A 72089-nucleotide genomic window follows, 5' to 3' on the forward strand; every position below is an offset into this window, starting at 1 on the left:
GGATGGGGTAGCAAACTTGGTATGACCAAGATGGTCCAGCTGGACTTGGCATCCACTTACTCAAATGGATAGGGAGCAGGAATATGGAATCCAAGCAAAAGGGATGAAGCAAGAGAATGGCAATCTAGACCAGAGTGTTCTAGAAAACAAGGCTGATATGAAGTGAGAAAACTGTGATTCAAAATGGGGGAATCTAAGAAATCAGTATAGTGTAGATTAAGCCAAAACTATGGACAACAGCCCAGATTTCTATTATCAGAGTATCTTACATATTTAAAGAGTCTACAAGATCTCCTTGAGTACATGGTTAACAGCACACATTTTAGAATCAGATAACCTGGGTTCTGAAAATTGCAAACTATCAGTTATGGTAGTCTGGGTAATTTTCTTAATTGTGTTAAGGCTTGGTTATTGAAAATGAGGACAACTAAATGGGTTAACATATGTTAAATATCTGACCCAGTGCCTGGCATGGAGTGAGCACTCAATGTAAGGTACTTGGAATTACTGTTATTATTGCTGCTGCATTCCTTCTTCCACCAGAGGGTCATTAATACAATTTGAAACAACAAAACAACAGTACTGTATATGTTATCCCAAGAAGATTGAACCAAATCATTTGGGATGTCTTTTCCTATGGGAATGTTCTCTAGACTGAAGATCATAAAATATATGAGACATAGAAAATTTTAGTTACCTGCTATTCAAATATTTATTATCTCAAAGCCTAAAGCCTTTTAAGTGGTAAAACTCAGCTGTGTATTGGAAAAGTCAACAAGACAACAATCACATTCACAATAGGGAAATAAATCAAGACAAACTCCTCAGAAGCTCCCATGAAAAATGAATGACAGAAATTAGTCTCTAACCAAAAGGGAATGGCTTGATAAGAAATTATTTTCCACATGACCTTGAAATGTCATGAATGATTAAAATGCCTTTAAATGTCTACATTCTTTGTTATGAATTCTTGCATATTTAGAGGATATTCACATACTCTTGGAATAATTTCTTATATTTCTTTAACTACCCCCACTTCTGCCATGCTTACTACCAGTGTTTTATACATAATGGTAGTGGCACTAATACACTGATTCAGATCTTAGAAATTGGTAGCTTTTTTTGGCCTTTGTAAAACTCTCTTCAAAAGCTAAATTAATATATGAATTTTTTAGTTTATCAAGAATAAAATATTTTAATATCTTTGATTCACAAATAGGTAAAATTTATGGAGGAAATCATTTCTGTAATACTTTATAAAGATTTATATAGTTGATGGTTTAATTTATCCTAATCAGAATGTGAGATTTCAGTATAAATCTGTTTTTAACTATTCCAGTGGTTCAAAACAATTCTGTCAGTTTTTCAACTTTGCTCTCAAACTTTGTTTTCTCTATGTAAGTGAAGTTGGCTGTCTTGTACTGTTTATATGATAGGGTGAGAAAATTCCCATGATGCCATATTATTTTTTATGTGTGATAAGCCACTATTAATTTCAGCACTTCTCAAAACTTAAAAAATATACTGGTTATCTTACATGCAACTGAGAAAACATGTAATTGGCCTCTGGAGGTGAGAACTCCCACCTCTATCCTGACTCTTCAGTATTTGACAAGTCAGTTCTTTATAGAGTGATTGAAAATGTCATGGGTCTCCCTAGCAGAAAGAGAAAGTCAAACAGGTTGGGGCATATAGGTATACGATTTAAGAGATTAGACTTGCAGATAGCAAGTTGTTGAGAAATGACATTATCCATTCTCTGTATAAATTTCTTTGTCCATTCTTGATACTCCAAGGGCTATAAGGTGAAGCATTAATAAAATATACCAGATCACAGTAAGTTAGTAATTTTCAAACATTTTTTAGTTCACAGATATAGCAAATCATACTTACCCCAATTCTGGCTCTCCACAAAGAAAATTCCCACTCCAGAATTAATGGATCTTTTTTAAGTTTCCAATCTTATAAGATCTGTTTCTTTATTAAGTGTTGCTATCATATTTTCTTCCCAGAAACTAGTATTGTGTGGGCCTAAGAATTAAAATTAGGAGCCCACATGTCTTTGGAGGACTTTCATAGTCTACCAACAGTCTTCAGGCTACATTTGAGAACTGAGAACATATGAAAATGTGATGACTTGTAGAACACTACTGTCTGGGTAGTAGCTTTAAGCCCTATTATAATTCAGATTAATCATGAATTAATCATATATTATAATCATATATATATCACATATAATATATATGATTATGATATATATATCATATATGTGATTATATATAATCATATATAATTATATATAATCATATAATCATAATCATGTATTAATCATATATGGAATGTCATTGCTTTCTTCTTCTACATCCATGTTTTTGTCCCTATAGTACCTGCTTCCAGTAGCAATTGTATAGTCATACATACTCAACAAATCTTCATTTTTAAACCAATTTTTAGAAAGTTAAGGGAATATTAGGGACACTGTATTTATGATACCGTCATGTTTACAATTCAGTGGGCAAGACTCTTGCAGATTTTCAGTCAGCCAGTACCCATAGTCTTCCCTCGTTCAGGTCCTAAGGCTAAAGGAAGAATTTCAACTTTAATACAGTTGTGAATAATGACAAATAAGGTATGTGTTGGTACCATGATGACAATATAAATCAAAAGGCTCATTGGTGGGCCACCTGGGGGGCTCAATTGGTTGAGCTGCTAACTCTTGATATCAGCTCAGGTCATAATTTCTGGGTTGTGAGATGGAGCCCTGTGTCAGGCTTCATGCGTGCTTGGCAGGGATTCTGATTCTCTCTCTCCCTCCCTCCCTGAACTAAATAAATCTTTTTTTTTAAAGCTTCCTTGGCAATGGTGACAAAAGCTAAAATAAACAAATGGGATTATATCAAGCTAAAAAGTTTCTGCAAAGCAAAGGAAAACATCGACAATCAAAAAGGTAACATAATGAAGAAAAGGTATTTTCAAATCATACACCTGATAAGGAGTTAATACCCAAACATATACAGAACATAAATAACTTAACAAGAGCAAAAGCAACCTGGTTACAAAGTAAAGAAGGACCCGAATAGATATTTTTCAAAAAGGCATACAGATTGCCAGTGGACCCTTAAAAAGATGCCCAGCATCACTGTCAAGGAGGTGCAAATCAAAACCACAATGAGATATCACCTCACACAGTCAGGTTGGTGATTATCAAAAAGATAAAAATACATATTGGTGAGAATGTGGAGCAAAGAGAACCCTTGTGCACTGTTAGTAGGAATATAAATTGATGTGCCCACTATGCAAAACAGTATGGAGGTTCTTCAAAAAATTAAAAATAAAACTACCTTACAATCCAGTAATTCCATTTCTGGGTCTTTATCTGAATAAAATTTATAAAAAAAATTCTAAGAGGACACCCTATATTCATTGCAGCATTATTTACAATAGCCAAGATATAGAAGCAACCCAAGTGTTTATTGATGGATGAATGGATAACAAGAAGTGGTATAACGTACACACACATACACACAGAGAGGAATATTATTTAGCCATAAGGAAGAATGGAATTTTGCCATATGTGACAACCTGGAGAGACCTGGAGGGTATTATGCTAAGTGGAATAATCAGAAAAAGACAAATACCTTATGACTTTACTTATATGTGGAATATAAGAAACAAAACTAATAAACAAGAAAGCAGAAACAGATGCATAAATATAGGAAACATGCTGTTGGTTACCAGCAGAAGAAGGGTTGGGGAGCAGGCAAAATTAGGTGAAGGAGATTAGAAGATACAAACTTTGAGCTGTAAAATAAGTAATGGAGATATAATGTGCACCATAGGAAATATATTCAATAATATTGTAGTGACTTTGTATGGTGACAGATGATAACCAGACTTAATGCAGGGATAATTTCATAATGTATAAATATATTGAATCACTATGATATATACCTAAAATTAATAGGATATTGTATATTAATTGTATTTCAATAAAAATACTCCTTGATTTAACTGCTAACTACTATGGTGTCCAAGGTTTGGGATTCCTTTGTTCCTCGACAGTAGAAAGTATACTTGCTTGGTATCCTTAAGCCTAACAGAGAGTTTTGAACATGATAGATGCACAGAGAAAATCTTTAAATGATTGTAACTTACATTAATTACAATTTTTTTGGTACCAACAGCCCATACTTTACAGGATTTTCAGCAATCAGAGTGGAACTTGACCTCAACTGTAGTCCTCTTATTGGCATAAACTTCATTAAGTCTAAAATCAGACCCAATTGTTAATTTTCTTAGTGAACCAAGTAAACCAAGGCAAAGCTAAACACAAACTTGAAAAAAAAATTGTTTCAAAATAAAATCCAACTGCAAAAAAGTAAAACCCAACTTCTGAATTTCATAATAGCTAATAATTAAAAGAGAATAAATCTGAAATGCATTCACGTAAGGCTTTTAGAGCCCTTACCTCTTCCAAGAGTTCATAAGCAGAAATGTAAGCTTAACAAAAATTAAACCACCATCCATGTCGTCTTCACTCTTCTGCTCTTGATATATAAATATAAAGACATGTGTCTGGTCTGAAATAAGACTTTTGCATTTCAAAAAGAACAATTTATAAGAAAATGTTCAAATCAGAATAATACGAATGAAGTAGTATTACATATAGAGACAAGAGCAAAAGCCAATTTTCTCCCCAAAGGATCTGAAAATATCTCTGAGAGTCAATGACCTTTCATTTAGCCTTTGAACAGGAAGAGTCATTCTTTAGCTAGACAGCTGGCTAGAAATAAATAAAAATGGGATTGCAAGGAAGACCAGAGATTAATCTCTTTCTCACATTGCTGAGACTCTGAAACTGTAATATGGTACTAAATTTATATAGATAATGGCTTGATTGACCTACCCTATTCAGCTCTTCTCCTATTGAGGTTTTGTTCAAATGGCTTTTAAATTTATTTCTAATGAGGCTACTAGGGTGTCATGCTATATAGTGAATATGTTTTTCCCTCCACCTTGAATGCTGTGTCAACCTTAAAGAGTTCATTGTTTCTACTCTTTTCTGAAATATACATGGTTGTCTCTATTTGGACACTTATTTACCCATGAATCTTCTGGGTGCCCAAAGGCCAAAATTAAAGGGAAAGGATAAAGTAAAGGCTTTTAGGTTGCTGAAAGAGATATGAAACAACCTGAAAGTGACACAAAGACAGCTGTAATCAAGTATCAAATCATGTTCTAAAGGAAGATAAGCCTGGGGCAGCAAGGTATAGTGGGAAGAGCATAGGCTTTGCAATAACACAGGCTTGGATTCAAACTCCAGTCCTACCGTATAATGTCTTGGAGCCTCAGTCTCCTCAGTTGCAAAAAGTGCATATATAATGAGACTTCTCTGACAGGATTGGTGCATAGATCAAATAAGAAACATGTTAAAATGCAAGGTGTAGTCCCTAGATCCCAATTAATGGTAGATGCTGTGATTATTACAGACTGAAATTAGGGAGTTGGCTACAGCCTATAATTGGGGGGAAAATAAGTTATTGGATCTGGACAGAAAGGAAATTTATTCTAATTGGTATAAAAGTAGCCACCTTCTCTCTAATGAATATAATGGACCTCAGAAAATCATACCTTATCACCTGCCTGATTGGCACAACATATGTAATGTAGTTTAATGACTGTAACTTCAGGCATCAGCCTAAAACTACTTGGAGGTAATATTGCTTTGCATTGCAGTTTCAGTGAAGTAGACAGGCATAATAGAGTTCAGTTTTACAGTCTGACCTCTTGGTCATTACTTAAAGCCACAGAGCCATATTTAATCTTTCCATTTTCCTCTTTGCAAGAGTTTCTAAGACAGACAGCATGTCATGTACTAACTAAATTTCAGATTTTAAGAAGACATTTAGCTCTATAACTCTGGATGATAAAAAACCCATTTAATGGAGAATGTTCTTTTTCTATCTACTTGATCAATAAATTAAACAGATTAATTAAGTTAGGCTGTCAAGACCAAGGACTGTCACTAACAATAGCCAGTGGAACTGACCCATTTATCAAAGATGAGTCTGGAGAAAGGCAGTCTTTTGCCTTGCAATTCTGTAATGAATATAAAGAAATAGGTCATGGTAAGAAAACCATGTAGCCACTGGCTGTACCTCAAGGTAAAGTAGGTATGGTGGGAAAAACCCCACCATTGTTATTTTCACTTGCTCAGTTGATTTTTTTTTCTGTTTTCCCTCTATTCCTTTGTATCTACCTATGTTTTTTGCAAGCCAAATGATGTTCCTTTTAAATTTCTAACATAATCAACAACTATTTCCCTTGCTTAACTGAATTGGAATTCTAGGTGGCATATGACATACCAAAGATGTATAAAACATCATCCTTGCTTTTCTGGCACATTTAGGAAAATGATACATGACTAGAAATCTTAAAAAAAATATATCTCTGGGGGACTGAAATGGCCAAATGGGAGGAAATTTGTTAAGTTGGAATCAGGATCAGAATGATATGAGACTACTGCCAACTGTAATCAAGTTAAGCCCTAGGTGGTCTTAACAGCTGCCATGCTACCTGGACTCTAGCTGTCTCATTCTCCTTTCCTTTCTTCCTCATATTTTGGCTTTGGTGCATGCAATCTCAGACTGGCAAAATCTGACCTTGATTTCTGCCTACTGTTTTCTACCTTTAATTCTAGGACCTTATTCTGTATTACCTGGTTCATAAAACACCTAGAATGATTAGGAAGAAATGCCAAGATACCCTCCTCTGACAAAATGATAATGCAGGTCAGATCAGAGGTTTGTTTTGTTCACCATTCTGACAAAGGTTCACCATTCTGACAACGGTTCCAGAAAAGTATTATGGAAAATTATTTCGGTTGTCCTTTACAGCCCTCAGTTTCATAAGGCAAGAGTGACCCTAAACAAGTCTATTTTTTCTTTAATAACCCAATTATTTGTGTGTTCATCAGCAAATGTTTACTGAGTACCCACTGTGTGCCAAGCATATGAGAGCACTGGAGACATAAAATAGAAATAAAATACTATCAGTTCCCCCAAAGATACCCTGTACAGTAGGAAAGACAGATACACACACACACACACAATATATATATACACACACACGAGTGTGTGTAACAGAAACTACCACATTATATATATTTATTAATTTATTAATTTATATTATATTAATAAGTTAATTAATTGCAATTCTAATTTTATATATATATATATATATATATAAAAATAATGTGGTAGTTTCTGTCAAACATACGTACATATGTATAAGGAAAAATGTGGTCAGCGAAGAGATGAAGTTTGAGTTGGGTCTAAAGGATAAATAGGAGTTTGTTAGAGAAAGAGAAAGAGGGCAACTCTAGCATAGAACAGCCCACATATGCTATGCAGCATAAAACAGCAAGGTGCAATTTGCAAGTAGTTTGATGAGTCTGAAACTTAGTACAAGAAGTGAAAGACTTTGTTGGAATGGCTGACATAGACTTGAACATGGAGACCATTATATATTATATTTAAGATATGTGCTTTATCATAAGGCATATTGGTGAACTGTAATTTGTTAGCTTCTTGCATTAAGTTGTTGGTTACTGTTATGAGCTGAATCATATTCCCCTCCCCCAATTTCATATGTTGAGGTTCTAACCCCCAACACCACAGATTGTGACTGTACTCAGGGACAGGGCCTTTAAAATAATTAAGGTACAATGAGGCCATTAGGGTGAGGCCCTATTCCAGTCTGAGCAATGTCCTTATAAGAAGAGAAAAAGACACAGACAGATACAGAGCAAAGATCATGTGAAGATACAGGAAGAGAACTACCTCATCCTCATAACATTACATCCACATACCTGATGTTCTTCCTGTGTCTTCACTTTTATTTAGTTTTGCCAAAATCTTGATCTCACACTTCTATCCTCCCGAACTGTGAGAAAATACATTTCTGTTGTTCAAGCTACACAGTCTATGTGACATTGTTATGGCAGTCCTAGAAAACTAATACAATTATTCATAAGGTCCTAAATTTTATAAATAGTGAACTTTTTTAATAAAATGAAAATACATTAAAAAAGAAAGAAAATTCATTCAACTTTATTCCTGTAGTAACATGATTCTCATTCACTTACTATATAATATGTTTTCTTGAGTGTAAGATAAATCATCTTAATATTTTGAACAAAGTAGTGACAAGGTCAGATATGTGTTTGGAAGACTATTCCAGCAGCAGTGCAGAGGGAGGATTGGTGGACATTATGATTTGAAACAGAGAAATGAGTTAGGAAAGTGTTGGGGATGTTTATGGTGCCTAATAAACCCTATAAGACACCACTTCCCTATATGAGTTTTAAACCAACTGAAAAATAAAACAAAGTTGGGATGTGGAGATGGAAATAGTACCTAAAATACTATAAAAGCTGTGTGGCTGGAAGATGTAGCTCATCATAAGAACCAAATGGGTATATTCATTCTCTTCACCCCAGGTTGAAACTTGGAGAAGCCCAGTCAAGGGAACTTTGAATCTGTGAAATAGTACACTTGCTCACATCATTGCCACCCATTTGTCCAGGTAGAAAGGAAAGAGAAAGTGACCAATGTTCTTTCCATTTCTCCCCACCTCAACTACATCCAATGACCAATTATAGAGCTAAATATTAGGAATAAATTAAGAACCAGGGTTAAGCCAGTGACATGTCAGACCACGGTGGCTTTGTGTTCTGTAAAATCGTTTCACTGCCCCAGACATCTCAGCTGTAGTCAAAAGCTCAAGGAATAGTTGTTTATTCCCATAGTATCTGTCTAAACTATAAAGAATAGCTTCCCTTTGCTACCTGACCCAGATAATCATTAACTGACTTCCAGAACTAAAATGTAGCTTCTATCACCACATTTAAGATTAAAATGGTTTAAGCTTAAATATTGTTTCAAGGTCATTTTTATTCCTTCAGTAGTTTAACTGCATATTCAAGAAACAGTACAATTCATATTGCCAGTTGAATAACATTGACCAATTCTAACTCCGAAACTTAAAATTGCTATTTTTTAGCCATTTTCTCACTCTGGGTGACAAGACTTGTCTTAATATGGAAGCCATCTATTTTGGATAGTATATGTTTTTCAGTGGCTTTTGGGCCCTCAAAGGTACCCACACTTAGAAGAAGCTTGATGTAGAACTGTCATTGAGAACTCTTGTCATAGGAAAGAAAAAGAGAACTCTTGTCATGATTCAGAGAGGATGTAAACCAAGCAAACAATATCCTTTCTTGAATTCTGGGTGTTGCTAGGCTAGCTGGCATTCACTTAGCCTCTAGCCTCTTGGCTGTGTTAAAAAGAACATTTAGATTCCCACATTGTGGTTTTTTTTTTTTTCCTTTAAATTTTATAGATTGATCAGTTAATTTCAGAGGCCAAACAGAAAGAAAATCCCTCACACTAGATAGTACTTACTCAGAAACGATTATTAGATCTGACATTCGTTGCTCCTGAGCTCTGAAAACTTCAAGGGGATTCACCATATTTCTGGAATATATCCTAGGATAACCATGCAGAAGGGAAGTGGCAAAGAAGCTGCTTTAAGTTGGGAAAAAATGCAAAGCCAGAACATGTAAAGTGGCTTATTCAGAGTACTTCTGGAATGTTCATTCCTCTGGATTCAGACCCTCTACTGGCAGGTGACCACACAATCCATTTACATATTGCCTAAGGCTTCTTTTGCACTACAGTGACAGAGCTAGGTAGTTACGACCCCCAAAACCTAAATAAAATATTTATTCTTCGGCCTTATACAGAAAAGTTTACCAGTCCCTGCATTTGAAGAAATTAGAGACATTTAGGTCTTAAAAAAATCTGGGTTTTTTTATGGTTTAGAAAAAAACTGATGCTAATATAATCAATCTATACCTTTATTTACTTTTTGATTTGGACTCAGAGCAAGTGTTAGCAGGGTTTAAATACCTGTAAATATATTTAAATTGAGCTAATGGAAGATAATATTGAAGTCTGGGCCAAAATGAGTGTGTGTTTACTGAACATGATCATGTCCTTGGATAGTGGGTTGCGGCTATCTGGTAGTGAAGTTTTCTTACCCTGTATAAACTTTGCAAACCCTACTCAAGGAGATTCTGGAACCAATGAAATGACCAACTTACGACCTTTGTATATGTTTTCAAAACTGTAGAGTTATGCATCCAGAAACCCAAATAAAGTGCCATTAGAGTTGGGAAACTAAAAACCATAGCACAGCGAGGTAGACATGAAGCTAGGAATAAAACACAGCAAGTAACATCTAACTGCCTCTTCTTTTCCCCCAAATGTTGGCTGTTTAAGTTAATCACCAGCAAGAAATTGATTCTTAAACTCCTGAGCATTTGTGTAAACATTGTGTCATATATACAAGAACTCAGTGGATGCTGGCAACTGTAATAATCAGCACGGCCAGAACATCAGGTACATGGATGTGATGATAAGACGATGACACTGCAGTGGTTGATAATGCCAATGTCTTGCATGAGAAGGGGCCCTATGAATCAAGCTAAGGAGAACATGGCCTTCATTCTGTAGGAAATGAAGAGCCATGGGAGACTTTTAATCAGGGGAGGCAGTAATCATATGAGAGTGCATTTAGATGCACCCTTTGCAGTATGACCCATGGATTGAAGATGGGAGAGACAGAAGGAAGGGAGGAGACCAGTTAGGAGATTATTATAGCAATCTGGTTGAGAAGTAATAAAGGCCCACAGTGAGTACAGTGAGCCTGAACTCCAAGACATGGGTATAGATTTGAAACATATTTAGGAGGCACAACCACAAACTTTGTGAAGAGGAATGTTAAAAGAGATTAATCTGGAAATCAACTTGGGACCTTTAATAGAGATCCATTTATGCCACATTAAAAAATTCAGACTTTATCCTTAAAGGTGCTAGGGAGCCACTGATGGAAAAGTATTCTGCTGTAGTGTAAAAAATGGATTGAAAATAGATAAACCTAGAGGTGGGGAGACCCATTAGGATGCTATTTACAATAGACCTAGTTAGAAAATACTTTTGAGTGAGACTATGAGTACATTTATTACATTAACTTCCTCCTATCTTCTGCTGAACATGAGAGAAATAATCCAGTTCTAAGAGTATGATAACTATATTGTGAGATTGAGGAGAAGACATTGTAGACATACTGTAGTGGGTTATTGGATAGCTTTGTTATGCAAAGCTCTGCAATTCTATATTTGAACATGTATTTTGAGAGATCCTAACTCTTCTGCTGGAGTCCCCTTTAGGGACAGCTTTCTCCTTTAACATACTAAATTACTTTTGTTTGCTTTGAAGATAACTAGAGAAAACAATGAAACAATTTCTTCCTTTTCATTTTGTTTGAAATCAACTACCAGAAATATTTGCCAAAAACAGCAATTGATGACAGGAAAGAACTTGATGACTTGTCCCCAGTAGGACATCTGACATTGTGACATCATCTTGCATATATAATTGTTATTTATTTGATCCCTAAAGAAACATAAGTGCTGTTTTCTGTGGCAGTAGAAATTTGCATAACCCAAGATCTCCTGTGATGCTAAACCTTTCCAATTAATTTTTGCAAGGGGAAGAAATTATAGTCATCTGTAAATTACACTGCTAATTAATTTTTGCACAAATCAATTTTTTTTTGCCAAATGTACAAGTCAGCCTTGCACAGCTCTGAATACTACATATATTCATTGCCTTAAAAAGTCTCCAATCAAATCATTATCTCATTCCTTCTCATGTAGGAAAGCAAACTCACTGGGTTCAGACTTACTTCTTTTCCCTTCTGTATTAACTGTGATGTCTGAAAGTGCCTTAAATGATCTTTTCTGTCATTTTGAATATATGCTTAACATCAAATATTCATTTATTTCTTCTAATATCAAATATCGTACCTTGTGTAACAATGTTGGTCTCAAGAAAAATATCAGCTTTTATTGAACCCCAGTATCATTTTCTGGCCAGTTATTAATGTTATTTTAATGCCAGTTGTTAATTTGTGTTTTTTTTGGGGGGGGGAGGAAGTATTTTGTGTATATTTAGTATCATTTACCCAAGACTAAGAAACTACTATAAATACATTTTAGTAAAAACCACTTCCTTTTAATTTTTCCCCAAATCTATATGCTACTTCATGGTTTCCTATAGAATTTCTTTTTGGAGGGGGACTTTCCTACTCTTGGGACAGTTCTAACCAAACTATAAATCTATTATTGAATCAGTGACTATTTTCACCCAGAGGGAGTTAGAACCAATCTTTATCAATGAATAGGCATGTCTGTCAAATACAGACATTCAAAGACAGGAAAGAGGAAGTTGGTTGTATTTGTGAGGTTTAGTTCCCACTCTCCCAGTAGCATTTCTTTAAGATTTTTTTTCCATTTCTACCACCCTGTGGCACACCTCTGGTAATTGTTGGAAGAAACATTTATTTCACTGAATGTAGTATAATCACTTTTTAAAAATTTATCTCTGTTTAGACGGGATTATTAAATAGAGTATCTCTTATATGTATTTCTTAGAGACCTTATGGTAACTCATACCTCTGGGATGTTGTATCTTTTCTACTATCAATATAGTAAGATGCTGCCCTGGTAGCCATTTTATAATTGCTTCCTTGAATAAGACTATAGGTCAATTGAACATGGAGCTATCAGTCAGTTCTATGAATAAGAAGAGTGACTGTTGTTTATTGAACACCTACAATGTGCCAGGTGCTATGCTAAGTAACAGTAAAGTAATCTAAGTACTTTATATTATCTCATTTTGTTTTTGCAACAACTTCATGAGGAAGTACTAAGAAAGGTTATTTAAAAATATAATAAACTTTTAATTACTCATGATTGTAAAGAGATATGGTATAGGGTCATTATATGGCTTTGGCATGCATTCTTATGTTTAACCATGAATAACAATAATAACCAGCATGTGTTAAATGCTTAGTATGTGCCAGGTGCTATGTTAAGCATCTTAACTGGTTTATTACAAAGGTGATATTGTAAATTTGGAGATCAGGGAACTGAGAATCAGAGAAGTTAAGTAGCTGGCTCAAAGCCATGTCATAAATCAGCCAACAGGGATTCAATCCCTGTTTTGGCTGGCTCTAAAGTCTGCTCTTAATACCTGCCTCCCTTTGCTTACTATCCTATACATCTCTCTACCATATTCTGCATTCATTGTAACTTTCTCTTATACTATTGAGGAAAATTATCAAGGTGAATTTATTTTTTTTCTCTCTATGATTTTTCTCAGGTTGCCTTGTTTTATTAGCTCTATTGGAACTATTCTATTCTCTCTGAAGAGAGGAAAATTGTCTTCAGGATAACTTAAGTCTTTTGGATTTTGGTTTTTGTCATTTCTAAATTGTCAGTATGAGTATGGGAGACATCTGCTGCCTTATGAAGCTCTTCTGGTCTCTCTCTGTGAATGACACCATGATCCTGTATTCTTTGGGAATTTTCAGCTCCTCCAAAAAGACATGCACATGGGGGAAATCAAACTAAATAAATATTTGAATAAGTTCTTAAATGCTCAAAATGGAAACAAATATGACTTGTAAAAGATTCAGAGTATATAAAAAGGTCCTGAAAAAGTGTGTCCCTTTTCGTATAAATCACTCAATGAGGCTAATAAGTCAAAGAGTTTGTTTAGTCAAGATATCTATAAGAATTTATAAGAAGTTGCCTTTACAGTTTTTTTAAAATGTCAAAACAAAACTGCCGATAGATTTTTGCTTTTGTCTAAATTGCATATTTTTCTACCGTCACTTGATAATACAAGTCTGAGAAACAAAGGTAGAAATATAGAACCAGATACTGCCATTTAGTCTCTCTTGTCCTTAATTTCTTCATCTATGCAATAAAGAGATTGTCTTGTTGTTCTTTAGGATCTTATCCAATTCTGACATCATTTTTTATCCTTACCATGGGTGATTTGGCTCTAATATTTTCTACTATTTTACAATTCTAAATGATTATAGTCCTTGTTTTTTTTTCTGAAAAATTTTATACCTTTTACTAGTGTGATGTACCTAATTCTAACCTCCTCTGTATAAAAGGGATTGAAAGACCTTGAACTAATTCTAAATAAGATACACAAAGGTGATTAGAATGCAAACTGAGATATCTTAGATGTTAACACAATATTGCTGTAGGTAATTCCTTTGCTTAGTAAGTCCTCATTATATGTCAGAACATTCTGACTCTTATGACAATTATCATCTTGAAAGAAGACTTTGCTTTTTAATACACTTTAATGAAATTATTAAATTATTTTTCACTATTTTATAGAGATTAGATTTATATTCTCAATTATAAGTTTCTTAGGGGCAACAATCATGATTTTTTTTTTAAAGATTTTATTTATTTATTTATTTATTTATTTGACAAGCAGATCACAAGTAGGCAGAGAGGTAGGCAGAGAGAGAGGGGAAAGCAGGCTCCCCAGCTGAGCAGTGAGTCCTATACAGGGCTAGATCCCAGGACCCTGAGACCATGTCCTGAGCCGAAGGCAGAGGCGTAATCCACTGAGCCATCCAGGCACCCAACATCATGGTTTTGTCTCATTTCATATTTTCCACACTGTCTAACATCATAAAGTGCTTTCAGACCATTGTTAAGTTGTATCTGTTGTTGAGAGAGCCTGCATAATTTAGTGTTGAGTATGAATTCTGGCCAAAATAGAGAACAGAACAGAAAGGAAATACTCTATCACAAACAAATAAAATAGTGGGTAAAATATATCTTTTAAACATTTAGAAAGACCTGAAAACATATAAAAGGTATGTCTAGGTGTTGCAAATGAGGAAACCACAGCTAAAGTAGTGAGCAATAAGTGAAGCTGCACAGAATATGAAAGACCAGAATTCCACACTTTACTTAGGGGCTGGGAATCTAATGTTTTATAAGTTGAGAGCATAAGTAATTTCAAGTTTTCTGAGACCTGAAACCTACACAATTTAGAAAGCACTCCTTAAAAATTATCTTACTTTTCAATTTTACCAAAATCCATGAGAACCTGGGCACAGTTCTGAGGTCATTCCTTGGACCATGGAAGGAGCCAATGCTGGTGAGGCCCAGAAACTAAGATTCATTAGCTAAGTGGTAAATATGCTCTGGCCTGTTATCAAGATGATAAGTTCGTTGAAGGGCAGGGAGTGAGAATTAGGTTTCCTACATGTTTCCCAGAGCCAGAAAAGCAATGTGTCATTTATGAATGGCTACTGTAAAATCTCTGCTAGCTGGCCTAAAGTCTTGCAGATAATAAATTCACTAAATACCCTAAGCTCTAGGTAACATGAGAGAGACTAGAATACTGTCCTTTACTTGTAGAGACCTAGAGCCCCTAAATGGATGTAAAAACTCATTTGGAAATGGTGAATCTTTTCATACTCAGGCAGAAGCATCTATGAAACCATAACAAAAGATGCCATCACAACTCATGGTCTAGTTGTATCTTCTTCAGAAATAAGGTTCACATCTCCTTGGAGTTTGGACTCAAAAGTAAAAATTATGGAATGACATCACTAAAGCAGTGATATAGATTGTTTTTTACTTTGCTCCCCCTCACAAGAAGAACAAACAACTCTTCAAGAACAAGACACCACTGAGAGAATGCACCACAGAAGCCCAGACAGAAGAGTGAGAAGTGGCACTGATCACATTGGCCCTCATCCAGGCTAGCGTGGAACCACATAGACAGGCTTCTCCTGAGCCTTTAGTTCCTCCAATGGTAAAAGACAACCTGCAGGGGGAGGGCTGGAGAACCAGCTTCCCCCAGCATTGTGAATCACATTGCAGGAGTTCCTACTCTGATCTCAGACCATGGGGACTGCAGGAGCATTTGTGGTATTCGACCACTGTGAATCTGACTGTGATGGAAAAAAGGGGAGGGGCTTGCAACAATCAGCGCACAGCTCTTGAGAGACTGAGTTCACACATGCAGTGCCCAGTAGTAATCACAACCTGCAGCTTTGCTCATCTGCAGACCTAAGTAAGTGGTTCACTCTGATTAGGGAGCTCAGTGAGGTGTAGATCTGCCTGTTTGGATCCTTACACAAATTTTGCCAGCCCTAAACCTTGTTTTGCCCATGTCCAGGCAAGGAGCTGAATTACAGCCCCACCCACAGTAAAGAGTATCCTTCGACTTCATCTGACCAGACGGACTGGTTACAATTCCTGGAAGCAACGTGGCTGAGAGGAACTTGAGCCAATAAGCAGGCAGGCAGAGCTGATCATCCCCACAGAAAAGTGAGTGCTGGGCATAGAGCGCTCTTGTGCTATAGGCACAGGCAGGTGTATTAATTCATAGCCAAGGCTGATGTTAGTTCATAGACTCCCAGCTGAGGAGTCTGTGAAATTTAAAGAAACATGCAGTGACCTCTTCTCTTCCCGCCTAGGCAAGGGAACAAAGACATAGGCCCGTACTCTGTGGAGACTGTTTTTCCACCCCATCTGACCAGACGGGTTGGAAACATCTCCTAGAAACAGTGCATCCTGGTGACATTTGAACCAAGAGGTGGAAAGACAGAGCTGATAGTTTGCAGACCAAAGTCAGTGGCCCTGTTTTGTCAAGAAACTTGAGGTGCAATTTGGCTTGAGTTAAGACAATGAACAAAAAGTTTTACTCATTGTGCCTGGGCTGTGCCTGGGTAGGGAATCTAATTGGTACATCCACTTATTGCTAAATACAGCCTTTAACTTCTCCAGTCAGAGAAACTAACCAGAGCATATAGGAGGCTGCAAGCTCCAGAGTCTAGTCAACAGCCCTCTATACAGTGGCAATTTGAATGGAGAGCATAGCTTGTATATTCCCTCATCTGAAAAACAAATTCTGTGGCCTTCACCTGACCAGGAAAGTCAGTGCACACTCTGTCCTGAATTGGGTCTCCAAACAATGAACTGTATAGGCCCTGGGTCTCTTACTGCTGCTGTGTCAGGACATGGAAGCTAATTCATAGTTCCCCAATGCTTACGATCTAGTAAGCCTGGCCAGAAAACACAGGGAAATGCAGAGCCCTTCCTACACCTCACTTAGGGAGGAAACTAAGCCATCAGCCCTATCCAACTATTCTCCGCCAAGGGCACATGCCCCATTTCTGTCCTCAGAAACTAAACAGTTGTCTCACCTAAAAACAAAGCATAATAGCAGACCCCACATGCCCAAATACATTACCACTAGACACCAAGAAACCCAAACTGAGCTGACTGGTTTAAAAAAAAAAAAACTTTCTCTGACAAAGCAAACCTATTGAGTCTGAAGAAAGAATCTGATTGCTCAAATGCACAGAGTAAGGAATCAACGATCTCTCTCTCTCTCTCTCTCTCACACACACACACACACACACAAACACAGGTAAATATGACACTATCAAACAATGCTAATAAAACTACAATAACTGACCTTAAAGAAATGGAAATCTATGAACTTCCAGACAAGGAATTCAGAATAATCATGTTAAGTAACTTTAGTGAATGACAAGAAAACCTAGAAACTAAACAAAATTAGGAAATGATGCATGAACAAATGATATAACATGTACATACTATATGTATAAAAATTAAATTGTCAGAAGTCAAAGACAAAAAAAGATGCATGAGAAGTTCAACAGGGAAATAGCAACCATCAAAATAAAGTAAGAAAAAAGAAAGAAAAAAATAAATGAAAGAAAGAAAGAAACAACAAACAGAAATCCTAAAGTTGAAAAATTCAATAACTGAGCTGAAGGATTCAATAGAGTTTCAAAAGTAGATTTGACTAGGCATAAGAAAGAATTGGAGAGGAAATTTCCTCATCGAATCATTGGAATCATTGGAAATTTCCCAGTCATAGAAATGAAAAGAAAAAAAGTACAAAAGAGTGAAGAAAGCCTACAGGAATTATGTAACACAGTGAAAGGAAACAATATTTGCATTATGAGAATTCCAGGAGAAGAGAAAAAGAAGGGGACAGAAAGTATATTTAAAGCAATAATGGCTGAAATATCCCAAACCTGGGGAATAGAATGGACACCCAGATCCAGGAGGCCAAACAACCCCAAATACGTTGAACCTGAACGGTGCTACACTAAGATACATAACAAATAAATTATCAGAAGTCAAAGACAAAAAAGAACTTTAAGAAAAGCCAGAGAAGAGGGAAATTACATACAAGCCACCTCTCAGAAGACCATTGTAAGATTCCTCAAGAGAAACTTTTCAGGCCAGAAGAGAATGGGATGATATATTCAAAATATTGAAAGAAAGTAACTGTCACCCAAGAATTCAGGACCTAGTAAAGCTGTCCTTCAGAAATAAAGGTGGAATAAAGAATTTCCCAAACAAACAAAAGCTGGAAGAGTTCATAATCACCAGACCTGCCTTATAAGAAGAAATGTTAAAGGGAGCTCTTTGAATGGAAATGAAAGAATTCTCATTAAGATCATTAAAACATTAAAAAAATCATGTAAATCTCACTGGTAGTAGTAAATATATTGTCATAGTTAGATTCTATTGTGTGGTAATAGTGGTAAATAATTCACTTTTAAACTATAGTTTAAAAAATGGAAAAAGTAAAAATAACCATAACTATAATAATCTGCCATTAGTTACATGATATTTTTTAAAATGTAATTTGTAACTGCAATAACCTAAAACATGAGGGGGAGGAAAAGACAAAATATAAAGTTTACAACTCCTATTAAAGTTAAGTTATTATTAGTTTATAGTAGGGTGTTATAAGTTTAACATATTTTATGTAAGCCTCATGGCAACCACAAGAGAAAATGCTGTAGTAATTATATAAAGGATCATGATAAAGAAATCAAAGCATACTGGTACCAAAAGACATCAAAACACAAAAAAGACAGCAGGATAAGGAATAAGGAACAATGGAGCTACAAAACAACCAGAAAACTAGTAACAAAATAGCAATAGTAAGTCCTTGCCTACCAATAATTATATTAAATGTAACAAATTAAATTCTCCAATTAAAATATATAAAATGGTTGAATGGATAAAGAAAACAAGCTCCAACAGTATGTTGCCTATAATATATTCACTTTAGCTTTAAAGACACATGGACTGAGAGTGAAGGAATGGAAAAGGACATTCAAGCAAATGAGAACCAAAAGAAAAAAAAAAGGAGAGCTATTAGGGATAAATATGCTTATATCAGACAAAATAGCTTTTAAACTAAAAATGGTAAAAAAAAAAAGAAAGAAAAAGTCATTATATAATTATAATGGGTTAATAAATCAAGAAGATATAATAATTATAAATATTTATGTGTTGATAATTATAAATATTTATGTGTCTAACATTGAGCACATCCATATATTAAGCAAAAACTAATGGAACTAAAAGGAGAAATAAAAACTAATACAGTAAGGGTTGGGGATTTTAATACCCCACCCTTAATAATGGATAGATCATCTAAACCTAGAATCAATAAGGAAACAGTAGATTTGAACAACACTGTAGACCAAATGAACCTGACTGACATTTACAGAACAGTCCATCCAACATTAGCAGAATACATGTTCTTTCAAGCATACATGGAACATTATCTAGGATAGACTACATTGTTAAACCACAAAACTAGCCTTAGCTAATTCAAGAAGTTTGAAATCATAGCAGGTATCTTCTCTGACCATGATGGCATGAAATTAGAACAGCAACAGGAAAACTATAAAACTCATGAATCCATGGAAATTAAACAACACTCCCTTGAACAACCAATGGATCAAAGAGAAACTAAAAGGAAATAAAAGTTTTTGAGCTAAACAAAAATGGAAAACACAACATACCAGAGCTTTTAGCATACAACAAAGCAGGGAAGAAGGAATTTCATAGCAATAAATACCTACAGTTAGAAGCAAGAAAGATCCCCAAGAAACAGCCTAACTTTATGCCTTAAAAAACTAGAAAAAGAAAAATGGATGGAGCCTGAAGTTAGCACAAGTGAAATAATAAAGATTAGAGCAGAGATAAATAAAATAGATAACAAAAAAAAAAATAGAAAAGATTAGCCAAACTAAGAGTAGAGTCTTTGAAAAGATAGGATTGATAAACCCTTAACTAGACTAACCAAGGAAAAAAGAAAAAAGGTCCAAATCAACAAAATTATAAGAAAAGGAGACATTACAACTGATATCACAGAAATTCAAAGAATCATAAGAGCTTACTATGAAAAACTATAATATGCCAACAAAATAGACAACCAAAAATAAATAGAAAAATTCTTAGAGAGACATACAACTTACCCAGATTGAGTAATGAAGAAATAAAAAACCTGAAGGAACCAATTACTAGTAAGCAGTTGACTCAACAATCAAAAATATCCCAACAAAGGAAACTTCAGGACCAGATAAGCTTTCCTGGTGAAGTTTTTAAAAAAATTTTAAAGATTGTATTTATTTATTTAACAGATCACAAGTAGGCAGAGAAGCAGGCATAGAGAGAAGAGGAAGCAGGCTCTCTGAGCAGAAAGCCTGATGCGAGGCTTGATTCCAGGACCCTAGGATCATGACCTGAGCTGAAGGCAGGAGATTTAACCCACTGAGCCACCCAGGCGCCCCTCCCTGGTGAATTTTATCAAACTTTTAAAGAATTAACACCACTTCTTCTCAAACTCTTCTGAGAAATTGAAGAGGAGGGAATACTCCTATATACACATTTTATAAGGCCAGCATTATCCTGATACCAAAACATCAATAAGATGCTATTAGAAAGCAAAACTACAGGCCAATATCCCTAAAGAATATAGATGCAAAAATTATCAGTAATTACTAGCAAACCAAATTCAGCAGCATGTTAAAAGGATCATTCACCATGATCAAGTGAGATTTATTCCTAGAATGCAAGGATGGTTCAGCATACACAAATCAATAAATGTGATGCATCATATTAATACGATGAAAGAAAAGAATCATATAAGCATCCAAATAGATGCAGAAAAAATTGACAAATTTCCAGTCATCATGAAAACTCTTAACAAATTAGGTATAGAAGGAACATATCTCAATATAATAAAGGACGTATATAGTAAGCCCACAGCTAACAACATATTTGATGATGAAAAATTTAAAGTTTGTCTTCTAAGATCAGGAACAAGGCAAGAGTGCCCACTCTTAACACTCCTTTTCAATATAATACTAGAAGTCCTAGCTAGAGCGATCAGACAAGAAAAAGAAAAAAAAGGCAATAGAACTGGAAGGGAAGAAATAAAATTGTCTCTGTTTGTAGATAACATGCTATTATATACAGAAAAATCCTAAAGATGGCAACCAAAAAAGTTGTTAAATCTCATCAATAAATTCAGTAAATTTTCAGGATGCAAAGCTAACATATAAAAATCAGTACCATGTCTATACAGTAACAATGAATTTTCTGAAAAAGAAATAAATCTATCCAATAGCATAAAAAATAAAATGCTTATGAATAAATTGACTAAAGAAGTGAAACATCTCTACACTGAAACCTGCAAGACACTAGTGAAAGAAATTGAAGATACAAATAAATGGAGAGGTATCCTGTGTTCATGGATTAGAAAAAATTAATATTGTTAAAATGGCAATACTACCAAAAGGCATCTATAGATTCAATGCAATTGCTATCAGGATTCCAACAGCATTTTTTACAGAGGTAGAAAATTTACTCCTAAAAATTACATGGAACCACAAAAGACCCCAAATATCCAAAGAAATCCTGAGAAAGGAAAATAAAGCAGGAGACATCACACTTCCTGATTTCAACCTATACTATAAATATATTTCAAAACAGTATGATATGGCATAAAAAGAGAGAAATAGACAAATAGAACAGAATCAAGACCCAGAAATAAGCATACAACTAATTAGTATTTGGTAAGGGAGTTAAAATGCTCAATGCACAAAAGACAGTCTTTTCAATTAATGGCTGGGATAAGTGAATATTCACATGTAGGAGAGTAAAACTGAACCCATATCATGCACCACTCATAACCATTCACTTAAACTGGATTAAAGCCTTAGATGTGAGTGTTGAAGGCATGCATGAAACTCCTTTAAAAAAAAAAAAAAAAAACTTACGGGGGCACCTGGGTGGCTCAGTGGGTTAAGCCGCTGCCTTCGGCTGGGGTCATGATCTTGGGGTCCTGGGATCGAGTCCCGCATCGGGCTCTCTTCTCAGCAGGGAGCCTACTTTCCTCTCTCTCTCTGCCTGCCTCTCTGTCTACTTGTGATCTCTCTCTGTCAAATAAATAAATAAATAAAATCTTTTAAAAAAAAACTTACGAATTAAGATCCTTAACATGAATCTTGGTAAGGAGTTTATGGTTATCATACCTAAAGCACAAACAACAAAATAAAAAATAAATGAGACTACATCAAACCTAACAGCCTCTACACAGCAAAAGAAACCACTGACAAAGTGAAAAAGAAAACCTATAGAATGAGAAAAAATATTTGCAAACTATATATCTGATAGGGCGTTAATATATAAAATATACATAAAAGACTCATGCAACTCAATAGCAAAAAATAAAAAACAAATAACCCAATTAAATAAAGGGCAAAGGACCTTTCTAGAAATTTCTCCAAGGAAGATACATAGAAGACCAACAGATACATGAAAAGATGTTCAATAACACCTGTCTTTAGGGAAATGCCAATTAAACCCACAATGAGATATTATCTTGTGCCAGTTAGAATGGCCATCATCAAAAAGAAAAGAGATAGCAAATGCTGGCTATATATAGCAATATATATATATTGCGTTGTTTGCGATAACCAAGACATTGAAATGACCTCAGTGTTCACTGATGGATGAATAGATAAAGAATTTGTGGTAAATATACACAGTAGAATATTATTCAGTCATAAAAATGAGAAAATTTTTACCATTTGTGACAATGTGAATGAATCTTGTAGGCATTATGTTAAGTGAAATAACTAAGAGAAAGACAAACAGTATGAAATCACTTATGTAGAATATAAAATAATAAATAATAAATGAATAAAAACTCATAAAAAGGAGATCAGACTGTGGTTACTAGAGGTAGAAGACAGGGGGAAGAGGAATTGGAGGAAAGTGGTCAAAAGGTACAAGCTTCCAGTTATAAAATAAATACTAGGGTGTAATGTACAGTATGATGACTATAGCTAACACCCTGTATGATATGTAGGGTTAGAGAGTAAATCCTAGGAGTTCTCATCAAAATAAAAAATTGTTTTCTTTCTTTCTTTGTTTTTTATTGTATCTAAATGTTAGCTGAACCTATTGTGGTAATCATATCACACTATATGTAAATCAAACCATCATGCTTTATACCTTAAACATATACAATGATGTACATCAATTATTTCTTAAGAAATTTGAAAGAAAATTATAAGACATAGAAAAACTTCAACATCAAGAAAGATATACCACAAAACCAATAGCTGGATTCACATTCAAGCAACTAGAGATAGTCAAGCAATATAAATGGGACTTCAAAGAATTTATAAAATATGTGTGTATAGACTCTTATATACTCTTATATATATGGCTTTTAATAAGGTCTCATTACCTTTAAACAAAAATAATATTTTGCCTCATAGAAATTATATTAATCATTTTTAGTTAAGTTATGATACAGTAATATATAACTCCAAGATCTCAGTGGCTTACAAACACAGATATTTATTTCTCCCTTAGGAATTTTCTGCTCCATATTCTCTTTACTCTAGGACCTAGGCTAAAGGAATAATTCCTATCTGGAACATTGATATTTTCATTTCAGAGGGTAAAAAGGAAGGTGTTAGACTACTTGACTATTCTTAAAAGTCCTGAAGAACAGTGTGCATTACTTCCACTCACATTGTCTTGGTCAAAGCAAGTAATATGTCTAGGCCAGAAGATAATAGGGTAAATGTGCACAATATTCTTGTAAGGAGAAACAGTGAGTATTTTGAATAAAGGATAAAAAATTTCAGGTTTATTCACCACGACCAAGTGGGATTTATTCCAGGGCTGCAAGGTTGGTTCAACATCCGCAAATCAGTCAATGTGATACAACACATCAATAAAAGAAAGAACAAGAACCATATGATACTCTCAATAGATGCTGAAAAAGCATTTGACAAAGTACAACATCCCTTCCTGATCAAAACTCTTCAAAGTGTAGGGATAGAGGGCACATACCTCAATATCATCAAAGCCATCTATGAAAAACCCACCGCAAATATCATTCTCAATGGAGAAAAACTGAAAGCTTTTCCGCTAAGGTCAGGAACACGGCAGGGATGTCCATTATCACCACTGCTATTCAACATCGTACTAGAGGTCCTAGCCTCAGCAATCAGACAACAAAAGGAAATTAAAGGCATCCAAATCGGCAAAGAAGAAGTCAAATTATCACTCTTCGCAGATGATATGATACTATATGTGGAAAACCCAAAAGACTCCACTCCAAAACTGCTAGAACTTATACAGGAATTCAGTAAAGTGTCAGGATATAAAATCAATGCACAGAAATCAGTTGCATTTCTCTACACCAACAGCAAGACAGAAGAAAGAGATATTAAGGAGTCAATCCCATTTACAATTGCATCCAAAACCATAAGATACCTAGGAATAAACCTAACCAAAGAGACACAGAATTTATACTCAGAAAACTATAAAGTACTCATGAAAGAAATTGAGGAAGACACAAAGAAATGGAAAAATGTTCCATGCTCCTGGATTGGAAGAATAAATATTGTGAAAATGTCTATGCTACCTAAAGCAATCTACACATTTAATGCAATTCCTATCAAAGTACCATCCATCTTTTTCAAAGAAATGGAACAAATAATGCTAAAATTTATATGGAACCAGAAAAGACCTCGAATAGCCAAACAGAAACCATTTTTAAAAGATTCTATTTATTTGTCAGAGAGAGAGATCACAAGTAGGGAGAGAGGCAGACAGAGAAGTGGGGGGAAGCAGGATCCCTGCTGAGCAGAGAGCTCAACGTGGAGCTTGATCTCAGGACTGTGAGATCATGACCTGAGCTGAAGGCAGACACTTAACTCACTGAGCCACCCAGGCATCCCTAAACCGGAAACTTTTGGCATTAACAACTGAGTCCTTCTGGTGTGTATAATGAGGCTTAGAAATCATTATTTTATGTAGTTTCCCCCTCTAATTTTATATATTCTTAAAAACTTTATTGATATGATAAAATTATCATCCACTACTCTTAAATTATCTGGATCCAGATATACACATGAATATCATTCTCTCAATTCCACTTCCAATTCAAAGTCTTTCCCAATCTTTATTATGTCCATGGGCAAATCTCTGAAGTATATTTTGAAATTTTTAACTCCTTCTCTGAAATTTAGGATGTGCACAGGATTATGAGCAGGGTAAATGGGGTGAAACATGTTTTTCTTTCCTCACCAGACTAATCTGATTTTGATTTATCCTGCTATGAATGCCAGGACAGGATATTTCTAATGGCAACATTCATTCTCTACCCACAAATCAGGTCCACTTCTTGGACTGGTTATTGATGCTGCCAAGAATAGAGGAAAGTGAATAAAAGGAAAAGGCATGTTAATTTCAAGCTCCATTTAGAAACACACTAGAAAAATCAATGGCTGGTAAATAGAAATCGGCAAAATTGGCAGGAAGAATTTTTATATTCAAGCATAGAAGGGGCTAGAATATAAATCTGCACCCTGACCAGATAATAACCAAATAAAATGATGACAATACTAGAAAGGTGCTTGACAAAGCTCTTTCTTAATGTTTTAGTGCACTGAGGAATGTCTGCCTCTTAGATTCACTAAATCAAGATTCTTCAGTTTAAATTTCGGAATTAAAGTTTTGATTAAAGTTTCTCATTAGGTTTCTCTAGCCTCACTGATTTTATAGACCTGAGGTAGGGAGATACAAGTTCCTGGAAGGAGTTATTAACCAATAACTTCAGTGCCAAAGGGATTTAGCAAGTCTGGATTCTAGTCGGGTATACTTGTAGGAACTCTCGTCCTCAGGCTTGAAGTTCATCTTTTTTTTTTTTTTTTGAAGATTTTATTTATTTATTTGACAGGCAGAGATCACAAGCAGGCAGAGAGGCAGACAGAGAGAGAGGTGGAAGCAGGCCCCCCGCTGAGCAGAGAGCCCGATGTGGGGCTCGATCTGAGGACCCTGGGATCATGACCCAAGCCGAAAGCAGTGGCTTAACCCACTGAGCCACCCAGGTGCCCCTGAAGTTCATCTTCTATGATGAATTTAATCTTACTAATTGTTCAGTGTTATATCTGAGAAATAGGATACTATTCTGAGCTCTCTCTAGCCTATTATAAAATAAGAAGTTTTCCAGAGGCACCTGGGTTGCTCAGTCAGTTAAGCGTCAGACTCTTGATTTCTGCTCTGGTCATGATCTCAGGGTCATGGGATTGAGCCTTGCATTGAGCTTCATGCTCAGCAGGGAGTCCACTGAAGGATTCTCTCTTTCCCTCTCCCTCTGTCCCTTGACCCACTTGTGTGCTCTCTCTTCCTCTCTCAAATAAATAAATAAATAAATAAATAAATCAATCAATCTTTAAAAAATAAGTTTCCCAGCTTTGTGATGCTGTAGGTGAGAGTTCTCTCATCTCAATCCACACCCATTCCCATCACTAATCTGAAGTGTATTTTACTCCATGAAACCTACCCTGACAATTCCAGCTTTTGATTATTTTTCATTTTCTGAACTTCTAGGGAATTTTAGCTAGAAACACACTTTGGCCCTATACTCCTCAGTACTATTTCTTAAATTTATTCATGCTCTTTAGTTGATCAAGTGCCTACTCTGCCAGATACTGCGTTTAACATCGAGGACCAAAAAACCCAAACAAACCAAAAAAGGGATAAACCAAGACTCCTGCTTCAAGATGCTTACAGTCTAGTGTGGGAGGATAGAAAAGTAACTGTATAGTTAAAACATAATGTGAAAAACACTAAGAGGTAAGCACAGGGTATTGTGAAAACATTTAGTTATATGTATTTTCTTCTACCTAACTAGATAGTAAGAAGAGCCTTATATTCTACTTTTCTCCCAGTCTCCATAGTGCCTGGACTGTAATACCCTTGGTCTGGAATCTTTTCCTCCAAATAGCTATAGTCTTTCTCTCTATTCTTTCAAGTCTTTGCTCAAAGATGAAGTTTTCAGAGATACTTGAGCTGATTATGTTACTCAAAATTGCATCACACTCCCCTCCCCCCCCAATATAGTACCATTCTAGAAGTACATATCTTCTTTCCTTATTTTATTTTCTACTTGGTATATGTCAACATTTGATATGCTTCAACATTTACTTATTTAATTTTGTTTATCTATCTTTACTGCTAGAATGTAAACTCTATGAGGACAGGGATTATATCCGTCTTGTCCAATGTATTATTTCTAAAGAGGCCTATAACAGTGCAAGGCACATTGTAGTAACTCAAAAGACATTTGTTGAATTAATGGATAGATGGTAGCAGCACTAGTCAGTACTTAAGAACTACTTAATAACTGAATGATTTATCTTTTGAATCATACTAGACTACTACTACTTCTACTTTTGATTTGGCTTGATATGGAAGATCCTGTTCTGTCATTCTTTGACTTTGAGGAGCTGGTACTCTTTGGGCCACACATCAGAGCCCACATAACTTTGCAGCAACAAAGTTATAACTGGCTATCTTTTAAAAAATATTTTATTTATTTATTTGAGAGAGAGAGAGCAAGAGAGCATGTGTGCATGAGCAGGGGGTGGAGGGCAAACAGAGAGGGAGAACAGACTCCCAGCTGAGAAGGGAGCCTGACATGGGGCTCAACCCCAGGGTCCTGGGGTCATGACCTGAGCTGAAGGCAGAAAATTACTGACATAACTCATGAAAACTTACTTTTTAAAATTGTGTTGATTAGCTATAATATGTTCATTACCATGAAAATTTCATCTTATACATTTGTTTTTATATGGGACTTTCCACAAACTAGGGAAATTTCATATTTAAGAAGTCAGAAATTTTTCTTCTTTGTGCTTCACTTAAAATAAAATACATTTCTTATTCCTCATGTCTGTTATTAAAACTGATTTTAAAAATATTTAGTACTATATGATATCATTTATATGTAAACCCTAAATAGGAAAAACAGAAAAACAGAGAGTTTAGTGGTAATTATTAGGGAAGATATTGCTCAGAGTACAAACTTCCACTTATAAAATTAACAAATTTGGTGTTATAATGTACATCATGATGGTTAGAGCTAATACTGTATCACATAGTTGAATGTTGCTAAGAGAGTAGGTTTTAAACGGTCTCACCACAAAAAAGAAATAGTAACTATAAACTGGATAGGGGTGGTAGCTAATACCATAGTGGTAATCATTTTGCAATTCATAAAAACATAAAATCAACACACTGTACACCTTAAACTTCTACACTCTTATATGCCAACTATATTTCAGTAAAGCTGGAAAAAATATTTGGCTAGTTTTAAGGAAAAGGTGGGGCAAAATTTAAGAAATGGCAGCAGTTTCTGTTTGAAGGTTCTTGATTATTTTTCCCAAGTGAAAAGAAAACATGGTTTACACACACACAAACACACATCACTGTCACATATTTTTTTTCTTTTTCATTTCCAGTACCTAACTTTAGGTAAAGTCTCTCAATAAGATATGTGAGTATCTTTTTTAGAAAGATTTAAAATCATCATTATTGAAGAATTTACACATGAGAAGAGAAGTTCTGTTCAAGAGAGCTCAGAATCAACTTGGGAATAATGTGTGAGTCAGATTTGCAATGCAAACATCAAACATGTGCAACACAGCCATCAACAATTTTAATCAATTGAACTGTCTATGTATAGAGGGAATTTTTTCTTAGATTTACACAAGGTCAAAGAAGATAAAGTAAGTAGTCTGTGAGCAAACAACATTGTTCACTGGAAGAGATGATAAACAAACTCATAGAGAAGTAATGGGCATGTACAAGACCTGGAAAAAATAAAGTAAGGCTCTAAAGAAATTTGGGAAAAATTTAGTAAAAATCTATGCTCTACATATCTCCACACTGTAGCATATCATTAGATAATATTGGGTGGCTTATAGGATACTTTGTGATCTAAGACTCCTTTGGCTTTTATTCCACAGGTGTGTCTCTCTACCAAGTGGCTTTTTCTTGCCTTTACTGTTTTTCAACACATCTTTGTGTAGTGGTAAGGCTACATACACTGAGGTATAGTTCTTTACCTCTGGCCCATGATACCATTAAGAATAGGCCCTGGGACTTTGGGTCAGTCAAAAGTATAGTTTCACTCTACTGTGTGTCATGTTGCAATAACCTTCTCTTTGACCTGGCTTTCCACTAATACTTTACTATCTCTTGATATGACAATCCAATGGCTTTATGGATTTTTTAATATGTCGATAAAATTATAATAATAACCATGATTTGTTGAACACTTTATGTTCTGCAGGCACTGTGTTGTGCTTTATATATTAATGTCTGTATTAATTTTCACAACAACCTGTTGTAGGTATTTGTATTACATATACTTCAAAGATAAAGAAACTGAGGCACAACGAAAGTAAATCATTTACTCAAGCTTACTTAAGCTCTTGTCCATTGTGCTTTCAGATATATATATATATATATATGAAATATATATATCTAGCTAGATATCTCAGATATATATCTATATATAATTATATGCAATATACAATATAATAATATATTATATATAATATATTAAATATGATTATATAATATTAAATAATTTATAAATGTATTTATTATTTATTATAAATGTGATAATATATAATATAAATAATATATCATTATATAAATTTAATAATATATAATGATATAAATGATATATATTATTATAATATTATAAACAATATTATATATAATTATATAATATATTATATATTATATAATCATACTTAATATTATGACTATGCCAAGTTATGTTAGGAGGTCTCTTTGCTTTCCCAAATATATTTCTTACTGAAATACTGATGGCTAAAATCTTAAAATTTAAAAACACTTTATATTAGCTTAAAGTTTCTTGTCCTCTTTTTAAAGGGCAGATATATCTGGAAATCTAATTATAACAAATATTGCTGGGCATTAAAATGAGTGTATTTTATCAACTCTCTTTTTAAATGAACAAAATTTGATGGACATAAATTTAGAGAATATGAGGAGTCTACATACCTGAAATTGGTAAGAAAAACATATTACCAAGGAATATATGGCAAGTGTTGAGGGCACTAAAAGATCAACTACATCGTCATTTCCAACTGAGCCAGCCCCATAGTTAGTAAATGCTTTTTAATGATGTGGTGTATATTGAGTTGATCACAAACCTATATAAAACATTATACCATCTAGAAAAAAATGGAGTTCTTTGTAACATGTTTTTTTTTTCCTTCAAAGATTTTATTCATTTATTTGACAGAGAGAGATCACAAGCAGGCAGAGAGGCAGGCAGAGAGAGAGAGAGGGAAGTAGGCTCCCTGCTGAGCAGAAAGCCCCATGCAGGAACAGATCCCAGAACCCCAAGACCATGACCTGAGCTAAGGGCAGTGGCCCAACCCACTGAGCCACCCAGGCGCCCTGTAACTCATGTTTCTGTTTGAATTTTAGATTTCCTATTTTTATTAAGTTGTGGATAGTCAGTGTGAATAATTGTATAGCAATCCATTGCTAGTTGGAATTTAGAATGGGTCATTATCCTAAGGGGATGTATCTTTAAACTATTGAATATTCTTAGTCCTATTTTGAATGTAAAATTGAAAAAAAAACAAACATACACATTAATTCCTAATTGGTCTCACTAAAAGAGACCAAGTAGAACCAGTGGGGGAAAAATATAGGAATGAATAAAATATGGCCTTGTTCCATGCAGTTGATGGTTCTTTTGCATGTGTATCTCTTCCAATATTCAAAAAAGTCAAGTATAACATTTAAGTCAATTGGCAATTCGTTGAATCAAACATAACAGTTTCCATTTCAAGTGTTATATGTTGGTTCTTTATTGAATTATTTGGGGCTTCCTTTGCTGATTGAATTTTATATTTCCTTCGCAATAGGATATACAACATAAAATTCTTGCCTGAAGCCAATTTCTTCCAGATACTCCAACCTCCCCAAATCTGGTGGAAATTATGGCACTAATTCTTGTTGGCATGATATGTTGTATTTTATAAATGTAGTCATTTCACTTCATTCTCTAAGCAGATATGAGTTTAGCTATCATGAGTTGTTTTATTATAGCATCTTATATTTATTGTGTCACAGCCATAATTTGTGTGGGTCCTTTTTGGTGAGGTGGAAGGGGAGTAGCAGTGAGAAATACTTAAAATTACAAAAGAGCTTATTCAAAACGACTAAGTCTGGATTTAATTACCTAAGATATGATTTCCAGATAGCAGAAAAGGACAGTGATGTTGACAATCAGGTTAATGTGAAAAGTACAGTATTGCACAGAATGAGTTAATTGTTCAAACTATAGTGCCTTTCATTTTTCCCTGCTGTGTCCACAAAATCTCTTGCAATACTTTCTTTCTGCCGTTCTTTACTTCACCTTTAAGTAATTGTGGTCAGTGGCAAATGTTCCAGTTATCATCTCTGATTATTAGGATTGGGTTTTGTCTCAAAGAATGCCTAGAACAAATTATGGAAGAAAACCTTGAAATTGGGAACATATGGTCTTATCCTAGAAGGCAGTGAAATTCTTTCTTGGGAAGCTACCAAGAGAAGCTTCTGTGGAACAGCCCTGCCAGATATTGGCTCCCTTTCTAATCCCCCAAGTTATTGTTATAAAGGTTAGGGCTTTTTTAAAGAAAAAGCATAGTCTCACTGAGGACACAGCTTCTGGAATGGTGTGCCATACTACAGACCCTCCAGGAGTCAGATAACATTCATTTTTCTACTCACTTTTTATACCAACTTAGAATTCATTTTCTGGTAAAAACCCTGAATAAGTAAGTTTGTTTCCTCCATCTGTCATTTTCCAGGAGAATGGCCCTTCCTCCAGATTTTTACTTGTTCATTTCCATCATCCAGGCTCACCATTAGAGCCCTTTCCTAAGAAAGAGAACTTTCCTAAGAGAGAGAATTTCATGACACATTTTACAATGAAGAAACTAATAATTAATACATCACAAAAATCAAAATTTTATGTGGTTTTGATAGGTTACTGTGATTCTTACTATGTAAACTATTATGAATAATGCATTTCTGCAGAAGTGTTTTATCTAACAATTTAAAAAATTCTGTCACAAAACTTAGTTTTTTGTTTCCCAAATCAAAGCCCCAATAAAATAAATAATCCTTCAAAGTGCTTTAGACTTTTGGGACCTGTGATTGATTTTGTAGGTTATGATTTATATTTCACAATATTTGGTGACACAGACTCTGAGCCTTAAAAATGTTTCAGTAATGATCTCATTTTACCTAATGGTTCTTAATGTGTAGTGTAGTTTAACAGCAGTATATCCTTTTAGAAGTGGTTTGAGACTCAGACTTTATACAAAGCCATTCTAGTCTTTTTTAACTTTATTCTACATATAACTTTATTCTACAATAGTACTACATATTGTAGTAGAAATAAAGGGTTATCTTGTCATTTTAAGATGACATTTTACTAATTAAAGGAAAAATGTTAATTTTGTAGCTATTTTCCCCTCAGAGAATATTTTAAATGGGTGAAAAGTGAGATTTATCTTCCTTTGTGAATATGTACTTTGCCAATGAATATGGGAATCTTCATTTCTCTTCTTAGAAATGTTGTTGGATTTAATTCAGTAAAAAGAAGTAGTCATTTCTCATATTTATCTGTAAATTGCTTTGAATCTTGTTGTAGTCACATTAGGAAGTAATGATTTATATGCTTTCTAATTATTTATCTGCTTATGTCAGCATAGTTCCATTTTAGAAATGTCATTGAATTAATGCTGTAATACATGGAACAAAGAAAAATAATTTCCATAGATTAAGTTCTGCCTTTTAGCAGTCTGATCCTATTTTGCATGCTCTGCTCTATAATATAGGTATATGGAGGTACAAAACTGGTAATTTATTATAAGATTTAAATAGACTCTAGAAAGACTGTGTAGAAAATGCTTATCTACTGAAAAGTGACTTTTCCTGGATTTAAACTCTGAGGCTAAACCAATGTACCTAAAGTATCCATTTTGTTTTAGAACTAGAGACACAGTAGAACCCAAAAAGTATCAGTTGCTCTTCATTTTCTCATGCAGGCATATTGGAAGGAAGAGGTAAATGGCAGGTGTACATTTGCTCAGAAAGGCCTGTAATATAAACAAGGGAAGGAGGTGAAAAATTTTTTGAGGATTTTCCCTAAGCCTCCTGCTAAGCTTAGAAAAACTGAGAAATAAGTGGCCTTAACAAAGGGGGAGGATACAATAAAAGTTTAATTTTAAAAAATGCCAGTTTTATGAAAAATCTAAGCTTGATATTAATAGAAAAATATTCTACCATGTGAACTCCTATTCTATATTCAGGCATATATGTTTCTGTTTGTGGAATACTTGCTTTGCTAAAAAATGAACATCATATTTTATAATAGATAGGATACTACTATTTAAATGATATAAACATGCTTATAGAAATATGAAAATATGATACATAAATGCTATACAATTGCAGAAGAATGATAAAAAGGTGAGGCCTGGTATCAGATATATATTTTTAAGGCATTTTTAAAAGAATTTGGAAAATGGAGGGGTCATAAATTGGTGTGAGGAGTCTGAAAAAAATAAATTCATGAGGTGATTTTTTTATTCTATTAAGTATCCATTTTTCATAACCAATCAAGAAAAATAGTCATCTTTTGTTGGAAGCTGTTTGGTTATTCATAGCTGAATAACAAATTGTCCCCAAATTCATGGCTTTAAGAATTTATTATCTTTTATGGTTCCATAGATTGACTAGTCTCAGCTGATCAGTTGTTACTTGAGATCTCGTGCGGTTATCAGCAGGTGCCTCGGACTGGAATCATCTGAAAACTAGATGTCAAGATGGATTATTCCCACATGTCTCTGGAGCTTAACTTGGAATAGCAGGACAGCTGAAGGAAGGGTGGGACTTTCTTTCTCTTTGGCATCTTCACATGGTAGCTTGAGCTTCATCACAGCATAGTGGTCCCAGGGTAGTTGGACATCTCATATAATAGTTGTTTTCCTCACAGCAAGTGTTTCAAGAGATAGGAAATGAAAATGGCCATTCTTTGAATCCTGGGCTCAGCATGTGGCCCAGTCATCTCATATTCTATTGGTCAAAATACTCATCTGCCAAAATTCAAAGAGAGAGGACATAGACCCCAGCTTTCAATAGGAGAAGTGTCAAAAAATTTGTAGCCATCATTAATCTGCATTAATATTATATGTGAGGGGTGAGTAGGGTGCTTTTTATATCTACATTGTTAAAATAACAGAGAAAAAAATCAAAACCTGTAGAGAAGCCAGCAGATCTACTTCTGCATAGGCAAAGTGAACTATAAGTGCCTCAAAAGCAACTCCAAGGATCATAGTGCCTGTGACCTTGACATTACAATTAGGTTGCCCACGAAAAATACCTAGAATTACCTTTATAAATTATATACCATGTGTGTGTACTGGGGTTGCTGGCTACTTAAGAAGAATCTTTTATTAAAATAAAGAAAAATTTAAAGACTTTGAACACATAAGAAGGTACAATGGTGAATGTTGCTTTTTTCTCCTTCTCTTGTTCCATTAATGTTTTTTAAAGGCATACTGAGTTCCTCTTAAGACTTAACTGGGTTATTCATAAGCATTGGATATAAGTTCCAGTTCTTGATCTCAGGATCTGAAAGTGATCAGGGAGAGGTTGGCGAAGAAAATATCCTACAGGAGACAGGAGACCCTAATTTTCAATAAGTGTTTTACTTCATTTCCATGGAAACTGGCTTGGATGGTATATTTTATGGGTGTGTGTTCATGTACTTTCATATACTGATCCTTAGGGGATAATAAAATGATAGTGGGATGGATTAATAGAAGTGGTAAAGATCAGTACAGGTCTTGTGAAACACAGGGGATTCCTTACGATAGCTGGTATTGATTTTATGCTACAAGGGCTACAGTGGGCCACATACACCTCATATAGAATGAACAAGAGGGACAAGTAAGTATAGGTGTGCTAGCATTTATAGTTGCAAGTTAAAATATTTAAAATGTGTAATCTTCCTAACCCTTATTTCAAGTAAGAATCAGGAAAACAAAATTTTAAAGTTGACCTTTTACTGTGTTGCCTTTCATGTACTTTGGCAGAAGCTTGGGCTTTTGTCCTAAATTAATTTGAAATTTTGATTTAAAATATTGTGCTTCTCCATCCCTCCCTCACCCTTTTGTAAACTTTTAAAAGGGAAATAAAAGGATCATTCCAATGATCGTGCTTGCATGATTGGAAGGGGTATGGATAGGGGAGGGTTTAATGTATCTATATCCAGTTACTAAAATGACCTTAACAAAATAGCATTAATATAATAGAAGAATTACCTCAGATATTACCTCTTATCTATAGAGCCAGTGCTAAAACTAAATGATTTTAATCACAATCTAGATTTTCTTTCCATTATTTTTGTTAAAGTCTTATGATCTGTGGTTGCCTTGGTACTATGACAACAGCTGGGAAGGGAACAATCAGAAAATAAACAAAGGGGTTTAGAGTCTAAGATACATCTTTATGCCAAGTGTTCATTCTCAACTTACTGTCAGATAAATATATCTTTTATAACTCGGTTTGTAGCAAAAGCTTTTATTTGAGTGATTTTCCTAGAGTTTAAGTGTATAACTTCTAGGGTATTTGATAATTAGATAAAATAAATACGGCAAGAATTTAGAAAGAGAGAAGAATAGATAGCAAATCTGTGTTGTTGTTGTTGTTTTTTTTTTTTTAAAGATTTTATTTTTTTTTTTTTTATTTGACAGAGAGAGATCACAGGTAGGTAGAGAGACTGGCAGAGAGAGAGAGAGAGAGCGGGAAGCAGGCTCCCTGCTGAGCAGAGAGCCCGATGCGGGACTCGATCCCAGGACCCTGAGATCATGACCTGAGCCGAAGGCAGCGGCTTAACCCACTGAGCCACCCAGGCGCCCTGTGTTGTTGTTTTTAAGCAGTTAACCTTCTCTTGCAAAAGCTAATTCATGACTTCTCTTTTGATCAATGCAAATGAAAGTTTGGCTGTTTGGCCTAAAATGGCTAATTTATGAAAAAACAATTACATTCTTGGAAATGCAAATATGCTTAATGAACTAATGACTCTAAATGGCAGCCTTTCAGAAAAGAACTGAATAGATGCCCATTACAAGATCTTTCCACTGTTTTTTCCTATTTATTCATGCTAGATGTACCCATTTCCATCACAGCTGGAATGAAGTGTCATACTAACAGATAACAAATCAAATGTTAAGTGTAAGGTCATATGTGGAATTTAAGAAACAAAACAGATGAACATAGGGAAGGGAAGGAAAAATAAAATTGGGAGGAAGGTGTGTGGGGAGATGGTAACTGGGTGATAGGCATTAAGGAGGACACATGATGGAATCAGAACTGGGTGTTATATATAAGTGATGAATCACTAAATTACCTCTGATATGAATAATATGCTATATGCTAATTAAACTGATTTTAAAGAAAACATTGGGTGTAAGGGAGATGACCTACTAACGTACAATATCTACAAAAAGAATTCTGTATATATGAGAGAAACACCATATTTTATTATTTTTGAGTTATTTTGAAAGGTTATATTTTTTCTCCCCTCGAAAGTAATGTCTGACTCTAAATGTTGTCCTATTGATGATTTTAAGAAATCAATCTGGCTTTCTCCAAAGGGGAATCATTGTTTTGGATGAAAAGGGTGACAATAACATCATGATTTTCAGTCCTGGTTTATGCCTCCTGTCCCTGCATAATTATTAATAGTGTCCCCAATCATTCTCACAAGTGTCCCAATATGAATGATCAGTTACATGGTCACCCTATTTATACACTAATCTCAATGTATTGAGGCATTGATTAAGCACCTAGCTGTTCATGTTGCTTCATGATGCATTAATTATATTGAGAAATAACAGAGAAGGAACCTCTGCCCTCTGGGAACTTTATGTCTAAGAGACACAGTATCACTGTGAACACACATGTAAGAGACCAAGTACATTAAAAACACTAACTCAGAGACCAAACTGTGTATGTCATACTCTGCAGAAACATTTATTTTCAGGCTGGGAGGAAAAGAGCTCTGGTTGAAAGAATGTAGAAGTTCTATAAAGGAATGATAAACCTTTTATTAGTTTACCTGGAATGGCCATCTAAAAAGGGCTATTTTCTTCCTTCCTTCCTTCTCTTTTCTTTTTCTTTCTTTCCTTTTAATTTAATTTAATTTTTTTCAGTGTTCCAAATTCATTGTTTATACACCACACCCAGTGCTCCATGCAATACGCGCCCTCCTTAATACCCACCACCAGGCTGACCCAACCCTCTACTCCCTTCCTCTCCAAAACCCTCAGTTTGTTACTCAGAGTCCACAGTCTCTCATGGTGTGTCTCCCTCTCTGATTTCCCCCAACTCACTTCTCTTCTCCATCTCCCAATGTCCTTCGTGTTAATCCTTATGCTCCACAAATAAGCAAAACCATATGATACTTGACTTTCTCTGCTTGACTTATTTCACGCAGCATAATCTCCTCCAGTTCTGTGCATGTTAATACAAAAGTTGGATATTCATCCTTTCTGATGGAGGCATAGTACGTTATTGTATATATGGACTATATCTTCTTTATCCATTCGTCTGTTGAAGGGCCTCTTGGCTCTTTCCACAGTTTGGCGATTGTGGCCATTGCGGCTATGAACACTGGGGTACATATAGCCCTTCTTTTCACTACATTTGTATCTTTGGGGTAAATACCCAGTAGTGCAATTGAAGGGTCATAGGGTAGTTTTATTTTCAATTTCTTAAGGAATCTCCACACTGTTTTACAAAGTGGCTGCACCAACTGACATTCCCACTAACATCTTATCCAACACTTGTTTACTGTCTTGTTAATTTTGGCCATTCTGACTGGTGTAAGGTGGTATCTCAATGTGTTTTTGATTTGAATGTCCCTGATGGTTAATGATGATGAACATTTTTTCATGTGTCTGTTAGCCATTTGTATGTCTTATTTTTTTTTTTTTAAGATTTTGTTTATTTATTTGTCAGAGAGAGAGAGGAGCGAGAGTGAGCACAGGCAGACAGAGTGGTAGGCAGAGGGAGAGGGAGAAGCAGGCTCCCTGCTGAGCAAGGAGCCTGATGTGGGACTCTATCCCTGGACACTGGGATCATGACCTGAGCCGAAGGCAGCCGCTTAACCAGCTAAGCCACCCAGGCGTCCCCAGATGTATGTCTTCTTTGGAGAAGTGTCTGTTCATGTCTTCTGCCATTTTTTGATGTGATTATCTATTTTGTGTGTGTTGAGTTTGAGGAGTTGTTTATAGATCTTGGATATCAGCCCTTTGTCTGTAGTATCATTTGCGAATATCTTCTCCCATTTTATGGGTTGCCTCTTTGTTTTGTTGACTGCTTTCTTTGCTATGCAGAAACTGTTGAACTTGAAGTTCCAAAAGTTCATTTTTGCTTTTGTTTCCTTTGCCTTTGGAGACATGTCATGAAAGAAGTTGCTGTGGCCAATGTCGAAAAGGTTACTGCCTATGTTCTCCTCTAGGATTTTGATAGATTCCTGCCTCACAGTGAGGTCTTTTATCCATTTTGAGTTTATGTATGGTATGAGTATGGTCGAGTTTCATTCTTTTATACATAGCTGTCCAATTTTTCCAGCACCATTTATTGAAGAGGCTATCTTTTTACTACTGTATATTTTTTCGTGTTTTGTTGAAGATTGTTTGACCATAGCATTGAAGGTCCATATCTGGGCTCTCTACTCTGTTCCTCTGGTCTATGTGCCTGTTTTTGTGCCAGCACCATGCTGTCTTGTTGATCACAGCTTTGTAGTAAAGCTTGAAATCAGGCAATGTGATGCCCCCACTTTTGTTTTTCTTGTTCAACATTTCCTTAGCAATTGGGGGTCTCTTCTGGTTCCATACAAATTTTAAGATTCTTTGTTCTAGCACTTTGAAAAATGCCAGTGGAATTTTGACTGGGATGGCATTGAAAGTATAGATTGCTCTAAGCAGCATAGACATTTTAACAATGTTTATTCTTCTGATCCATGATGAACATGGAATGCTCTTCCATTTTTTTTTTTTTTTTGTCTTCTTCAATTTCTTTCATGAGTGTTCTGTAGCTCTTTGAGTTCAGATCCTTTACCTCTTTGGTTAGGTTTATTCCCAGGTGTCTTATGGTTCTTGGTGCTATAGTAAATGGAATCAGTTCTCTAATTTCCCTTTCTATATTTTCATTGTTAGTGTATACGAAAGCAACTGACACTGATTTTGTATCCTGCCACACTACTGAATTGCTGTATGAGTTCTGGTAGTTTGGGGGTGGAGTCTTTGGGGTTTTCCATATAAAGTATCATGTCATCTGCAAAGAGAGTTTGACTTCTTCATTGTCAATTTGAATGCCTTTTATTTCTTTTTGTTGTCTGATTGCTATTGCTAGGACTTCTAGTACTATGTTGAACAACAGTGTCAAGAATGGACATCCTTGTCATGTTCCTGATCGCAAAGGGAAGGCTGTGAGCTTTTTCCCATTGAGAGTGATATTTTCTGTGGGTTTTTCAGGGATAGATTTTATGTAGTTGAGGAATGTTCCCTCTATACCTATGCTTTGAAGTGTTTAATCAGGAATGGATGCTTTATTTTGTCAAATTCTTTCTCTGTGTCAATTGAGAGGACCATGTGGTTCTTCTCTCTTCTCTTACTGATTTGTTCTATCACATTGATTGGTTTGCTAATGTTGAACCACACTAGTGTCCCCTGGATAAATCTCACGTGGTCATGGTGGATAATCTTTTTAATATACTGTTGGATCCTATTAGCTAGGATCTTGTTAGCTAGGATCTCAGCATCTGTATTCATCAAGGATATTGATCTGAAATTCTCCTTTTTGGTGGGGTCTTTGCCTGGTTTGAGGATCAGGGTAATGCTGGGTTCATAGAAAGAGTCTGGAAGTTTTCCTTCTGTTTCCATTTCTTGAACCAGCTTCAGAAGAATACATATTTTTTTTCTTCTTTGAATGTTTGATAGAATTCTCCAGGGAATCCATCAGGTCCTGGGGTCTTGTTTTTGGGGAGGTTTTTGATCAATGCTTCAATCTCATTACTAGATATCAGTCTATTCAGGTTGTCAATTTTTCCTGATTCAGTTTTGGAAGTTTATAGGTTTCCAGGAATTCATCCATCTCGTCTAGGTTGCTTAACTTATTGGCATATAACTGTTAATAATAATTTCTGATGATTGTTTCTATTTCCTTGGTGTTAGTCATGATCTCTCCCTTTTCATTCATAATTTTATGAATTTGGGTCCTCTCTCTTTTCTTTTGGATTAGTTTGGCCAATGGTTTATTGATCTTATTGATTCTTTCAGGAAACCAGCTCTTAGTTTCATTGATGTGTTGTACTATATCTTTAGTTTCTATCTCATTGATCTCTGCTCTAATCTTGATTATTTTGCTTCTTGTGCATGGGGTTGGCTTAATTTGTTGTTGATTTTCCAGTTCTTTAAGGTGTAAAGAGACCTGTGTATTCTGGATTTTTCACTTTCTTTGAGTGAGGTTTGAATGGCTATGTGTTACCCCCTTAGGACATCCTTTGTCATATCCCATAGGATTTGGACCAATGTGTATTCATTCTCATTAGTTTCCATGAATTGCTTAAGTTCTTCTTTGATTTACTGGTTGATCCAAACATTCTTAAGCAGGGTGGTCTTTAGCTTCCAAGTGTTTGAATTCTTTCCAAACATTTTCTTGTGGTTGAGTTCCAGTTTCAAAGCATTGTGGTCTGAGAATATTCACGGAATAATTTCAGTCTTGGTATTGGTTGAGCCCTGATATGTGGTCTGTTCTGGAGAAAGTTCCATGTGCACTTAAGAAGAATGAGTATTCTGTTATTTTAGGGAAGAATGTTCTGTATATATCTAGAAGGTCCATCTGGTCCAATATGTCATTCAACGCTCTCATTCCTTACTGATTTTCTGCTTGGATCATCTGTCTATTATTGAGAGTAGTGTGTTAAGATCCTCTACTATGAATGTATTCATATCAATATGATTCTTTATCTTGATTAACCGTTGTCTTATGTAGTTGGCTGCTCATGTATTGGGGGCATAAATATTTACAATTATTAGATCCTCTTGGTGGATAGACTCTTTAAGAATGATGTAGTATCCTTTAACTCTGACTACAGTCTTTAGTTTAAAATCTAATTTATCTGATATGAGAATCACTACCCCAGCTTTTTTTTTTTTTGAGGCTCATTGGCATGAAAGATGTTTCTCCATCCCTTTACATTCAGTCTGGATGTATCTTTAGGTTCCAAATGGGTCTCTTGTAGACAACATATGGACAGGTCCTGTCATTTTATCCAACTGTGGCATTTTATGGGAGCATTTAGGCTATTCATGTTGAGAGTGATTATTGAAATATATGTTTTTATTGACATCATGTTGCCTGTGAAGTCCTTTTTTCTATAGATTGTCTCTGTAAATTTCTGTTATATGTTACTCTTGGGCTATTTCTTTTTTTATAGAACCCCCTGTTAATATTTCTTGTAGGGTTGGCTTGATGGTTATATACTCTTTTAAACCTTGCCAGTTTTGGAAGCTCTTTATCTCTCCATCCATTCTGAATGAGCCTTGCTGGATAAAGTATTCTTGGTGACATGTTCTTCCCATTTAGTTCCCTGGATATGTCTTGCCAGCCCTTTCTGGCTTGACAGGTTTCTGTGGACAGGTCTGATATTATTCTGATGGACCTTCCTCTCTGTGTAAGGAATCTCTTCCCCTAAGTGCCCTCTGAAGCTCTTGTCTAAAATTATTTGTCAGGGGGCGCCTGGGTGGCTCAGTGGGTTAAGGCCTCTGCCTTCGGCTCGGGTCATGATCCCAGGGTCCTGGGATTGGGCCCCACATCAGGCTCTCTGCTCAGCAGGGAGCCTGCTTCCTCCTCTCTCTCTGCCTGCCGCTCTGCCTACTTGTGATCTCTGTCTGTCAAATAAATAAATAAAAATCTTTAAAAAAATAAAATTATTTGTCAGTCTCACAATCAAGTGCCTCTAGGTCTTTCTAGATTTGTTTATCTTGAGGGGTACTCTTTCTACCTCTAGGACACAAATGCTGGTTCTATTCCCCAGATAGGGAAAATTTTCATCCAGAATTTATTTAACTATATCTCCTAGTCTTCTCTCTTTCTCCACCCCCTCAGGGATCCCAATAATTCTGATGTTGGAACATTTCGTGGTGTCATTTATTTCCCTAATTCTATGTTCATAGCTTCTAAGTGTTTCTTCCATGCCTCCTCCTGATCCTTTTTCTCTATCAGTTTGTCCTCTAGATCAGTTATTCTGTCTTCTGCCAGTTACCCTAGCTTTTAGAGTATTTAGGTTAAATTGGATCTCTTTGATAGCAATTTTAACTTCTTCCAGGTCGCTTTCACTTCTGCCCTTAGGAATTCTATGTTGTAACTAATGGTTTTCTCCAACCTAGCCATTGCCTGGATAATTGTTACCCTGAATTTTCTTTCTGACATACTGTTTATGTCCATTTCTGCTGGGGTCCAGCCTCGGCAGGTCCAGGTGTCCCTGAAGGATGGACGGTGTCAGCGAGAGGAATGAGAGAGCCACAGAGCAAGTTCTGGTCAGTAGTCAGGCACCTCTACTTTATTCTGATCTTATAGCTTCTTATATAGGCAGTTTACTTGGGGTAGGGGGTTATACTTATGTAAAGGACATCAAAGGACTCAAGCCCTCATCAGATAATTTCTCTTTGTTCAGCACATGTTATCCTAGTTAAGTTATAATGGGTACGGACTGGTGCCAGGGACGGGGGATAAGGTCTTGCTTCTTGAGTAATCATGTCCCTGGGAAAGGGTCATAAAAACCTTTAGGAGGTAGTTAAAATATGTGTACTATGTAACATATATAAGGAACTGCAGGAAAACAGGATATAAATTAATGGAAAATGAAAAGCTTTAAGGATGAACTAAGTAGTAAGGAATTGCAGGAAACAGAATATAGATTAATGGAAAATGAGAGGCTATATGGAGGAACTATGTATATAGGAGAGAAGTAGGAATGAGAAGGTGTTACCTTTGCAAGAGGCAGGGTATATTTCAATGGCTCGGCTTGTGAAAACATTGGAAAAACATCAATCTAGGGAGGAATCTGTCTATTGTGGTACACATCTAAAGTTCTCCAGTGTGCTAGGTACAGAATAGTTTACCTCCTTGAAGTTGCTCAGGCCCACAAGCCTGAGAGATGTTTGCAGCAGATTAGCAAGGGGCTCTTTATTTGAGAGAGATACAGGGATCAGAGAAAAAGGCAAGAGACTGTCAGACCATGCTTATCTGTGGGGCAATCTGGCCCTCAGCAGGATTAAGCCTGTATCAGTTCAAACCTGAATCTAGTGGGGCAATGCCCTCGACCAGGCCTCATGGCTCCCAACATATATCCTATAGTTCTGATGGAGAGATCACGGTCTCTGAATATTTCCTCCATTGGTTATTCCTCCTCCTAGTCATTTTGGTGAGAGGTGGTTTAGGGGATGTATAGCTGAATATATCAACCACAATCCAGGCATGATACACCTTAGAATGCTTCAGAGCCATTGGAAGTCACCAGCAAAAAAATCTCTCTCTTATTTGCTATATCATACTATGGGTTCCTCCCATGAGTAAGTTAGTTTGATCTCCACTGGACTGTCTCTGTCCACCCACTGTACCACTGGAAACTATCTACAAATATGGACTGAGCTTGGCTATGTGATGGATATAACAACAACCATTTTCCAGAATGCTTTTTAGCACTTACTCAAAGTGTGTCAATGTGTGAGGCAAAAATACTTAAGAGTCAGGAATGACAAACTTTATTCCAAAAGACTATATTAGCAAGATGAAATTGCTTTGAACACATTTTTGAAAAGATATTTTGATATCCTGATGTCTTATGATATTAACTGAAGAGAGAATCATATATTATTTAGGCCAAGAAAACTTGTAGAGTACCAGTGAATTGTAGAGTGATTTGCAGAACAGCATTGGTTAAGAGAGTACTGTTCTGAAGTTCTACACACAATTTACATGTTCCTGGCTCTAGAACTATTAGGAGAAGGGGGAAATGATGGCTCCATTTCCCCAACCAGAGAGGGAAAGGAAACTTCAGGGTACAGTGGTTTATGAGGCTTTGAATGTATGCTCACAAGAAATAGGAATTTAAATTGGATTTTTGGAGGCATTCCTCAAACTCTATGGGAAGGTCTTACTTAAAAACCAGTGGAAGTCCTGTAAGGAAGCTGCCTACCCTCACCACTGATATGCTACTCATAGAGAATAAACTCAAAACCTCACCTTAAATTGAAAGGTTATCAAAGCCTACTGATCTTCAACTCAAAGGATCAGGACGTATTTGAAGTTGAAGATACTTTATCCTGTTTCTTCTTCTCTTTAGTAAATCAAATTATCTGTGATGCAACGTTGCATAGATATGACTTGGATATAGTTAAACTTTGTTGACTGAGAACTGCTAGATGTTAAGGTCTTAGGGTTATATTGAATATTTCAAGGTAAATGAAGGTTTGGGGGTAAACTGAAGACCTATTAACTAGGTGTAACTGCATTTCCCTCAAAACACCATGACAGGCCATCTTTCTGGGATTTTATTTATGTCACTTCCTCTCCTTGAAATTTCTTTTTGTCTGTCTGGTGAATCCCTACTCATCTTTTAAGATTAAACTCCAGGGTTACTTTGTCTTTGAAGTCTATATTGACTTCCTCTAGTTCACTTCACCTCCATCTCCTAAGTAGATGTGATCTCTCCTTTACTTGTATTGCTGTTTACCCCACTAGAAAGTGAGCTTCTTGAAGGAAGAGATCTAGCAGAGGCTGGCATATAGTAGACAATCAATAAATAAGCAGGTGTGCTAATGAATGAAAGAGCAAATAAGAGGGGTCCCAAAAGACAAAATCATATGTTGGTAAGGAGGCCACAGGGCCCCTTAAAGACATGGACATCTCTGTAAAATTTCATTTGCTCCAAAAAATGCCAGCCCTGTCCAACATAAGCCTACATTATTACCTCCTTGTCTAGGCAGTTGTCACTTTAACTCTTAGCAAACTTGTTGTGTAGTCAGGACTCTAATTCTCTGCCAATTTTCCATAATGACACTATATAATGAATTTTTAAAATAGATTCCCCCGCCCACAAAGGTTCTTAATGGTCAGACATCTACAAACCTTTTCTTGGATTCTCTGTTTTAAATATCTGAGCCAAACATTTTCTTCCATTTTTTTTATTTTTCCCTGAAGGCTCCCCATTGATGATAATTGTCAGAAATACAGTTAGGAAGATGATACTTTTCTATTACCACTGTAGTCAAAGAATCATTTTGTTTCTTTTCCTGCTGTCAATTTCTTTTTTGGTCCATTGTTTTTGTGTGAGGAAAGATTAATAGTAAGAAAATACTTGTTTATTATAATTTTTTTTTGTTTTCTTTTTCCCTCCAGTAATAGTATCAGCATAAATGCCAAGCAATTTGAATTAAATAGCTTAAGCAGTAATAATGCTATTCCAATTGCTTGTCATTACACAGGAGATATGGCTGACTATATGGCACTACCTGAGCGATACATTTTACATTTGCAATCAGCCTATTATAGATGGACTGTGAAAATTGGAGAGGGATTTTTATGATAATTAGAAGTTATTTTCCTTGAAGTATGTAAGGCCCTTGAGAAAGTTTGGATTACTTGTCCATAATTTTGTTAATACTTTAATGCTATTTATTTAACTTGAAGCTTATTACTCCTGAATATATTTTCCTGTGTCTTTCGATTGAGTGACATTTATGCTAGAGTCTCAATAACATTTTTATTTTGAATATAATTACAAATTTTATTTTGCCTGTTGTTCTCAACTTCAAAGAGTTATCTTCCCCTAGGGCATGATTCATAGAAAAATGAAAACTAACCTCTGTATTTTAAATTAAGTGTGTGACTAGAAACAGAAAAGAGAATCTCTCTTTTACTTGTATTGCTGTTTACCCCACTAGAAAGTGGGGTAATTGATTCTGCCTGGTTATTTCTGTGCTCTGAGTAAAACTGACCCAATTCAGATACTGAGTGAATCTATAGGTGATGTTTCCAATAATTTCTGCCATATATAATTATATGTTCTTGTAGCTTTCTTCCATACTTTTACAATCTTTCTCTGATTTGACTGGCATTCTCTCTGCTCACTGGATAAATAATGCTCATTCCATGTGTAGACAATTTCTCTGCTTAGAACGTTCTTTCTCCTCAAAACTTATCTGAATCCCCTAATATCTCCCCTCAACAAGATGGTTCAGCTTATGTTATGCTGCATCTATGAATATTAAAATAACTACTCCCCAACTGAAATTGAGCTCTTATCATCAGCCTCCTCTTAACTCTTCTTTTCTTTTACTTTAAAAAAAAAAAAAGGATTTTATTTATTTATTTGAGCAAGAGAACATGAGTAGGGGGAGGCTCAGAAGAAGAAAGAGAAACAGATTTCCTGCTGAGCAGTGAGCCTGATCCAGCACAGGGCTCAATCCTGAGACTCCAGGATCATGACCTGAGCCAAGGTAGATGCTTAACTCACTGAGCCACCCAGGCATCCATAGCATTTATTTTCTAGGTTGCTCTGTTGGTCTAACCATATGTAATGGCCCCTTGCTTCTCTAGAGATCAGAAGCATGGGGAAGCCCACCTACAGCAGTGATGTCAAAGCTACTATATTTTAGGTGAACATTTTAGTTAGAGGCTTAATACATAACTTAATTCCAACTCTTAATAAACTTGATTATCTAGTTTCTAAGTTCTCAAGTGGAAAAGACACAATCAAGCAAACCTCATTTTCCTCATCTGTTAGATTGAAATTAAAGCTGTATTTCATCACATCTAAGATTCCATTGATTTAAGACACATGACTATTTTAATCTGTCACTAGGAAAGAAAAGATGCTACCCGTAAAAGTATGTCACAAGGGTTTGTTATTATCACCTAGAATTCGTATTTTATACTTATTGAAAGAACCCTTTTAATCATTATTTAAACATCATTTTTGGTTATCAACAACATATATGTTTGGCATATGGGATAAAATAAAGTAATGCATTTTCAATAGTTTTTTTAATTGAAGTATAATTGACATATGATGTTATGTTAGTTTCAAGTATACAATATATTGATTCTGTACATTCAATAGTTCTTTAATCTCTGGAAGCTTTTCTTCATGCTCATGCTTCTTCAGGACAGTGTGATAATACTGGTCAGATCTGGTATCAGACCTCTCTCTGCCAATCACTGGCTTTATAATCTTAAGCACAGTACTTAAAATTTTCTTTACCTATAAAATGGGGGAAATAATTACTATTTCTCATCATTAATTAAACCAAATGAGATAATAGAAGCTATCTGCAGGTGTTAACTCTCTGTCCTGCCTGACTCTATACATTTAGCCTCCTAGGACTTGGCTCACTTTAAAAAAAGAGAAAAAACCTTAGTTTTATTTAAAATATATAATACACTTGGTTGTAATTGCATGTTTAGACATAATGGCTTACAATCTGAAAAGTCATTATGGCTCAGTTTTGTGCTTTATAAAATTAAATATTCTCCTGTTTTATATGACTTTATATGATTTTAAATTTTTATAACTTTACTCAAAATAAGGAATATTGGCTATCTAGTACATTTATTTATAGTTAGAGAACTCAATAGCATGGCAGGAATACCTCAAGTAAATCATAAGCATCTCTGTAGGGCAAAATTTGTGCTTGTTATGTCTTCTATTTGCCACACTGAATATTACTCAGAATTCTCAGATGATCCTTTTAGTGTCTGGCAATCACCAAACTGCCTCAATTGTTGCCACCACTGAAAATGCTAGAAATTGCTGTTTTCCTTGAAAACAAAGCGAACTTAAAATTTTTTATTGTGTGGAAAATAAGGAAATCTGGGTATATTGCACTGAAATGCTGCTGTTTTAAAAACCAGACTCAAAAAAAATCATGAAGAATGGCAAAAAAAAAAAAATAGTTGATTGGCAGACACTATTCTAAGATAGCACAGCCTTTTAAAGTTACCATCATTAGATTCAACTGTAGTTATAATGGTTGAACTGGTTCTTTCTCTTTAGATTGCTTACCTGACAGTAGCTGTGGGCCAGCCTAGAATTGGAAAAAATAACAGACCAATTTGTGTCTGTGTCTCCTTAAATTTCTCTTCTTTCATATCTCTCTGTCTTCCTTCATCCTGAATTTTCTTCTGTATTTATTGGGTAACTGGAAATATAAAAATAAATAAAATGTTTTTCCCCTAGAGGAGCTCCATCCCCCTACTTTCCAGAGGCCTAGAGAGGCTAAGTGATTTGCCCAAAGTCACAGAGTTGGTAGGTCACAGAGCCGTGATTAGAATCCATTTCCATTTTCTGCAAATTATATTCCATAAATATTAATCAGACACCTAAATGCAATGGACTCTGTTAAACCCTACCTTGTCCATTTGGTTTTTTTCTTCCTAGAAAGAACTGTAAACCAGAGATGGATATTTCTCAATCATATACCTTGAATTCTGTTGCAGTAATGTTCATATAAACACTGTTCACATGGAATGAATTTGAAGTATCACACAAAATTTTCAGCAACCAAAACATAGTGGATAGTATTATTTATTTTACATCAAGATAAATACCGCACTTTGCTTAGAGGTAGCCTTGGTAATTTAGGTACCCTGCTTTCAGATACCCAGGTGGCAAAAATTCAAGCTTACCAAATAGATGGATAAGGAAAAGTTTCTTCCCATTACAGAAGGATTCTTCAACTTACAAATGGATTCACTGCAGGGTTCCTTTGAAGAGGTTTTTCCTTTGTACTTTTAAGTATATATTTGTTGATCAATTGACAAACTCATCAGAAAAAACTGAGGGGGAGGCAAATAGCTAACATGTTAGAAATTGCTGCTAGGTGATGATCACTGAAATGAAGATTAAACACCTTAAACATTATAATGTAAGTTGGTAGTAAACATGGCATTTGACTTATGTAAAATTGAATTCAGACACTAATTTAAAAAATATGTGTACAGGGGCACCTGGGTGGCTCAGTGGGTTAAAGCCTCTGCTTTCGGCTCGGGTCATGATCCCAGGGTCTTGGGATCGGGCCCCACATCGGGCTCTCTGCTTGGCAGGGAGCCTGCTTCCTCCTCTCTCTCTGCCTGCCTCTGCCTGCTTGTGGTCTCTGTCAAATAAATAAGTGAAATCTTAAAAAAAAAAATATGTGTACAGTATAAAGAAGCACACTGAACTTACATAATAAAACATTCTAGAGCAGAGATCTTAGCATATAGACTCTTGAGGGGGAGAAGTTCTATGAATGAGCATAACAATAAACCATAATGCAGCTACAATAATGCTGCATTAAAAAAATGTCCCAAAACTCACTGGCTCAAAACCAACCATCATTTATTCTCATTTATACATTTGCAAGTCAGCTGGTGGTTTGGTGATCTAGACTGGGCTTAGCTAGGTTGTGCTTCAAGTCTCAGGTTGAGTCCACCTGTACTTTCTATGTCTCTCATCTTTCTTGGACCAAAAAGCTACCTGGAGCATTTTATTCTCCTGGTAATGGCAAAAATGTAAGAGGGATGAAGAGAAATATGCAATGGCTCTTAAAGACTAAGGTTGAAACCAGCATTATGTCATTTACATTGGCCAAAGCAAATTATTGGCTAAGGACAACATCAATGGGACAAAGAATATTCTCTGCCTGTAGTGGGAAGAGCCATGAAGTCCTATGGCAAAGGACATGAATATAAGGAAAGGAGAAGGATTAGTAGCAATGCTGTTGTCTCTCACAATAGGCTTCAGGGATACCAAAAAGCCACTGAAATTCTTTACTAAAATGTTGTCTCATAAACAGCTATTTTTCTAGGAAGCAATTTCCTGTTGTTTATCAGATTCTCATGGCCTTAATGGAATTCCATTCATTTCCATTAAAGAACCACTTATTCTAGGACCTTTTATTATTCATTTTTGTGTTCACTCAACTATGTTAATGTACCCCAGTTAATGACAAAGAGTTTTCTGAGGTATTCTCTAATTTATAGGTGATTGAAGAGTTGGTTACTCTCTATCAGGCTGTTATTTTGAGAGCCCACTTGATTTGGCAGGGCTGTATTTGGCACCTAGTAGTTATTTGATGTCCAAAACTTAGTTGACAACTTTCTCCCATAGTGATATGTTAGTGAATTCCTTATGGAAGCAACACAGCTAGAGTGGAGACACTGAAATGAGAAAGACCTAGTTTCAAATTATAGCCCTGCCATTTACTACCTGTATGACCTCAGGGAAGCAAACAAATTTCTATGCACCTTAGTTTCTGTTATCTGTAAAATGGGAGTAACTGTTCCCATGCTACAGGATCACTCTGAGGATTAAATGAGACAATTTGTGTATAGTACTTGTCCCATGTTACGCATTAACAAATGCTAGTCCCTCTCATTCCCATGATTGCTTATGTTGCATAATACTCTTATCTTTGCTATATAATATAAAGAGCATCTCCTCCTGTGAGACATTAATGAAGAAATTTATGAGTCCTATTCCATCTTATTCTTTGACTCTTGAGAAGAGCAATTACCTGTTTCCTTCTATAATCAGATGTTGGATCCATGATCAAGTTACATTTATCTTTTTTAAATTTTATTTAAATTCAATTAATATATAATGTATTATTGGTTTCAGAGGTAGAGGTCACTGATTCATCAGTCTTATTAATACCCAGTACTCATCACATCATGTGCCCTTCTTAATATCTACTACCTAGGTACCCCACATCCCTTTCCCACCCCTCCAGCAACCCTTAGTTTGTTTTCTATGTTTAAGAGTCTCTTATGGTTGTCTCTCTCTCTGATTGCATTTTGTCTTTTTTCTTCTCTTCCCCTATGATCCTCTGTTTTGTTTCTTAAATTCGATATATCAACAAGATCATATGGTAATTGTCTTTCTCTGACTTACTTGTTTCGCTTAGCATAACACCCTTTAGTTCCATCCACATTGTTGTAAATGTAAAGACTTCATTTTTGATGGGTGAGTAGTATTCCACTGTGTGTATATGCATATATGTGTGTGTATGCATATATATATATACACAAGAAGAGGGTTCTTCTTTCTCCACAACCTCTCCAAGATTTGCAGTTTCTTGTCTTGTCAATTTTTGCCATTCTAATGGTGTAAGGTGGTATCTCAGTGTGGTTTTTATTTGAATTTCCCTGATGGCCAATGATATTGAACACTTTTTCATGTGTCTGTTAGCCATTTGTATGTCTTCTTTGGAGAAGTGTCTGTTCATGTGTCTGCCCATTTTTTTACTTGATTATTTGTTTTTTGGGTGTTGAGTTTGAGAAGTTCTTTCTAAATCTTAGATACCAGCCCTTTATCTGTAGTGTCATTTGCAAATATCTTCTTCCATTCCATGGGTTGTCTCTTCATTTTGTTGATGGTTTCCTTTGCTGTGCAGAAGCTTTTTATCTTGAAGTCCCAAAAGTTCATTTTTGCTTTTGTTTCCCTTGTCTGTGGAGATGTGTTTTTGAAAGAAGTTGCTGTGGCTGATGTCGAAGAGGCTACTGCTTATGTTCTCCTCTAGGATTTTGATGTGTTCCTATCTCACTTGAGGTCTTTCATTCATTTTGAGTTTATCTTTGTATATCTATCTATGGTGTAAGAGAATGGCTGAGTTTCATTCTTCTGTATATAGGTGTCCAATTTTCCTAGTGCCATTTATTGAAGAGATTGTGTTTCTTCCATTGGATATTTTTTCCTGCTTTGTCGAAGATTAGTTGTCCATAGAGTTGAGGGTTCATATCTGGGCTCTCTATTCCATTCCATTGGTTTACGTGTATGTTTTTGTGCCAGTACCATGCTGTCTTGGTGATCACAGCTTTGTAATATAGCTTGAAATCAAGCAACTTGATGTTCCCAGCTTTGTTTTCCTTTTTCAACATTTCCTTGGTGATTTGGATTCTTTTCTGGTTCCATACAAATTTTAGGATTGTTTGTTCCATCACTTTGAAAAATGCCGATGGTATTTTGATCAGGATAGCGTTGAAAGTATAGACTGCTCTGGGCAGCATAGACATTTTAACAATATTTATTCATCCAATCCATGAGCATGGAATGTTTTTCCATCATTTTGTGACTTCACTTTCCTTCATAAGTGGTCTGTAGTTTTTAGAGTATAGATCTTTTACCTCTTTGGTTAGGTTTATTGTAAGTATCTTAAGGTTTTTGGTGCTGTTGTAAATGGAATAAATTCCCTAATTTCTCTTTCTACAGTTGCATTTTTAGTGTAAGGAAAGCAGCTGATTTCTGTGGATTGATTTTGTATCCTATAACATTACTGAATGGCTGTATGAGTTTTAGTAATTTGGGGGTTGAATCTTTTTGGTTTTCCACATAAAGTATCATGTCATCTGTGAAGAGAGAGAGTTTGACTTCTTCTTTGTCAATTTGAATGCCTTTTATTTCTTTTTATTGTCTGATTGCTTTTTATAGGACTTCTAGTACTATGTTGAATAATAGTGGTGAAAACAAGCATCCCTCTCATGTTCTTCATCTTAAGGGGAAGGCTCCCAGCTTTCCCCATTGAGAATGATATTTGCTGTGGGCTTTTCTTAAATGGTTTTTGTGAAATTGAGGAATATTCCCTCATCCCTACACTCTGAAGAATCTTAATCAGGAAAAATGCTGTATTTGGTCAAATGCTTTTTCTGCATTAATTGAGAGGACCATGTGGCTCTTGTCTCTTCTCTTATTGATTTGTTCTATCACATTGACTTACAAATATTGAACCACCCTTGAATCCCAGGTATAAATCCCATCTGGTCCTGATGGATAATCCTTTTAATGTATTGTTGGATCCTATTAGCTAGGACCTTGTTGAAAATTTTGGCATCAGTATTCATCAGGGATATTGGTCTATAATTCTCTATTTTGATGGGGTCTTTGCCTGGTTTGGGGATAAAGGTAATTCTGGCTTTATAAAGAGAGTTTGGAAGTTTTCCTTCTGTTTCTATTTTTTGAACCAGCTTCAGGATAATAGGTATTATTTCATTGAATGTTTGGTAGAATTCCCCCAGGGACTCCACCAGGACCTGGACTCTTGTGTTGTTTTTTTTTTTTTTTTTTTTTTTTTTTTGGCCGGGGGGGGGGGGGGGTCTTTGATCACTGCTTCAATCTCGATACTGGTTATGGGTCTATTCATTGTCAATTTCTTCCTGTTTCAGTCTTGGTAGTTTATAGGTTTCCAGGAATGTATCCATTTCTTCCAGGTTGATTAATTTATTGGCATATAGTTGTTGATAATAATTTCTAAGAGTTGTTTCTATTTTATTGGTGTTAGTCATGATTTCTCCACTTTCATTCATAATTTTATTAATATGGGTCCTTTCTCTTTTCTTTTGGGTAAGCCTGGCCAGTGGTTTATCTATCTTATTAATTCTTTCAAAGAACTAGCTTCTAGTTTTGCTGATTTGCTCTACTGTATTCTTAGGCTTTATTTATTGTTCTTTCTCCAGTTCTTTAAGGTGTAAAATTAATTTGTATATTTGGCATTTTTCTATTTTTTTGAGTGAGTCTTGAATGACTATATATTTCCCCCTTAGGATCACCTTTGTAGTATCCCATAGGTTTTGGACTGATGTGTTTTCATTCTTTTTGGTTTCCATGAATTGTTTAAGTTCTTCTTTGATTTCCTGGTTGACCCAAACATTCTTAAGCAGGTTAGTCTTTAGCTTCCAATGTTTGAATTTCTTCTAATTTTTTTTTCTTGTGATTGAGTTCCAGTTTCAAAACATCATGGTCTGAGAATATGCAGGGAATAAACTCAATGTTTGGGTATTAGTTGAGACCTGATTTGTGACCCAGTATGTGGTCTATTCTGGAGAAAGTTCCATGTGCATTTGAGAAGAACGAGTATTCTGTTGTTTTAGGGTGGAATGCTATGTATGTATCTATGAGGTCTATCTGGTCCAGTGTGTCATTCAAAGCTATTGTTTATTTACTGATTTTCTGCTTAGATGATCTGTCTGTTGCTGAGAATGGAGTGTTGAGCTCTCCTACTCTTAGCATATTATTATTATTATTAATGTGTCTCTTTCTTTTGGTCAATAGTTGACTTATATAGTTGCTTGTTCCTATGTTGGGGGAATAGATATTTGCAATTGTTAGATCCTCTTGTTGGATAGACACGTTAAGCATGAAATAATGCCCTTCTGTATCTCTAACTACAATCTTTAACTTAAAATCTAATTTGTCTGATATGAGAATTGCTACCCTAGCTTTCTTTTGAGGTCCATTGGCATGAAAAAATGGTTCTCCATCCCTTCACTTTCAATATCTATTTATCTTTAGGTTCAAAATGAGTTTCTTATAGACAGAATATAGATGGGTCATGTCTTTTTATCCAATCTGCAACCCTGTGCAATTTCATGGGAGCATTTAGGCCATTTACATTGAGAGTTATTATTGAAGTGATTATTGATTATTGGATGCTTTTATTGTCATCATATTGCCTGTGGAGTCGTTGGTTCTATAGTCTCTGTAAGTTTCTGTTCTATATCACAAGTTGGGGTCTTTCTCCTTTTATAGAATACCCTTAATATTTCTTGCAGGGCTAGCTTGGTGGTCACATATTCTTTCAATTTCTGCTGATCTTGGAAGCTCTTTGTCTTTCCATTCATTCTGAATGACAGGCTTGCTGGGTAAAGTATCCTTGGCTTCATGTTCTTTTTATTTAGCACCCTAAATGTCTTGCCAGCCCTTTCTGGCTTTCCAGGTCTCTGTGGACAGGTCTGACATTTTTCTGATATTCCTCCCTCTGTACATAAGAAATCTCTTCCCTCTCACCACTTTCAACATTGTTTCCTTGGATCTAAGATTTGCAAATTGTACTGTTATATGTCATGGCATTGGTCTGTTTTCATTGATCTTGGTCAGGGTCTTCTCTGCCTCTTGGACACAAATGCTTGTTTTCTGTCCCAGATTAAGGAAGTTCTCAGCTATGATTTGCTCAAATATATCCTCTAAATCTCTCTCCACCCCCTCAGAGGTCCCAATCATTCTTATTTTTTTTAAAGATTTTATTTACTCATTTGACTGAAAGAGACACAGCAAGAGAGGGAACACAAGCAGGAGGAGTGGGAGAGGGAAAGCAGGCTTGCTGCTGAGCAGGGAGCCTGATGGAGGGCTCCATCCCAGGATCCTGGGATCATGACCTGAACTGAAGGCAGATGCTTAATGACTGAGCCACTGAGGCACCCCCCAAGAATTCTGATACTGGAATGTTTCATTGAGTCACTAATCTTTCTCAGTCTGATCTCTTGGGCTTTCATCTGTTTTTTCCAGGCAGCTTCGGTTTCCTTCTTTTCTAGCATCTTATCCTCTATCTCACTAATTCATTCTTCTGCCTCGTTTACCCTGGCAGTCAGATTATCCAGTTTATACTGCATTTCATTCATAGCATTTTTAAGTTTGGCCTAATTATATCTCATTTCTGCTCTTAGAGATTCTATATTGTCATTAATATTTTCCTCAAGCCTAGGTTTCACCTTGATAATTATTACTCTGCTGTCAATTTCTGACATCTGGGTTATATCCATATCCATTAGTTCTGTGGCAGAGACCACGGTCTCTGAATCTTTCCTTTGTTAAGGATGCCTCCTCTTAGTCATTCTGTTGAGGGGTGTTTGAGGGAATATACAGTGTCCACATTTTTTACCACAACCCAAGGAAGATGCACCTGTTTTACAGGGACTTTAAGGTTGTCTGCCTCTTGTTCTTCCAGACTGTCTTCTGAGGGAGGGGCCTGCCACACTGTTACTCAGGCAACCCTGTTTGGGCAGCGTTGCCCTACCCCTGGTGAGGGGGTGGGCTCAGTGAAAACCAGGTCTGGGGAGCTTTTGTTCTCTTGCGACTTTCCCTGGCAGCTTTCCATATCTCTTTCAAGAGAGCAGAAGTGACCTTATCCAAACTTCTGTCTCAGAACAGAGACATAGCAGTTTGATCTTCACTGAGCTCTCCAGGCCACACTATCTCTGTGTCTGTCTGTGCTGCTAAAAACTGAAATGTCCTGGGTTATGTGTCCCCACAGCAGCACACCCAGCCCTCACTTCCAGGTTTGGGCATGTCTTTGCCCTTTGTGCTTCTAAAAATGTAAGCCACCCTCAGTTTGCATGCATGCCCCCAAAGCTCCAGGTTTCAGTCTGGGGGCTTCCCTAAAGTCCTTTCTCTACCACTACCAGTCTGTGAGTCTGTGCCTGGTTCCCAGCATGGGAGGCTTTTGGGCTCCTGTGTTGTTTCACCTTCCTGGCTCCAGCATTTATGGCCACTCTCTCCTCCTTTCATTTATCTTCCAATATCTGCCCGCAGAATTACAGCTCCCTGCTTCATACCTCGAGACCAATTGCCAGAGATATTGTTTGTGGAGATCCAGATATATCTGTTACATCTCAGGCTGATTTCTTGGGTGTTCAGAATGGTCTGGGAGATATCCAGCTCAGTTCAGGTGACCGGTTGAAATAGGTTCCCCCACTCCTTTTCCATCTTTTCTTCTCCTTTCACCATACCACATCTTCTTTATTCATTCATTTGTTGATATACATCTGGGTTTTTTCCATAGTTTGGATATTGTGGACGTTGCTGCTATAAACATTGGGTACAGGTGCCCCTTCAGATCACTACATTTGTATCTTTGGGGTAAATACCCAGAAGTGGGTTTTGGTCATAGTTTGGTCATTGTTTGGTCATAGTTTAGCTATCTTTTCAACACTTTGAGGAACATTCATTCTGTTTTCCAGAGTGGCTGCATCAGCTTGCATTTTCACTAATAGTGTAAGAGGGTTCCCCTTTCTCAGCATCCTTGCCAACACCTGTCATTTCCTGAATGGTTAATTTTAGACATTCTGACTAGTGAGAGGTGGTATTTCACTGTGGTTTTGATTTATATTCCCTGATACCAAGTGATGTTGAGTAATTTTTTTCATGAGTCTGTTGGCCATTTGTGTGTCTCCTTTGGAGAAATGTCTGTTCATATCTTCTGCCCACTTCTTGATTGGATTATTTATTCTTTGGGTGTTGAGTTTGATAAGTTATTCTTTTTTTAAAGGATTTTATTTATTTATTTGACAAAGAGACACAGCAAGAGAGGAAACACCAAGCAGGGAGAGTGGGAGAGGGAGAAGCAGGCTTCCCACTGAGCAGGGAGCCTGATGTGGAGCTTGATCCCAAAACCCTGGGATCATTACCTGAGCCAAAAGCAGGTGCTTAATGACTGAGCCACCCAGGAACCCCTGAGTTTGATAAGTTCTTTATAGATTTTGGATACTAGCTCTTTATCTGATATGCCATTTGCAAATATCTTCTTCCATTCTGCTCACTGTATTTTGGTTTTGTTGACGGTTTCCTTTGCTGTGCCAAAGCATTTTATTTTTATGAAATTCTAATTGTTCATTTTTGCCTTTGTTTCTCTTGCCTTTGGAGATGTGTCTAGCAAGAAGTTTCTGTAGCTGAGGTCACAGAGGTTGCTGCCTCTGTGTTCTTCTCTAGGATTTTGATGGATTCCTGCCTCATATTTAGGTCTTTCATTCATTTAGAGTCTATTTTTGTGTATGGTGTAATGAAATTGTCCAGTTTCACTCTTCTGCATGTGGCTGTCCAATTTCCCCACCATTTGTTGAAGAGACTGACTTTTTTCCATTGGATATTCTTTCCTGCTTTGTTGAGGATTAGTTGACCATAGAGTTGAATGTTCATTTCTGGGTTCTCTATTCTGTTCCATTGATCTATGTGTCTGTTTTTCTACCAGTACCACACACCAAGATACATTTATACTTGGCATTTCTATGATGTCTCTTTAGTCTTTCTCTAGTAATCTGAATGTTATAGAAGTAGAGCAGCTCCTTATTTTCTGGGAAGGAACTGCCAAGGCCAAAAGGAAACCAAACTTTGCTTTTCTAGCCACCTCTGGCTTCTGATGTAACAGAGACCAGGGAGATGAAAAATAATTCTTAGGAAGTTAAGTACTTTTTGACACAGTAGATTAAGCTGTAATGGAAAAAGTTCTAAGATGTTGTTTTTCACAAACTACCCCTGTTAACCTCCAAATTATATCAACTGAGACGGGTTTTTTGTTTATTTGAACTCTGACACAAATTGGGTGAGCCCTCATAGGGAGCGAGAAAAAAATTTCTCTAGGTTAGTAGGAATTACACTATTTTGAATCTTTTTCTAGTTAATAAAAATGCTGTTAACATTGACAATTCTTTCTGGGTCTAAAAAGAAATACTCTAATATCTAAGTATTTAATTATCTGTAAAAAATTCTCTCAGCTTTAAGTCTAAAGAGTCTTTTTTGTTTTTGTTTTTGTTTTTTATGATTTTATTTATTTATTTAAGAGATGAGAGGGAGGTGCAGAGGGAGAGAGAGAATCTGAAGCAGACCTCCCCACTGAACTTTGAGCCCAATGTGGGGTTCAATCTCACTATCCATGAGATCATGACCTGAGCCAAAACTAAGAGTCAGACCCTTAACTGATTGAGCCACCCAGTTGTCCAACAGGTTGTATATTTAGCACTGAGCAACATGGCAGTTCCATAAAGGCAGCTATATAATTAAGAAATGGTAACTTTTAGGATATATTTTATCTTTATATATCTATCTTCTAGAAATATTACTAATATTACAGGTAACAGTCAGTTTCCAGCTTGGCCAATGTAAATAACTGTAAGGTCAGGTTAGAAATCATAAATATTTTATATCTGAAATGCTTTTATATTTCATTCATTAAATTCTAGTGAGAAAGGCAACCAAATAAAAGCTAAAGGAAGAAGAAGAAGATTATAAATTGTGGTGAATGCTGTGAAGGAAATAAGCTGATGATAAAGTATATACACTATCCAAAGAAACCGAAAAGTATACTCTGTTTTTAAAAAGATTTTATTTATTTATTTGAGAGACAGCATGAGCAAGTGAGTGTGAGAGAGAGAGAACAAGGTAGGGGGGGGGGGTTGGAGGGGTGGAGGGACAGAGGGAGAAACAGACTCCCCATTGAGAAGGGAGCCCAAGGGGATCAATCCCAGGACCTTAGGATTATGACTTTAGACAAAGACAAAGGCATAAGCTTATCCAACTGAGTCACCCAGGTACCCCATCAAATAGTCTTTAAAAGAGCATATTTAATGAATTTTAAAATTTATGTAAAGTAATTAAAATACTATTCAATAGGAAATAAAATATTGTTCAGCAAGTTCATTGTCCTATTATAGCTGTGGCTTCTTTTGGGAGGTGGCATTAAGAGTTGGTGGTATTTATGAGATTAAGAGTCACTTATGGTTTGTCTCCCTCCCAATCCCATCTTGTTTCATAAACTGAGGGTTGCCGGGGGGAGGGGGTTGGGGAGAAGGGGGTGGGATTATGGACATTGGGGAGGGTATGTGATTTGGTGAGTGCTGTGAAGTGTGTAAACCTGGTGATTCACAGACCTGGGGATAAAAATATATGTATATAAAAAATATATGTTTATTAAAAAAAAAAAAAAAAAAAAAAAAAAAAAGAGTTGGTGGTATTTAATACAATGTCCCAAATCTTCTTATTCCACTATGAAATTTCTACTATTTTGTGAATCTTTAAAGGGGAGGAAGTGAGCTATACTAAAGACTCTTACTTAGACAAGACTAAGCAATTTTGGTAAGAAAAGAAAAAAAAACCTTTTCATTAAATGTAGTCAGTTCAGTGAGATTAAGAGTAAAAATATATGTTTATAAAAAATAAAAATTTTTTTAAAAAGTAGTCAGTTCAGTAAGTAATGCGTTAAGTTGTCACCTTTATGTATGTTAGTTGGATATTATTCCCTCTCTTCTCCCCAACAATTCTGGTTCCACCCAAGATGAGAAGTTGTTAAAAAAAAAAAAAAAACTTTTGAAGGTAATTCTCCATTAGGCTTTTAATGGAAATAAACTTAGAAAACACTTAGAAATGTAAATACCACAGTAAAATCCAAAGGACCAACTCTCTTAGAAAGTGATTGAGCAGACTTGTAACAAAGCGAAAATAATGGGTGTCCTCTATGATTTCCCAGAACTTTAAAGTCAATTATATTATCCCTATTTTACAGACAATAATAATGAGAACACAGAAGGGATAAATGGTGTTCTATTCTGTCATACAATAGTGGGTATCAAAGTCAGGGTTAAAACTGAGAGCATTCTGGCTCCTAACTTACAACTATAGTTTGGATTGCTGAGTCCAAGGAGGGGAAGACTATGAGGTCAAAAAGTGACTTAAAATTGCCTCTGTATCTTACATTCTACTTGCAAATGTTCTCTTCATATTTGTGTACTACTCTGTCACTGATGGTCATTGTTGACAGTCACTGGATTAAATGTTCCTCTCTTGACAGTTCTGCACTAAATTGAAAAGTTCTCTGCTGAATGTGTCATTGTGTGTTTGTTTGTTTGTTTGTTTGTTTTTAATTCTAGCTTTACACATCCCATCATGTTATGTTTCTTATTTTTTTCCCCTTGGCTCTAACAGGTTAGAATGAAGAGAATACTTTCCTGGTCCAATTTCCCTTATTATATATAACTAGTTGAGATGGCCATAGTATTGTATCATAGGTGGAGTCAAACATCTAGTAGTAACTAAGGTATTTGGGTTCCATTCCATCAACATATCTTTAGAAACATGTTTTCCTTCTGGCATAAAGAATCTTTCAGAGGCCTGTAGGGTCCACTCTCCCTTTTGATATTGTAGAACCACAAAAATGTGATACCCCAATGTCATGCTTCCTCCTTTAAGGACCAGTATTCTCATTTCACAGTTGCCCAAGGAATCACAACCATTAGGATGTGTGGTATATACTTATTTCTAATTGGATTGTCTTTTATCTCAGATGACTGGTAGTACTTCTAGATTATAGCTTATCTATAAGTATTCCACATATCAACCAATCTTAACTGCAACAACTGTCAGTCTCTAGTATGAAACATCTTTTATGTTGTTTTATAGCATTTTTTAGTGTTTTCCCCAACTGCTTTATGTTGAATTTCCATTATTCTGTTTACTTCTCTGTGAATTAATTTATTTTTTGAAATATATTGCTATTTTTCTCCATCTGTGTATCCAATGGTGACAAACCTGCCATGACATGAATGTTAAATTGAGATTGTTTGGTTTCAAAATTTTTTTAAATTAAATTACTTTAAATACTTTAATTTCCTCTTTGAATGTGGTAAGCATAACAAAGTTGCATTTTTAGAACCTAATAAAGTGATATCTTGGGGTTTTGTTTTTCTTTTTTTCCTAATGTTTTTTTAATTGTATAACTCTCCTCACTCTCACAGCATCCCATCCATCCTACATTCCCACCCACACATCTCATTGATGAGTCCTCTACACAAGAAGAAAGAATGGGAACAACTGGGAGATATGCTATTAGAATGAGACATTTTCAGATCTTCTCTAAATCATTTTCCTTGTAGCCTTCTACTTCTAAGACTGTTTCATGAGGCTTATTGACCTACAGAAAGGAAAAAGGGAGAGAAAAGCATGTACAAGTAATATTAGGAAGGAAAACAGCAATATAATAAGGAAAATGAAGATTTGAAAAATCAGAAGAGAATATTATGGAGTAACTTTATGCTAACAAAATTGAAAACAAATTCAATTGACATAGAGTATATAATGTATTAAATTTGACTCAGGAAAAATTAGAAAATCTTCATAAACTAATATGCTTAAATTCATTGAATTGATAATAAAAATTAACCTACCTTAAAAAACAAAACAAAACAGGTCAAGGTGATTAGATGTTTTTCCTGGAAAACTTCCCCTAAATTTCAAGGATAAAACAATCTAAATTACAGTAACAACTTTGGAAATTGGAAAAAAGAAAGAAAACTACTCAACTTACTTTACGATGCTAGTGTAGGTTTGATTTAAAAAAAAAAAAAAGCAGGAAAGGGCAGACTCAGTAAAGAATAGTTCAATCTTACCTATGAACATAGGTGAAATGTCTGAAACAAGAACCATTAGATAATTATTGCTCAGCTCCAAATGCCAAGAGTCATCTTTACTTCCTCTTTTCCCTCCCATACCCCACACCTAATGAATCAGTTTGCGAGTTCTTTTGACTCTGCCTTTTAATTAAATTATGTCATTCCTGGATCAAAATACTTTAAAGACATTCCATGATGCATAGAATAAAATCCGAACCTCTCACCATGATCTACAAGTCCCTTCATGATCTGACTTCTGCCTACCTCTTCAACCCTATCTCCTACTGCTCTCCTTCTGGCTCACTCCACTTTAGACATACTGATCTTATTTCTGTTATTTGAAAAGACCAAACATGTTTTCAGCAAAGGGGTTTTACATTTTCTGTTCCCTCTGCCTGGACTCTTCCTCCAGCTGTTTGCATAGTAATCTCCTTTTCATCAGCCAGGCCTCTGTTGAAATATCACTTCAAAGAAGTCTTCCCCAAGCTCTGTCTTGCCATTTCTCCATTCTTCTTCCCTCTGTATCCCCTTAACCTTCTTTATTTTCCTTCATATGACTTATCAGTACCCAAAACTATAATTTTTCTAATCTAGGAATTTATTGTCTTTCTCTCTCACTAGAATGTAAGCTCCAGAGGGCAGGAATTTTTCTTGTTCTCTGCCATATTCATAACACCTAGAATAGGACCTTGTAGGCATTAAATATATATTTAAAAAATAAATTTAGTCCAACATTTTTTTTTAAAGATTTTATTTATTTATTTGACAGAGAGAGGTCACAAGTAGGCAGAGAGAGAGAGAGGAGGAAGCAGGCTCCCTGCTGAGCAGAGAGCCCGATGCGGGACTCGATCCCAGGACCCTGAGATCATGACCTGAGCCGAAGGCAGCGGCTTAACCCACTGAGCCACCCAGGCGCCCCAGTCCAACATTTTTTATTTCATGGACGGCATATGGCTTGTTCAAGGTGACTTGTCCATCTGAGAAAGGAACCCTTTCTTTTTGAGTCACATTACAGTGTACTTTCTATTATACCACATTTCTCTATCTGCCTCTGGCCCCATAATTCTAGTTTAAAAAGATAATGTGGTGAAAAAATAATGATACTGTTTTGCTGAAAAAAAAAAAAAAAGACAATCCTGTCCTCTCCCTGGCAGACTAGTAAATGTATTAATTTGTGGAAATGTTTATGAAGTTTGCTGCAGGCAAATCAGTATGATGAGACTTATACATGGATACTGTCTTATTTTGTAGCTTTCCAGTAAAGGCTACACTTCATTTCAGGAGTATCTTCCCTTACAAAATAGGGAGAATGCTTACCTTCCATGTGTGTGTTTATTAGCAAATATGATAAAGCATGTTAGGACCAGACATGATACACTGATGACATTAATTTATCCCAAATAAGTCATGAGTCCATTGGCTCTGATTAAAGTCCTATTATTCACATTATGTGAAGTAATTTTAAGTAAACTCTATGCCCAATTTTGGGCTCAAACTCACGACTCTGGGATCAAGAATTCCATGTTCTACCAACTGAGCCAGTCAGCACTCCTTGAAAAGTAATTTTACAGTTTGAAAAAAACGGAGAAGGTCACAGAGCAAGGGTGTGCATGTATATATGTATATATGTGTACATGGTACAATTTCATTAGTTCATTATGCAAATATGATGTATCTATGACTGTGCCAGTGGATATACAAAAGAAGTGGCAGGCATTAATTCTTATAATGGGAAATCTTATATACTCTTGAAAGAACTCAGAAAGAATTCTGACACAGTATATAAGCAATGAAGAATAGTACGAGTAACTGTGTCTACCAGAACTGGTGAGATTCAGAATAAGAGAAAAATCACTATGAGTTAGAGTTCATCTGAACAAACAATACAGAGACTATGTGATATAAGACTATGTGCAACTTTTCTCTCTGCTTTTTTGTGGCAAAGCTCACAGTATATTGATATATCATTAAAAATAGTTTATTTTGTTTGGATTCTGAGTGAAAGCCATCAACCATAGGAGACAGAGTTTTCTAAAGTTTTAAAGTAATTCTTGGAAGATAATAAGGTCTGGTAGTTCCCTTTGATTTTCTAGGCAGATGCGCAGTGTCCAAGTATCCTTTTCTCCCTTTCAGAAGTAGGGGTAGGGATGTTGTCCTGCCACTGTGGAATATTTCACAAGGTTTATCAAAGTTTCAGACTCAGTATCTTCGTGGCTTATCACTTCAAGCCCCTGAACAAACTGAGAGGGATATGTTCTGTTTTGTTTGCTCTGGGCAGCCTATATTTCTGATTGTTTGCTTCCTGTCAAAAGCCGCTAGAGAGAGGCTGATTAATGGCATTGGATTTGTGGATAGAATTTTAAGCCACTTTAACAGATTCTCAATGAAACTGCTTAGGCCTTGCAGGCATAATTCTACAAACTCCAACTCTGAGAAATGCCCATTAAAGGTAATGGGGACTCTGATGAGGGCAGTTCAGTCAATTGAGCAGTCTGTGATGGTGGCTAGAGAGGTTATTCAGAACTTTGCAAATGCCATCCATTTCTGTGAGGAAAATAGACCTTTATATCAGCTGCAGAGTAGAGCCTTCCATTTAAAACATGCAAAACACTAACCACATTTCTCTTTAAAAATGTATTAAGGGAGAAATTATGTTCTAGAATATTGGGTTTGTTATTATAAGAATTATAGGAACTTTAAAAATAGATTTTGACTACTAGAAATAGAAATTTGGTTCAGAGTGATAAATTTTCTCCCTTTATTTATTTCAAGCCATTTCCTCGAGCAGTATGTGTAGGTAAATGAAAAATATAATTGAATTTATTTTAGATGTAACATAAGAACCAGAGCAATGTTTCTCAAAATAGGGACTGCCTGCAATAGAATCACCGAGGGAGCTTGTTATAAATGCAGATCCCTAGGCCCACACAAATCCTGCTGGATCGTATTCTAAAGTTAGAACCTACTGATCTTCATTAAAAACAAACACACACGTAAAACTGACCTGATGTTTCTGATATAATCTAAAGTTTGAAAACAGTGGAAGTTAAAGTTGGAGAGTAATTACTTAAGAGAGTTTTGTTAGTAAGGGATCACTAGGATCGTGTGTAGGGAATGCTAGTCAAATTTCTGACAGCTTTTTATCTTATTTGCATCCCAATGTCATTGATAAGAATAAAAATATTTAATGTCCAATAAAAGTAGACTAGATATATTGGGACATACCCATTCAATACTATACAGTCATTTAAAATGACTTTATAGAATGATACATGAATGCATGGAAAGTTACTCATTTTATCTTGTTAATTGAGAAAAGCAAGTCACAAAATATTATGTATGTTGCCATTGTTCTCAAAAATACTAGGCAAGGAAAAAAATCTGGACAGACATATAAAAGGAATTAATGGCATAAGATTACAGAAAACTTTTATAGTCTTTTTGCTTATTGGTATTTTCTCAATGTTCAGTGATGAATATCCACTATAAAAGTAACACTGAAGTTGTTATAACAAAAAGAAAATATCCATTTCTTATGACATAATATAGTTTATAACACTTTAATTGAAGAAATCTTTCAGATCCATACTATTTAGTACTTTAGCACCTCAGATGCTGTTATTAAAACAAAAAGTGGTTGTTATATAGTAACATATTTTTAAAAACACAAATCTATGGAAAAATTTGTATATAAATTGAAATGTTATTTTTAATGGAATGGAGGAAAATGTTATTTTTGCTTTGGCCTATCTTACCTTCACTGGAAAATATGTCTTTCTACCATTGTATATGCCTAGTTTAAATTTTTTTATTGAAAACAAAGATAAATATTAAGTAAATATTTTCATTGAAAACCAAGATAAATTAAAAATATTAAGTCTTGGGACACCTGGGTGGTTCAGTGGATTAAGCCTCTGCCTTCCACTCAGGTCATGGTCTCAAGGTCCTGGGATCAAGCCCTGCATGCATCAGGCTCTCTTCTCAGCAGGGAGCCTGCTTCCCCCTCTCCCTCTGCACGCTTCTCTGCTACTTGTGATCTCTCTCTCTGTCAAATAAATAAATAAAATCTTTTTAAAAAATTAAGTCTTAAACAAGTTTTTCAAAAAGTGGGAGATAGAGATCTAGTCTCTACAAGCTGTGATGTCCAATGTGGTAACTACTAGCTGCATAGGGCTATCGAATGCTTGATACATGGCTAGTCCAATATCACATGTGCTGAAAGTGTAAAATATACAACTTTTAAAAAGACTTACTAGGAAAAAATATGAAATATCTCAATAATATCAATGTTGCTTGCATGTTGAATTGGTAATATTTTGTATATATAGGATTAAATAAAATATTAATATTACTTTACTAGTTTCTTTTTAGTTTTTAAATATGGTTCCTAGAAAAATTTAAATTATACATGTGGCTTGCATAAGTTGCCTCTTAGACAGTGCTCTTTAAGTCTATATCATGTTCTTAAAGGAAAACTTATTATGACCCACCTTGCCTGGGAACCAAATGGTGCTACTGAGCCTGGGAAAGGATTTGGTTTACACTAGGGCTTCTCAAAGTGTGATGCCTGGACCAGCAGCATCAGCATGAACTGAAAACTTGTTGGAGATAAGATTATTAGAACACATCCCAGACCTACTGTGTCAAAACCTTGGGAGCAAGGCCCAGCAATAACAAGCCCCCACCAGGTGATTCTGATGCAAACTAAACTTCGAGAAGTGCTGATTTGAATAATCCTATGGTGAGTCTTACTGTAAATGCAAGAATACTTGCCTCTAGTCTATCTGTTTAGAAAAATCTGGATTTCTATTTTTTGTTGTTTGCTTAACTATGGCCTATTTTCCTTAAGACAGAGAATAAAAGGGTGATGATGATTATTAATGATAATTATTGAGTTATGGTACAATTATCTACTTTTTAGATTTAGAAAAGAAAATGTGACCCTTAACCCTAAAATATATTAATGATATATATTTACAATTCCCTATGAGTTTAAACATGTATTAAGTAAAAATAACATCTCTGTGTTTATTATTTCTTTTTTTAACCTTTACTCTTATTTTATCTGATATATTTTTAACATCTTTGGCCCTAATACCCTGACTTCAGGATATTTCTTCTGAATATAGACAAAGGTTAAGGCCTGGTGAGAAAAGGAAAAAGATGAATTAGTCCTATTCATTCATTCATTCATTCATTCATTCAACAAATAACTATTAAACACCAGTAGGAAGAGATCTTCTTGATTCTGATCTGGTATCCCCTTTTCCTGCTTCTGCATGGGCAATTCTACTAAAGAGTTAACAGATCCAGAGAATTAGTTCTAGTCAAAGGAATTAGTTAATCCAGGTAAATTAGTTATTGCAGGCCAGAGTGGCCCAAGAAAGATGAGGAAATAGCATTCGTCACAGCCAAGGAGTGATCTCAGGTTTCTCATAATGCAGGTGTGGATTTATTAAGAAGGAGATAATTTTTAGCACCAGCTTTATATAATAATCATCATAATAATAGCTCTTTGCAAGCAAAGGATTTTGTAACTATTAAAAAAATCATGAATGTCCATGAGTGTGTTTTTCTTTGAACTGTGATATGGCTTTCAAAAGCAAATGGAAAATTTTTAGATGTCGAACTCTGCCAACAAATGAACCTACAGCATCTACTGCATATATTGTAGTTGATGTTTAAAAGCCTTTAGGTTACACTGGAATGTTGATATAATAATATTCACTTCTATGCCTTTGACATAAAGTAAATACCTTCCATCTAAAAGGAGCTACATTTAAAAATACTGTTTCCAAGTTGTTGTGCTAAGTTCTAAAGTAAGGGGTAAAAAAATAAAAGAGTTTATCTTTTAGGAACTCAAATTTTCTTGCTGCTAGTCAGCTCCAGCTGTACCTAAGAATCACCTACAGAGCTTTTGAAGAAATAACACAGCTCAGGACCCATTGAATTAAATAAAAATCATTAAGTCTGGGGACTGAGTATAGAGTTAACTCCTGGTAGAGCTCTAAGATTACAAACAGAGCTAAACTAAAGTATAAACAAATTGTTATAAGAATGCAACTAGGGACATCTGGGTGGTGCAGTTGGTTGTGTGATCCACTCTTGGTTTCAGCCTAGGTCATGATCACAGTGTCGTGAAATTGAGCCCTGGTCAGGCTCCCTACTCAGCATAGAGTCTGCTTAAGACTCTTCCCTGCCCTCTGCCCCTCCCCTCCATGCTCATGAGCACTCTCTCTCTGTCTCAAATAAATAAATCATTTTTTTAAAAGATTGTAAATAAATTTTTCAGGGAGGAGTTGTCAATATTTAGAGAAGATTTCACCAAAAAAGTAATCAGATGGGAGTCAATAACGTACCACCACCAATTGGCTTGATTTTTCTCAGATGTCTGTTTTCTTTCCTGCTTTCTAGAACCAGTGCTAGTTAGTACTTTTTCTGGGTTCCTAGGTGGATTTCTTCTTCTGTTTAGTTCTTTTTTCCCCACCACATGTATTTAATACTTTTGAGGAATCCTTTTCTGAAGAATATTTGGTGAACCAGACAGAAAGACCCATTCTGTTTGTTTGCATTGCAGTGAGAATTACTTGCGTTCCCAGTTGTTACTTTCTTTTGTTTCGCTGCATCCCTGCACAGCAGGGATTGCTTTGGGATGGGCAGATATTCTCTTGGTCATTAAGTTCATTTTTCATGCATGGGTTTTAAATTATTTCTCAAATTTATTACTTCTTCCTATTTTGTCCAAATATTTTAGTGTGGTCAGTAGAATACATTGTCTCTCTAACACTGACCCCACTACAGTGCAGTCAATGAGACTCTTACCCTGGTTTTCAGGTGTGAAGTCTTATTAAAGTTCACACAGTTTTCCCTATCTGGAACACCAAACCAAAGATTAAAGGAGGGGATAGGGCTGTGTAGAATAATTTTTAGTAGGCTTTCCACCAATCCTCTTTTTAGCCCCACACTAAACCCTGTCTTCATAGGTAGCTGATGTCTTCAATATTTGTATTTCAGGAATTGCATGGGAAGAATAGACTTGTTTCTTGTTGATTTTCTGACATGATTTAAGTTTTCACTTTCTTCAATATGCTGTTAGTTACTGCTCATTGATTTGTTTTCCAGCTTCCAAAATTTTGTTTTCTTTCCTATTGTGCATGTTTATTTATTTAATGTCAATTTACTAAGGTTGTAGAAAGGAGATGGGGGAAAATTATATTTTCAATCTGTCAAGTTTATTGAGAAGTAGCTATTTGCATTTAATAAATGTTTCAATTTCATATCAGTGAGCCAAGTTTATCAATACCTTCATATACTAATGACAAAAATATTCCTTAAGTCATGCCTTAAATCACCATATAAGTTACACATTTATAAAGGTAATCTGTGAATGCATTCATTGTTTCTCTATTTGTCATAATGTACACTCTGGTCTGAGACTGTCACCTTGAACTCAAAATTGGCAAGTTGATACAAATGTTTAGACAAAACTAGATAAACATTTGGGAATGGTTAATGAATCCAAAGAATGGTTTATTTGCTATTCCAGGATTTTTATGCTTTTCAACTCTCTTTCCAATTTCCCAAGATAAATTCCTCAGAAGGTAAATCAAGGTGTTTATATCATCTTCAAGAAGTAGACTAATAAGTTAAGATATTCAATGGTAGACAGAGTAGTATAGATCATAAAAACCTGACTGAGCACTTAGAATCTTTGATCTTTAGTTCTCAGTTAAATTCTAAATAAAGTGGAAATATGTCTTTTCTGATATTTTGACTTTTCCTTAGCTCAATTAGTGAAATAGAATTGGGAGAGGAAAATACAAAATTGTAGGATTTACCTAATGTCATTTTGTGAATCTTGATATTTAAACAAGTTGCTGTTAAGTCAATTACTTTGAAGCCACTTAACTTAAATGCCTTATCTATTAAAGAGAAATGTAAGAGAAGATATCTTGTCAGTGAAGACTTATCAAAAATGTAAAGATCATGAAAAGGAAGAGCTAGGAGAAGAACAAAGTTTGGTCCATAACCTTTTTTATTATTAGGACATGTAATTTTTGAAGCTACAGAATATAATTGAAACAACTAGGAAATATGAACAAGAGGACAAAATCTCTTTAGAGAGAAAAGTGAAAAGCTGGGAGAGAGACAAGGAGAGAGGGAGAGAATATGATTAATATATAAAATCATGAAGGAGGTAGAGTAGAATAATATAGATTTTTCCCCCAAGTCTATTGATCCCATTCCCAGTCCCAAATACATTGTCTCAAATCTCAAAAGCACACATTTACAACAAATGGCAAATCAAATATGGTACTATATTTAGGAAGGAGCTAACTATAAATCATCAAGAAGATTCAATGCAATAACTGAATGTAAATCCATTAATTTAACAAGTTTACTGAGTCTCTACTCTAGTTAGGAATTAAATTAGATCAGGTTGTTAATACAAAAATATTCACTGACCTTACAGAATGGATAAATGAGTAAGGTGTATAAACAGCTGAATGGAATATTGTGTGGTAGATGCTAAAGAAGTGTTCACCATTATAGGTGGTAGAAAGGATGTCAAATGGGTCTTGAAGTTTTAATAACAGAGTAGAAGCTTGAGCTGGATAATAAAGCATGAGTGGGACATTTGCAGGCAAAATATTAAGGAAGAATATTTAATAGGAAAGGAAGAATATCTATAAACACATAAATGTGTAAAATAGCATATCAAAGTCAGAGCACAACTAGTAGTTCTCATTGGCTGATGCATGGTGTTTGAGGCAACTTTTGGGCATCTGGGTGACTCAATTGGTTAAGTATCTTCCATTGGTTCAGGTCATGATCCCAGCTCCCTAGGTTGAGTCCCACATCAGGCTCCCAGATGAGCAGGGAATCATCTTCTCCCTCTGCTCTTCATCCCACTCATGCATGTACAGTCTCTCTCTCAAATAAATAAGTGAAATCTTTTAAAAAATAAATTGAGATATGTCAAGCAAAGAAAGTGAATTATATGGTTTCATTTACTTGTGGAACATAAGGAACAGCATGGAGAACATTAGTAGAAGGAAGGGAAAAATGAAGGGGGATGGAATTGGAGGAGTAGATGAACCATGAGAGACTGTGGAGTCCAAGAAGCAAACTGAAGGTTTTAGAGGAGAGGGGGGTGTGGGGATGGGTATTAAGGAGGGCACGTATTGCATGAAGCACTGGATGTTATGCATAAACAATGAATCTTGGAACACTATATCAAAAAATAATGACATACTGCATGGTTATTAACATAAAATAATAATAAAAAAGAAATTGACTTTTTTTTACCAGCCACTTATAAGAAAGAAGTAAATTTTTTAAATTGAAGTATAATTAACATACAATGTTACATTATTTTCAGGTGTACAACATATTGATTTAACAACTGTATACATTACTCATTGATCACTATGATAAGGGTACTCACCATCCATCACCATACAAAATTATATTGATTATACTCCCTATGCTGAATTTTTCACCCCTGAGACTTATTTATTTTATAAAAGGAAGTTTATATATCTTAATCCCCTTTATCTTTTTCACCCATCCCCCTTCCCACCACCTCTCTAGGAGCCACCAGTTTGTTCTCTGTATTTGTCTTTTTTTGTTGTTGCTTCTTTGTTTCTTTGCCTGTTCATTTGTTTTGTCTTTTAGATTCTATTTATAAGTGGATTCATATAGTATTTGTATTTCTCTAACTTATTTCACTTAGTGTAATACCCTCTATGTCCATCCATGTTGTCACAAATGGCAAGATCTCATTCTTTTTTATGACTGAGTAATATTTCATTACACACATCATATCTTC

This window comes from Mustela lutreola, chromosome X, assembly GCF_030435805.1.
Source record: "Mustela lutreola isolate mMusLut2 chromosome X, mMusLut2.pri, whole genome shotgun sequence".
Classification (NCBI taxonomy): Eukaryota; Metazoa; Chordata; class Mammalia; order Carnivora; family Mustelidae; genus Mustela; species Mustela lutreola.